This window comes from Amblyomma americanum, chromosome 4 (genome assembly GCF_052857255.1).
Source record: "Amblyomma americanum isolate KBUSLIRL-KWMA chromosome 4, ASM5285725v1, whole genome shotgun sequence".
Taxonomy (NCBI): Eukaryota; Metazoa; Arthropoda; class Arachnida; order Ixodida; family Ixodidae; genus Amblyomma; species Amblyomma americanum.
Genome location: NC_135500.1, coordinates 125,933,548 through 126,002,533, shown reverse-complemented (window position 1 = coordinate 126,002,533; position 68,986 = coordinate 125,933,548). Strand labels below are relative to the sequence as shown.

At 44.5% G+C, this 68,986-nt stretch overlaps 3 protein-coding genes across 3 annotated transcripts in view; all 3 read left to right on the top strand.

The window, feature by feature from the left end:
• Positions 1-24,413: 24,413 nt before the first annotated feature.
• Positions 24,414-46,084, top strand: LOC144128322 (DNA damage-regulated autophagy modulator protein 1-like). The gene is made up of 7 exons (XM_077661644.1): positions 24,414-24,433; positions 30,453-30,613; positions 35,244-35,311; positions 36,352-36,524; positions 38,778-38,955; positions 44,551-44,615; positions 45,251-46,084. The coding sequence occupies exons 2-7, from the start codon at positions 30,483-30,485 to the stop codon at positions 45,431-45,433; spliced, it is 798 nt and encodes a 265-aa protein (XP_077517770.1). The 5' UTR covers positions 24,414-24,433; positions 30,453-30,482; the 3' UTR covers positions 45,434-46,084.
• Positions 46,085-54,276: 8,192 nt separating this feature from the next.
• LOC144129811 (DNA damage-regulated autophagy modulator protein 1-like) lies at positions 54,277-58,343 on the top strand. Its single transcript, XM_077663879.1, has 5 exons — positions 54,277-54,291; positions 54,375-54,529; positions 55,819-55,886; positions 57,147-57,319; positions 58,329-58,343. Exons 1-5 carry the CDS (start codon positions 54,277-54,279, stop codon positions 58,341-58,343), a joined length of 426 nt encoding a protein of 141 aa, XP_077520005.1.
• Positions 58,344-60,638: 2,295 nt separating this feature from the next.
• The window catches only part of LOC144130355 (uncharacterized), a 9,081-nt gene continuing 733 nt past the window's right edge, over positions 60,639-68,986 (top strand). Inside the window, exons 1-3 of the mRNA XM_077664285.1 lie at positions 60,639-60,829; positions 64,771-64,814; positions 65,584-65,700. Coding sequence (XP_077520411.1) covers positions 60,652-60,829; positions 64,771-64,814; positions 65,584-65,700 — 339 coding nt within the window. The 5' untranslated portion in view covers positions 60,639-60,651. The remainder of the gene's footprint in view (positions 60,830-64,770; positions 64,815-65,583; positions 65,701-68,986) is intronic.

Here is a 68,986-nt window from a genome sequence, read left to right as displayed (position 1 = left end):
TGGAAGATTGCTTTGGAAAAAATCTGTGGCGATAGCCGGCACATTTAAGGTTTGCAGGGTTGAAAGACAATTGCCCGATAGTACCATCTTCGTGCGAACCTACAATCATGATCTGATGAGTTGATCATGCGCTTAGAGCTCCTCTATTTTTTTTTTTCATGTATGTGATGCAGGGACAACGTAACAATTTAAGCTGTTTTTTATCGTTGTATCGTATGAACCTGGCCTTGATATTAGTGAAGAAGCTCGTATAGCTGTTATCTGAGAGAGCTGAAAAAGTGCACAGGACGATTCCTGGATACCTGCGTTCTTTCTAAACATTCTTTCAGTCTCTATTGGAATTTTGTTTGCACTGTTCTGTACGGGCGCGGGAAGCTTCTCACTATGGGGCCAAGGGAATCCGAGGAGCAGAGGTCAGTCCGATGGTCAGACAAGCCGCTTTACCTTGGTCGACAAGGTCAGGAAATGGGCTCAGATGATCCGGCGATTCCTTTTACTTGTCGTTTTCCCTATAACTCGCTTGCATGGCGACACCTTGTCGGAGCTGACTTCCCGACACTATAATGGTAGGTTGGCAGAGCCTCGAGCGAGGCAGTCAAGTCGTCCACCATTAGCGCGCAAACGACCTGGCGTCTCCGGACAATTCTATGTAAAAAATTAGGCGGCTTTTGCCGTGAACGCAGGTTGCCAGAGGAGGTGCGACCCTTCCTGTAACTGGCAGTGAGAGCTTCTTTACGTTTTTTTTTTATTGTTCCCTCTCCTGACGCCTCCGGCAAGGTGACTTCGTCGAGCATTTCACAACCGGGGCAGGTACAGCGGAGAGAATAGAATCCATGAGGAAGCGAGTGGCAATTTCGTCTTCACTCTATCGACGTATACGCGTATGTTTTTTGCTGTTATTGTTATAGCTGTCCTTATTCTCTACAAGAGTCTTATGATCAATGCTTATTATCTGGAAGTTGAATATTTTCTCCGTCTTCGACGACAGCTTGGTTTTCAACCGTCAGTAGCCGCCGCGGTGGCTCAGTGGATATGGTGCTCGGCTGCTGACCCGAAGGACTCGGGTTCGATCCCGACCACGGATGTAACATTCCGATGTAGGCGAAATGCTAGACGCCCGTGTCCTGCGCGATGTCAGTGCGGGTTAAGGAAGTCCGGGTGGTCGTAGTAATCCGGAGCTTTCCACTACGGCGTTCCTCTTAGCCTGAATTGCTTTGAGACGTTAAACCCTATAAAACCAAACCATCATTGGTTAGTAGCATTGCATTCAGGAGACAAAGTGATCTCCGAGAATTCCGTAATATTTCACGAAGAGCGTCGCTTCAGAACAGTTTTTTTCATCGATGAGATTGTTGTTAGGTCTGGTGCTGGTAATAATGCAATTCATGTGTTTTTAAAGTTAAGGTTACGCTGATTTTTTTGAAGCGCTGGCCATTTTTGCGAAAAAGTGGCGTCATCAGTTTTCGAGGTCAAGCCCCTGGATCGCCTGTACGGGGGTCTCCGCATGAATAAGCCTAGGTACGTTGAACAGTACACGTACACTTGATACGCGCACATGACGCTGTTTGTTGAGGCAAAACAGGCTTTTTTTTTTGTAATACTGTCTTGTATGCCACCATCCGCTTCTTAACAAGAATAAAGTATTTGTTGAAACAAAAATGCGAAGCACAAGCAATCTGGTGGATTACACAACAATGTCTAATAATAATAATAATTGGTTTTGGGGTAAATGAAATGGCGCAGTATGGGTCTCATATATCGTTGGACACCTGAACCGCGCCGTAAGGGAAGGGATAAAGGAGGGAGTGAAAGAAGAAAGTTAGAAAGAGGTGCCGTAGTGGAGGGCTCCGGAATAATTTCGACCACCTGCGGATCTTTAACGTGCGCTGACATCGCACAGCACACGGGCGCCTTAGCGTTTTTCCTCCATAAAAACGCAGCCGCCGCGGTCGGGTTCGAACCCGGGAACTCCGGATCAGTAGTCGAGCGCCCTATCCACTGAGCCACCGCGTGGACAGTGGAGGGGGGACAGTGTCTAACCCCTCCTGCTCTTTTTACGCGGTTTCGTTTTATCAATAATCAGACAGGTAAAACGTAGATATTTGTACGCTCGTACCGAGAGAACAGAATCATGCAGATGGCCCCTTTTTTATGTAGATTTTTTTTTTGCTGCACACTTTCTTACCTGTCACCGAACATCATTATCTACGCGCCGTGCATGCTGTGAGGAGTCAGGGATCTTTTGTTCTTCGAGCGTCCACTTCCGTCTTCTTCTTAACCTAATGTGCAGCGAAGTCTAGCAGAAGCAGACTACTGATCATAGCAATGAACCTACGTTGAGCCTTTTTTCGAGCGAGTCTAAAAATGAGAATTTTCGCCGCTTTTCTAGCGTTTTTTTTCTCTACGCTGAGGAATGATGAGAAATTTTTTTTTGAAATTCTTTACTTTGATTTTCATAAGAAATGAAGGAAAGCCGGGGGAGAAGAATGCGGAAAATTCTTTCGGATCCCTTCTTAAACGTAAAAACTGGAGGTAAAAAGCAGTCTTGTTGCATGTTTACACCACGTTTCCCATTATGATGGAAACTTCATTTTATTTATCTTGCAAGTCGTAGGTGCTGCACCCGACAATTTGTAGACCTTATTCCAGATTGAGTCGACATGGTTACTTGATATTCCGACCGTGCATCGACGCAGCCGCTCAGGGAGATTGGGTAATGAGAAACGCTGACCAATCTACGCAAGACTTGACGTATTATGTGGGTTTTTCTGAATATAATTAGCCAGTGCAGCCGCGGAGCAAAGGAAATAGGCAATATTTGTCTACATAGCGAATTAGGTTGTATGTAATTAAATACTCGTACTATTCAAGTCTACTTGCAGCTTGGATAGCAAAACTAACTGACATACAACTAAGCGACGCTTCATCTCAATAAAAGGCGTCATATGACATTGTTCTCCAATGCTGGCGCCCTCAGTCAATACCAGCGCCTGAAGTACGTGCTTTCCAATCTGTACTTGGGATCTCGGCTGTGTGGCTTGAATGGCTACAGTCTTACATAAAGTTTCTCCCTTATATAAATGGTCTATAGACAGTCTAAAGACTTCTTATAGCCTATATTGCCTTGCTATAGATAGTTCTTTTTTTTTCTATTCATAGCCTATGACTTTCGATAGACAAAAGTCCGCTTAAAGTGTGTGGCCATAAATCTATAAACTGTCTATAGGATTAGTATTGCCTATAGAGTGTTCTGTAGGGTTTGTCTATAGAGAGTCTATAGATTTTACAGACAGAAGTCTATGGGCAGTCTATAGACTGTCTAAACAAATGTTTGTAAGAGATGTACTTCTTCTGGCACGACGAAGAAAATCTCAGTCAGTACAACTACCTTACAGTCAGTAAGCGCCATGCACGATTGCTGGTTGCTTAACAGACCGGGCTATTTCATGCCAAAAAAATCTAGGCAGTTTCTTCTAACTCTTCATTGCGCGCATGTCTACCGTTACAGCTGCAACCCATGTAAACCGCCGTGGGAGGTTCCGGAAGGCCGAGATTTTCACACTTGGGAAGTCCTCGTTCCAACTAGCTAAGCTCGGATGAAGCGCTAAACGCGTTTTATATGTGCAGATTTGTCATATTCTTCACAGTATTCGCTTTCTTCCGCTAGATCTCGCACTCCGGAGCGTTTTGGTTTTCCCTCCTTGGCGAAAGACCAAATTCTAAACGATTTCGCCACCCGTAAGTTACCGCTTTCGTCGGATTTTCGAGAAACGGCCGCCCTTTGACGCAAGCGTTATCATGAGCTAAAGAGCCCGCCTAACGTTGTTCAGCTTCTTCGTCTGTCGTCTATGCGCCTCGTTTCGGCGTACCCGGATCACAGGGTGTCTCGGACGAAGCAACAGAAACCCCCCTTCATCACAAACGTTTCAAGATAGTTAATAGTTTCGCAAGAAGTCTGCCCGGCATGTTAAAGCCTCGCGCATTCTCAGAAGTCTTCCTCCCTTGCGGTATATTATTTACGCCCAAACAGCCCACCATATAACTAAATAACCAGTACATTTCGGTCAGCACAGAACCTCGTGCGACGCTCAAGGCAGTCTCACCCCCTGAATTTGCTCCATGAGGTTCCCCTTTCATGTTGCCATCACCTTACGCCAATAATGCATCCGGGGAGCTTCAAGGCAAGAAAACCTTTCTGTGAACCGCAGCTTGGAACGCGGACTTTGTAAAGCTTTCGCACAAGCGGCGTTATCTGTTTTCTACGTGCAAGACGTTGTGTCTGACGGTAACCTTTCTGCTGCTGTCTGCTTCGAGGGTGGTCTGCATGCTATACTTCTGCTGCCCATGACCATGTCTTTCCGAGCCAAAAGGGGAACATTTATCAGACAACGACCTGTTTCGTTTTTAGTCGCCTTCGACCTCTTCCTATTCAGAACGCGCTCAGGGCTCCTGCTACTTCAATGTCGCTGCCGCTCTATAATCACAGTTATGGGGCAGCAGCTACCGGAACCGATTCTGCTTGTTGGTTCTAATAATAAAGTACCGCCGAAAGCGTGATATGAAAGAAATTCGCCAGAACTGAGATGAAAACGGGGCGCACTGGGCCAGCAGAAGTCGGTGCTGCTATGATGCGCTTGTGAGACTGGCCTCGCTCTTCCTTCGGCTGCTGCTCCGCCTTGTGGACTTTCTCGAAACAGGAGGCGTGGCTCGAGTTTCACGGGGTCAGTGACCTGAACTCGTAGAAGACGCAGATGCGAAGCCCCGCGCGGTGTAGGTCATTCGGCTCTGGGGAAAATAAGAGGCGGTCCAAATTTAACCATTTTATTGAGGCATGTTATTGAGTGCCTGCGAATAAGTTTAAATGTATGGTGACAGTACTTAACGTGTGGTGAAGCTTTCAGGTTATTGGTTAATTTAATATGCACCATGCATAATATACCGCAGAATAACTTATATTTCTTTGAATAGGGCCAGTTTCTTGGCATTGAATGTTTCTTGTCGATGTTACAGTTTTATAATAAGTCTTAAAAAAATTTTTAAGCAAGCAACAATGTTTCCTGAAAAGCAATCTCAGTGGGTAGTTACCGCAACACCATTGAATATTTCTTCATTATTCGTTTTCATTCTGCGCCGCTTTGCGGTAGTATGGCACGACCTAGTTAGAAGCCAAATAGAGGGAAAATTGTGCTCAGATATGAAATTTTGCTTTTATATCCTCGGTATATGTTAATGACGCGCGCTGTAGAGAATTTTCAGAATCGACTGTTGCTCGTGCATTCTTTTTGTTTATGTCGCCGCTATTTAATAATAATAATAATAATTGGTTTTGGAGGGAAAGGAAATGGCGCAGTATCTGTCTCATATATCGTTGGACACCTGAACCGCGCCGTAAGGGAAGGGTAAAGGAGGGAGTGAAAGAAGAAAGGAAGAGAGAGGTGCCATAGTGGAGGGCTCCGGAATAATTTCGACCACCTGGGGATCTTTAACGTGCACTGACGTCGTTAAAGATCCCCAGGTGGTCGAAATTATTCCGGAGCCCTCCACTACGGCACCTCTCTCTTCCTTTCTTCTTTCACTCGCTATTTCAGGTTCTGGTTTTGTGGTGTATTCATTCCCCTTGCACTGAGTAACGGGCCGCCAGCATATTGGAAAAATGATGGAAATGTTATCGGCACAAGCGCTCTTGGAAAGAGTTTCTTCAGATCAAGACTAAAATGAACGGAGAAAAACGGAGAATGGTTGACGACTTCGCGCTTGTCCGCACCTGCCGAACTACTTCGCCTAGCTAGGTCATTCTCTTATTTTGTTCATACCACACTGTGTTGCAGGAATTTGAAAAGAATCAATGAATTTTGCACTACAGAGCAATGCTCCTGTCTTGAAGAGTGAAAACAGATAGAAGAAAGGAATGCAGGGAGGTTAATAACTGGGCATAATAACCGATTGGCTGTTCCACACATTGAAAGGGAAATAAACAGAGTGAAAGCGAGGGAACAGAAACTGCTGCCGTGAACTTTTGTGGAATACGGTGCACTTGGCAACTTGAACTTTGCGATACGCGAGAGCAAATTCGAGTAGCAGAAACAAGCCGCCGCGGTGGCTCAGTGGTTATGGCGCTCGGCTGCTGACGCGGAAGGCGCGTGTTCGACCCCGACCGCGGCGGTCGAATTTCGTTGTAGGCGAAATTCTAGAAGCCCGTGCACTGTGCGATATCAGTGCGCGTTAAGGAACCCCAGGTGGTCGAAATTTCCGGAGCCTTTTACAACGGCGTATCTCATAGCCCGAGTCGCTTTGGGACGTTATACCCCCATAAACCAAACCAAAACAAACGAGTAGCTGACACACCGTAAACGGTTAGAAAAGAAAGAACCATAAAGTCGTCGCGCGGGGAAATGGCGAATTTTGCGTACGTTAAATTGCCACAAGATTTTTTAAAAATTAATCAACGCGATAATATTTTCTCTTTTTCATTGATTCCAACTAAAACATCCCGCTCTCCCGTCCTGTCAAGCGACGGCTGAAAGCAGAGCTCATTGTCAGCTCAGTTCAGTTTAGGTCAGTTTTTTTTACCTCAAAGAGGCCCACCTCGAATGCATAAGAGCTTAGGTTGAACCCTCAAAGAATACACAATACTTATTCTGATATCGCTTTTTTTCATGCTTAAAAAATTTTTTTTCACCTATCTGGTGTTGGCTTGTGAATGTTCGTCTGTATAGTTCGACTCTCTGCTAGTATCGTTTGATCCTGCTGATTGACACGTGCTTTAATTTCCCGCGTTTTTTCCTGGTGTGCGGTGGCTCTGAGAGGAGATATGTAAAGTTTTCGCGTTTTTTTCAAAATGGAGTTGCAGTTCAGCGCTCGTTTGTCTTTGTTCTGTGTTCCTTCGTCCGCGTCTTCTTGCGCTGGTAAAACACCTTAAAATATTAATCGTCGGCAGTTGTAGGTTGTTACTTGGCTGGGAAAACCATCCCAGACATTTCTAGGGAAGAAAAAAAAATAAAACTTTGAAAACCTTCGTCTTTCAAAATTCCAAAAAAGTATCCTGTCTTTTTTTTTTCACTTTGCTACGGTGCATTGCGCAGCTTCTTACGAGTCGTAGTTCTGCCCTGATCAAAGTGCTCTGGATTATAACGTTGGCGAGCGCAGCATTTTTTTTCCGCTGTTCCGAATATGTAGGTCTAGGTCCGCGCATATAGAATGCTGGGCGGCGAAAAGGGAAAAGGCAAGGGAGAGACTGTACGGGTGCGTGCGTAAATTACGCCTGGAAAGTTCCCAGCTTGCACGCGGCGGCGTTGGTTGCCGGCTGCTGATCATGCTTCGGGGGTTTTATCTTGCTTGGCGGCTACATGCAAAACAACACTGCCAAGCCGTAGACAACCCGTTCGTACTCCAAGACTGTATCTGTGTAAATACCCTGCCTTCACAGTAAAGGTTGGCGCGAGCGATTTGATGATAGGCTATGATTGAGTGTATGGCTCGGCACCTGTTAAAAAAGCAGTTCTTGCGCCGGAAGCAAGTTATAAATGTTCCAACCAGCTTTCACGCCTCGTTGATACCCCCGATCAGAACAATGTTTTCTTTTTTTTTTTCGTTCGGTATATGCGCAGTGCTCTCCGGAGTCACATACAAGTCCACTTTTCTGAGACAGTAGTGTTTACTGCATGTTTGTTTTTCCTAAAATATTTATTTGCATTTTTCAGTAAAGCCATGTGACCAGATAAATTAAGAATGAGTCTGGCGTATCAATACCTAGGGCGTGTTTTAGCATTTAAAGAAACTTCTCTTTCGTCCAACGCTATTTTTTATAAATATTCCTCAAAAAAAAAGTTTACTGTTCATGGCACTATAGAAAATGGCCTAGCGTACCGAATCGCCAATAGCTCTATGACGCCCTTCTACGGTGTCGAGGCTTTCTGCGCAAAAAAAAAAAAGAAACAGCAAAATAAGTGATGTAATTATACGGAAACGCGAATCATTCTTGGCATGGAGTTGGCTGCTTTGTTCCGGCATAACTTACATTTTTTGCTCGTTTCTGGCAGATGAAGGCACATTTAGCAGCGTTTTAGTGATTTTTCTGTTTTTTCTAGTCCCAAATTTTTGCACCGCTGTGCACATGTTTTTCTCACTCTGGAACTGTTATTCATTACGTACAGACTTAAGTAGCGGGCACAAATTTGGACGCTTTGTGAAGATTTGCGCAACATTATTTAAACGAACCCCTTCCTTGCGGAACGGCTTGCGTGTCCGTTGCTTTATGATTTATGCTTGTATCTTTCACAACTGTTATTGCTTGCTGGGGACGTGGAGACTAACCCGGGTCCCGACATGTCACAGCTTTCTAGGCAGCTGCAGCAAATCTCAGACGACCTAAAGGTTATTAAAGAAGATAGGCTCACTTCCATTGACACGAAATTAGAAAGGCTTTCATTTCTAGATGATAAAGTTTCCACTTGTGTGAAGCAAGTTTCTGCCTTACAGGAAACAGTAGCGTCCCTTGAAAAGAAAATTGATGAACTAGAAAACTACTCGTGAAGAAATAACTTAATCGTGTATGGCATTTCTGAGGACCCTGAGGAAAATAACAATTCACTTGGAAAACTAGTTAACGAAGAGATATTCAGGGACACACTAAAAATTGAACAGGTTGCAATTGAAAGAATTCAGCGGCTAGGCAAACCAGAAGTTAGCAAATACAGACCCATAATACTGAAGCTTCTGGATTTTCGAGACAGACCTACAGTCCTTAGAAACTGTGCCAAACTAAAAACGACTGATTACTCGATTGGGGAAGATTTTTCAGCTCGAGTACGTGAAATCAGGAAGAAGCTCTGGAAAGTTGGTAAGGAAAAAAAGAATTCAGGACAAAGTGTCTCTTGTGTTTGATAAGCTACGCGTCAACAATGATGTGTACCGTTGGGACGACGAGACAGACAGTATTGCTTTGATACGATCATACCCTCAGGCTGTTAACCAAAGAAACGAGATAGACAGCAATGCTTCTTCTGAGCCAGGTGCTCAGACTAGAAACGAAAAAAACGACCCAGCCGAAACTCGCTTGCTACGTCTTCGCCACCCAAATCAGCGTCCGAAATAACATTTGCCAACATGAACGTTCGTAGATTAGTCCACAAAACAACCGAGCTTGAATCATTCCTCCTTTCCTTCAGCCCAGACTTCATTGCAATCACGGAAACATGGTTACCAAGCAATATTAAAGATTGCGAGGTAACTCTCCCCAACTACCCAACAGTCCGAAAAGATAGGTTAACACGTGGCCGGGGAGTTGCTATCTTGATATAAAGGGAAATTCCATTCGTGGTTCTTCCTGAAGTCAAGGAGGTTGAATCAATCTTTTGCAAACTCTCTTATTCATCGCGATCAGTCTTTATCGGCTGCGTTTATCGCAGCCCATCTTCAAGCATCGACGCACTGCAGTCATTACATGTCTACATGCTTCGGCACTTCCTTAGAGTCAGATTAATAATGATGGGGGATTTCAATCTACCTGATATTGACTGGAATACAATGCAGCATCATTCTAAACACTCAGATGTACTCTTTGATATCATGGTAACGTTTAATTTGAGTCAGATAATAAATCAGCCAACGCATGTACTAGGTAGCAGTTCAAACACACTATATCTAGTTTTTCTTAGTGATCACTTTCCTACAGACAAAGCAAAGCTACATCTTCTAGATGGTACGTCAGATCACAAAATAACTCTCTGCAATATCGCCATTCCTGACCTGCTAACGCCCTCAAAATCATTTCCGGATTTTTACAGAGCAGACGACACCAGCATACTCGACCACCTATTTTAGAAATTCTCTTCTTTTGAACAGCTTGCACTAGACAGTAGCACTGGCACTGAAACACTGTGGCAAAGATTCAAACGAATTATAGCTTTTGCATAACTAACTACGTACCAGTTAAAACTAAGAAAACGAATAAACACAACCCGTGGATAAATCACATCATTCATGCCAAGCGAAAATGAAAAGGTTGAGAAAATCTTTAAAGACAAAACCCAGTGTCAAAGGCAGTTCAATTCTCTCAGGTGCAATCAGTAATATGAAATCAAAAATAAAAGTGGCCAAAGCGAACATTTTTCTTGAAAACTAAGTAGCTTCCTGAAAGATTCTCCCCGTAAATTTTGGCAATATTTAAACCCTAAAAAACAATATACTTAAGTGATGAGTCCTGAAGAAGGCAAATCCAGGGAAAACTTACTGAATCACTACTTTCAGTCGATCTTCACTACTGATGACGGAAACCTACCACACTTAACAGCTCCCAACACGTGCCTTCAGCCCCTTAATGTTGATGAGGCTGGTGTACTCAACCTCTTGCTAAAATTAGATTCCAAAAAGGGATCTGGACCCGACAATATACCCAATGCATTTCTAACAAGATATGCAGAATGGATGGCGATATAATTATCCCTTATTTTCAACAAATCGTTATCTCCAGGTTCCCTTCCAGCAGACTGGAAATTGGCCAAAATAATTCCTATCCACAAATCTGGAGATGAAGATCAAGTCTGTAACTTTAGGCCCATTTTTTCACTTACTAGTACCGCTTGCAAACTACTGGAACACATATTATTCAATCATATAACATCCTTCCTTGAATGTAATCAATTTGTATCGCCGTTTCAGCACGGATTTCGCAAAAAAAATTATATACCGTCACGCAGCTCGTCGAACTTATACATGACGTTTCACTAAGCATCGACCATCAAAAACAAATTGACCTCATTTTACTAGACTTTTCTAAAGCATTCGATCGTGTATCCCATAGAAAACTAATTCTAAAGTTGGAACCTACACTTGGCGAAGGACCAATCATTAACCGGATTAAAAACTACTTAGCTAATAGATCACAATTCGTAGAACTTAACCATGAAAAGTCCAACATAACTGAAGTTACGTCCGGTGTGCCCCAGGGCAGTGTTCTTTCGCCTATTTTATTCATTATCTTCATCAATGATTTACCTGCTATCATTCCTGTTCGAATGAGGCTTTTTGCGGACGATTGCATACTGTACCATGAAATTAATTCTCCAGATGACCACATAACACTTAACAATGCACTACAGTCGGTATCTGATTGGTGCGCTAAATGGCAAATGAGTATTAATATCGAAAAATCAGCCATCTTTCGAATTACCAGGAAACGTAACGTATCGGACTTTTCGTGCACACTGAACAATATCCCGCTTCCCGCAGTTACACAGCATAAATACCTTGGTTTAATTTTATCATCTGATCTGAAATGGAACTTGCACGTGAACTTCATTACGTCATCTGCACTGAAACGACTTTTCTTTTTCAAGAGGCGCCTACGAGACTGCGCCGTCAGATATTAAATTACTTTCCTACAATAATTTTGTGAGACCTGTACTTGAATATGCGAATATAGCCTGGTTTCCGTTTACAGATAACCTAATAAAGAAACTAGAGGGAGTTCAAAGGAAAGCTGTAAGATTTATCTACAACAAATACAGACAAACTGAATCACCCACAGAACTCAAAAACAACTCTGGAATACTTAGGTTACAAAACCGCGCCAGGCTTGCACGACAGAAACTACTTTATCAACTTATTCACAATATGGTGAACATAGATTGTACAAGGTATATTTCAAAATCAGAAACAAGAACAACGAGACATAAGCACTCACAAACACTGGAAGAATATCGATTCAACACAGACTGTTTCAGACATTCGTTTTTTCCGTCAGCCATTCGAGAATGGAATAACCTACCATCAAGTGTAACCAGCTCATCTTTAGAAAAATTTTGAGAGACATATGAAGCGCACCTACTAGCTCTACAATGTGCATTTTAAACACCATTTCGTCAGCTTCAGTGCTCTATATTAAGTAATGAAAATTGTTCTTTTTAATGTGTAATGCATTTATGTTGTTCTTATTTCCTTTCCCTTGTATTTTTGCTCCCATGTTATTTCTCACCGATTATTTTTATTGCTATTAAACCTAACAGCCTCTGTTCACATATAGTTGCAACGCTGTGTTTTATGTACCTGCTTTGTTGAATACTGTTTTTGCCCTTCCTGCAATGGTCCTGATTGGGATTGGCAGTATTTCTAAATAATAAATAAATAAATAAATAAATAAATAAATAAATAAATAAATAAATAAATAAATAAATAAATAAATAAATAAATAAACTTCTGCTGATGTTCCTCGCTTTATTTCGTCATGTGAAAGAATATTTTTTTTTTCAAAACCTTTGTTTCGGTCGGTCCGAAGTAAGCGGGATAAGCAAGTAAGCGAGGATGGGGGCAGCATGCGTTAAGCCGCCGCCAAAAGAAGGAGGGAAGAGGGAGGGGAGTGACAATGACGTGATGCCCACTCGCGACGAGCCGTGAATGCCTATATAGGAATCCTTAGCAGCCGCGCTGCCACACGCCAGAAGCTTCTCGCCGCCGTCTCACTTCCTCGTAGAGTGCGCCTGGCTATATTCTTCAATGCGGGACCAACAGGTAAGCGGCTGCTTCGGTCAGCCCGAGGCAACGGGCGGACTTGGCGTTAGTCCCGTTCGGGGCTGGGCGCGAGTGATACGGAGAAAACAAGAACATAGTCGCGTAGGCCGTTTCTGACTAAAAGCGCACTAATTTGGAGCTATACTACACTGCAAAACCGTACCACGTAGGCCTGGAGTCGCACGGTTTAGAACTTCACTTTACTGGAAACCGGTTTAGGTAAGGGAGCCGTGTAAACAAGGGAATGAAGTCATAAAGCTGCTGTTCAGTTGAGAGAGCTCGTGCCTACGCACTGGTATGCAAGGTGTTTCAGGGAAGAGTTTCAGTAATTCTCAAAAATAGTTTTTTGAGGTAAAAATATGGCTCTTTCAGCAGGGTATTAGCAGTGCTGGTGGACATCATAAAACCTGTGAATCGTTTAAATTATTAAGCTGGTTAACTTTTAATAATTAACATTTTAACTATTAGAGTTAGACGCCTAGTTGCAAATAGAGATATGTAGCCGTTCTTTAGTAACAGCCGTATCAGTTTTCAGAATTTAGAAAACGATATTACCTTTGGTTCTGTGGCTCGACAAAATTTCGCTTTTTTGACTAGTTACCTGCACTGGAAAGGGTGCTTTGCCTGCATGCTTTTCGAAAACGCATGTATTCTGGCACGATGTAGCCATATTTTGTCGAGCCACAGCGTCGAGGATAATCGCGTTTTTGAAATTCTGAATACTGATATGGCTGTGCCTTACGAGCGGCTACAAGTCTACAATTTCAACGAGGCTTCCAACTCTCATATAGTTAAAATTTTAATTATTAAAAATATGTTAACCTGCTTACTATTTTAAACGATTCACCAGTTTTATGCTGTCCGCCAACACTGCTAATACTATGCTGAATAAGCCCTGTTTTTGCCTCAAAAAACCTATTTTTGAGAATTACTGAAGGTCTTCCCTGAGACACCTGGTATACATGTATGTTATGATAGCGTACGATACAAAGGCACAGGCCGTCGAAGTATCCTGGTGGGTGTGGACTACACACTTTTGAGTCCTGCCTCTGGTTAAGCTGGGGCAAACTTTAAATTCCGTACTCGTTACGCGGGTTTATTGAGGCAGTGCTGAAACACGAACGATAGTTTCTGCAGCATGTATTTTGGATCCACATTCGAACAAAATATTTCGTTAAATAGTGACGTGTTTATCGGATCGGTTTAGTCGTGGTTAGTTACGGGCAGAACGTATGTTTAGGGATCTGAGCTGAATTAGTAGCTTGGGCTATAATGTGTTAGACCCAAAACTGACAGCTAAGAAGTCAACTGGTGTGTTTATTTTCGACATCGTATGCATTAATTGTTGCCGTGAAGGTGATATTACATCCCGGGCCTAGCAGGTGCTGGCCGGGATGAAAAATAGATCCCCGTGAACATTTCTAAATGCCAGGTCTTCTAGGGCGCCGTAAGCGTAAGGTAAAGTAAACATTAATTGTATAGAAAAAGGAATTTGTTCCAGCTGAACTAACTTGTGATGTTTTCTGGTTGTATTTCAGCATCAGCAGCAACGCTTTGTCTTTCTGCTTTGCCGCAAACAATATGCATTTACCTTGAGTGTGAAACCTTCGCGCTGCCAATCAAACAGGGGCAAGGGCCTCGTCAAGCTGCTTGTAGCAGCTTTTTTGCTCTTGCCCCAGCATTCCTTTGTTTTACGCAGAAGAATGCTGGATGAAGATTTGATTTGCTTTTATTTGATTTGATAACATCTCTGCCTGGTAACATACTGATTTGAACTCTTTTAGGTCGACTACATTGGAGGTTATATAGGGGTAGGAGTTAGTCCGTATGTAGGCGATAATTTTGAGAGAAAAGCCATTTGTTGGCTTAAGTGCACATCGAGTTTCAAGGACCACCCTACTGTCCCCGCATATTAAATACGACAGAAAAACTGATTTTTTCAATAAACTGTGAATTTTATGACTATTTCTCCGCTAAATTTAAAAATACCTTTTTGATTTTATGTGCAAAAGGGAAAACTAGTTAGAGAGCAGAAAGAAACTCTCTTTCTCAAGCAAAATTATGCAGTAACCAATAAATTAATGCTCAACTTTTGTTTCCTTTCGTATTACTCATTACTGTATGAAGACAGGGCTTGCCGAATTCCGCGCACTTTTAAGCGGCAAACTACGCTCTTTGTATGCCTACTTCCATGAGCGAGTTTGCATGATAGGCTCATGGGCAGCAATGGGCGGTCGAAGTCCGTTATTAATCCTGTCATAGTTACATACAGTAAATGGCCTTTGAGGCTGCGAAAATTTAAGGAAAGAATTTCTTACATCGCCTGCCTCGCAGACAAAACTTGCATCATGACTGCAGCAGACACGCAGCGACACGCATCACAGACATCTGCCCTTGACTGCACGGAACCTGCGGAGAAGTAGGCGAAACCGGTGGAATAACCATAAAATAAAAACGGGATTGAAGGCAAACTATGTGTCCAGTGCCGGAACATGATCCGTCTGGAAAGACGAGGCAGCCGACACGGCTAAAGAGCACGCCAGATACAAAGTCCAAGGGTGAGGGCTTACCCACCCTTCCTGGACGTCTACCCTCTAGTGCATCCCAGTGTTATCATTTGTGTAACTCCACGAGAGCCTGTCTTCATGTAGAATGCAAAAGCTCTAAACTTGTCGTTTAAGAAATTTTCTTATGCGCTGATCGTTTCGCTCCTTGGTGTGTGCGGCATAAATAGCTTGGTTTCTTTAGGTATAAACGCTTTTAAGCAATTTCGGTGCAGCGAACCGCAAGGAATTTTTGTTTCAGCTTTATTTTCAGCTTATTGCTCAGTCATGTTCTCAGCTTCATGCAACGCAAGCAGTTTCTTCATGCCATAATTCAGTCGCACGATCTAGACGAATTAGCTTGCGACACATTTTGAAAGGATTGGACGAAAGATGTGTCACATGACTCAGTGTGACAACGAAACAACAACAGGGCGATTCACATTTGAGTCAATGATGCGGTCAACCTGGTGTCTACAGCGCCACAGTGGTGATATGCAAACGTCGGCTCCTCCTCGCTGTGACAACTGTGCCCGCAGCGATGTCCACTGCGATCGTGTTTCACTGCCGTTTGACCGGAATCACTATCGGTCGCACAGGTTGTGCACGGCGCCAAACCGGTCCTCTACAGTTTGCCTCGTTTTCTGCACTGCAAGCAGCCTCCTGCTGGACAGAGGCAGCATGTCTGGGGTCCTCGCTAGTCTGACATACCCACCATCTTAACACAAGGAAGCATAAAAGCGAGTGGTAGACCATACGTAGCCACTGAAATCTAGTGGCAAATCCTGTAGCGCACTGTGTGACGCTAGAGATGCTAGAGAGAAGAACTAAAGATGCGGCAAACACTATGCATGGGCGTGATGAACACCATGGTCGGGAGCACTCGGTGACCTTGGTGACCTTGGCTAACCCCTTGTGCTTAAGAACAAAACAAACGTGCAGGATAATAAACCCAGCTACACAAAATGTTGTGCTTCCAGCTATAACAACAATCGGTTCAACAATAAAAGCGGCGCGCCACGTTCGCGATATACCTGTTACAGTATTCAGCATTTTCTTCGTTGCGGTTTCGTTCAGCAATAGTCATGCCTCTGAGTTTATTACATATTGATATTCGATCTGTGTATATTTAAAATTTATTGCTGTTTTGATTCCTTCAGAGTCGTTAGACTTCATTTATCAGGCTTACCCAGAATCCTTAAATTATGTCTGATTCCTGTGGACTGTCTTGGGACTATAGGGGATAGCGAGAAGGTATATTGATTGCTAGGAGGTATTGCTATATTTAAAGGTACTCCAGATTAGCCTTCGCGGATTATTATGGCAAGTATCCTATAAGGAATGTTCGGTGCACGATTGCTGCGCTCGCTTAAACTGTGAGAAACAGTCAGCTTTGTGGCTTTATGAGACTCACACGAACTGCATAGTTTGCCTAAGCTTGCGGAGGGCCCACGAAGCCCGGTGGGAAAGATTACGATACACTATCTTCGTGAGCGTCTGGTGAGGAACTGCCTTAGTCATAGATGGCGCATTTCGACGTTACACGAAATTCAAGGGCCTGAATAAAAGAGCGGCGATGTTTCCTTGATTATGGTTTCAGAAATTTTCAAATATTACAACTCTTCCTCCTCGTTTGTGTTGTCTTTTTTTTTCGAGTTGCATACCTTATTCGTTCCTTTTGCAACTTGTCATGTGACTTGTCGTTCTCCATATTTAAGCCAGTCTACTCAACACCTACCATAATTGTCTCGAGTAACTCGCAGCTTCGTGCACAACAAATAACGTCTTATACATCGGGTAAATGCAGTCGTCCCGCAAATGCAGTGACGGGATCGTACAGCAAACCAGTAAACAAATGCTCATTAGAGTCCTGGTTCGTACACTGCGGGTAACAACAGACCATACACTTTATACGGCTTCTTTATTTATCTTCATTTTCTTGTTGTTCCTTCAGGAGCGACGGTAAGAACAATACAACCGCTGAATCGCTGTGCGTTCCTGTTCTCCTACACTCATATCCGTTGTTCGATCATCGCCCCTCCCCCTGTCATCAGGGAGATGGGACATCCACGGATCCAGCTCGTACACCCGCAGTCGTTAGGCACGCAACAGTAGCAGCAGCACCGGGAAGTGCACGCGAACGCGGCCCATCGAAGGTCGCGCCCAACAAAGGTGCCGTTCGCGCATCGCTACTCGCGTCACCGTCCGTCGAAGCCCGATCCAAACGCCCTCGACTGGCTTCCGATCTTTTCCTTGTGCGCGATGAAATACGCCGAAAACAAAAGAGCCGGGAGCGGCCCTGGACAAGAAAGGCGTCCTTATTTTCCTCGACACTCGGCAGGGAGGCGTCGCCGTAACACGGCACCTTCTCGTCGCCCAGAGTAGCCGCTCGAGTTTCCGTGTCGCGGAAAAAAAACGAAGGAGACGCGACAATCAATCGGCGACGTTCGGTCGTCGGTCAGCGAGAGTGCTTCTGAGTATTTTCGTCCGTTTTCCTTCAAAACAGTTGGGAGCGGCACGGAATTGTTTGTGTTCCCAGTGAATCGCGGAAAGATCGGTCGCCTCGAGGTTAAACACTACGGGAACGTGCTGTAATGCATTACGTCTGCCTGCCGCGCTTGGTTGCTTGGATTACGCAAATGAAGCCGCGGCGGAGAATGCGTGTTATGAGCTTACCGGGTAATGTATACGGACGCAGAAAGAGCGCATTTTCACAGGTCCTGTATGCACTGATTGACCTTCGTTTTTTTTTCCTTGCTTTCACTTTATACCTGTGCTGACTGCAATGTTTGCGCGCAAAGTGCGCATAGACTAGCTGAGCTGTGACAAAGCAGTGCCGTCACGGAACTACGCGCAAAGGTTATCACTAAGCAAACGATTCTTCTCACACTGATATTTCTCCGAGGGCTTGAAACTGTCGACGTCACTTTCGCTCAGGAAAATGTCAAGTCTGCTGGATGTGCTAGCCTTTTGTACACTCCTCTTTGTCAATACAGTATCATTATTCTTCTATCTCTTCTTTATTGTTGGAGTGAACGACAGACGACATTCGTGGAAAACATGAAGGAGGTGCTTTATCAGTGCCAGAGCCGGCAATCTAAAACCTCGTAAGGAACAAAACGCGAGTGAAGGGGACATGAGAGAGAGCAAGAATCTTGGGGGAGGGCCCATATTTTGTGGCCGCTCCATATATTTCCTCTACATTGCGCCATGAACGATAGTTGCGCCAGGTGTTTATCAGGCTTCATTCATTGAAGTTATTCGTTTTTGGCAGCAGTGCCGTTGCATAGTAGATTACTGCAATGGAGTGCAGCTTTCACAGGGGATTTGCCTTTGCTTTCAATTAAGTGGTTCTCAAAAAATGTATTCAAAAGATAGCGCTTAGCTATTATTAAGAAGTGCTCTCAGGAAGCCAAAGTAAATACGGTTAAACAGAACGACAACTAGTAATAGTAAGTTATCCGAGTGTGCCGAAATTGGTTGCTTTTTTCGCAGTCTATATTCACCGACTATTGGAGTTTAATAATAATAATAATAATAATAATAATAATAATAATAATAATAATAATAATAATAATAATAATAATAATAATAATAATAATAATAATAATTGGTTTTTTGGGGAAAGGAAATGGCGCAGTATCTGTCTCATATATCGTTGGACACCTGAACCGCGCCGTATTTGAAGGGATAAGAGCGGGAGTGAAAGAAGAAAGGAAGAATTAGGTGCCGTAGTGGATGGCTCCGGAATAATTTCGACCACCTGGGGATCTTTAACGTGCACTGACATCGCACAGCACACGGGCGCCTTAGCGTTTTTCCTCCATAAAAACGCAGCCGCCGCGGTCGGGTTCGAACCCGGGAACTCCGGATCAGTATGGAGTTTCTTGCTGCTTGCTCTTTGTAGTATGAATGCATATCACGAGAGGGCATGGATTGTTCAGGAGATGCCGTTTAAGTCTGCGTCCGCGCGTGCAGTTCGTATACATGTCGTCAAAACAAAAGTATTCCGTTGACCTATCGCCTGCAGTCAGCCTAAATATCATGTCAGTTAAAGTTGTGCCCCGCTAATGCCTCTTAATGCTGCATGTGCCAGAGACCACGGTTGAAGGCGCAACTTTGTTCATTCTAACCGGTACACGTTGATTACATGCCCCAATAAATTGTAATTACAATTTCCAGTGCAATTGCAGTTATTTTGCAGAATTACAAAGCGCCTCGTAATTTCGGCTAAGAATGTGTTCTCGAAAACGGGAATTAGACTGAGGCCGATTTTGAGAAACGCAGAAGTGCGCCCTGGACCCCATTCTTGGTCGCTATTCAGTGTGACTGAGAGCAAAGCTGAGCTGTCCTGGACAAAATGGTGGCATTGGAACAGTCCTTATTTGTTACACTTCGATGATCTGAGCGGTCGGGCCCCGGAGTCGTCTGATGGACGCTTAAAATCGAGCATCCCACACTTACAACAATGCTCACCTCTGCCTAAACACTTTCTTCGCGTGGTGCATTGTGAAGTAGAGAATAGCGTGTCTCCATCAGTAACGTACGGCAAGAAGTCAAAACGCAAACATTTTTCTTCAACGTATACCGCACTATAAACAAACCTAGTTATCTTCAGCACTGTTGCCATTTTTGAATACTATGCTCTTTTTAATTCTCCTCTGGTCACTTTAAAAAGCTATTGAAAAATATCGCTCGTTTAATGCCCGACCAACGCATCACAAAGCATGGTTAATTCCAAGGTTCCACAATACTTGCAAACGTCACACACTCCAGCATGATTTACATAATTTACCTCATAGCTTTAATAAATACAAAATGGCACAAAAGTGACTCTGAAAGATCTCCTGTTTCTCGTAAATATGGAGCACGATGAGAAGATTGTTTAAAGGTGCATCTAGATTCCGCGACAAAAGTATTTTTATTTTGAAACTATATATTCTTTTCCTTTTTTAATTCAGATTGCATTGCGTTCCACTCGTGTTTGTGTTGTGCAAATTCTTTAATTGCAGTTGATGTCATGAATTTGTCTTTCTTTGCTGTACATCTGGTTCAGTTGCCTGCCTAGTGATCAGTTGCCAAGTGATCGGGTAGGTCGGCCTCGTCAAGCCCTGCGAAGAGCTTTTCGCCAAGGGGTCCTGGAAATTCCGGAATAGATAGAGAGAATTAATGAACAATGAATTATCTGAAATGATTAAGTAGGTAGCTTCAGGCGTAATATTAGAGGAAAATTTTTTGCAGACCGTGTCGCATTAGTACAATCTGGTTTGCCGGATAGGCCCGTAAATTATGTTGTTTTTGTAGTTTAATTGTCAACTTAAGCCTTCCTAACAAAAATTTTTAAAGGTCTATCTAGCGCAAGGAGCGCGGTTAATTAGAAATACCAACTCGAGAGACTGTATTCTTAATGCAAATCTTAGAAGCAGCTGTTCTTTCCCAGACACAGGTGCCACTTGCATGTGTATAACGAGAATGTATTTGATAGCATTAATGCGATTGCTTATCCTTGGTTATAATGCGGAATGTGACGTTCCCGGGAGAGTTTGTTCTGGTCCACTTTACGCCCTTTTCCATCCTTTCCAGTAATGCAAAAAACGAACTCAGATTGTCCTTAGATGCTGCCAATGTCTTCTCCGTGCTCTCTGCATATCCAGCTGCGAATATTCAAAGAATAATCCCTTCTTAGCAAGAAGATGCCGCATGGGTCTTCATTGTTGCTGTCAGTCATGCAGTTGGTAGTACCTTTTCTGGCAGAACACATCTCCTGAGCGGACCCCCCCCCCCCCCCCCCTCTTCCCCAACTTCCCAAAAATTACGGGGCATGTTATATCTACTTTGCACAAAATGCTTTCCCGAACAGCGCGCATAAGTACCTGAAGTGCCAATTGCCGTGAATTCGAGTCAAACTTATGTATAAAACGCGGTATTCACAAAAAAAAAATCAAGCATGTTGATTGCTTCTAACGAGACAGGCAGTATTCAGTATATAAGAAAGAGTAAGGCAGTTTTTCATGCAGCAATTTCGGCAACAATTCTCGCACCAGAAAAGCCACTGAGTCGTTCAACTCTGGCTTTCTCTAAGTGCCGACAGACATTTATACTTGAACGCTCTCCTTGCGGGAAACATTGACATCAAAACTCACGCCCAGCCTCCGTGTTTAGAGGCGTACAGCGCGCACATTTAACTGGCTGCTGTGTTTAGCAGCGTACTGCACATCGTGAAGATTAATAGTAAACTTATGCAGTCTTGTATGTGTTTTCGCTTCATCGCTTCATGACAAGTACAGTTGCTTCGTGGGTTTATCCATCGTTCCTCCCTTGTTCTGTATCTTCTTGTTTTTCCCGGTGCACTATCTTATCTCGCATTAAATCTGGCCGCTTCACGCAGTCTGTGCGTCACTGTTCAATATACGCAAGCAAATAGCCGCAATTACTCTGTCATCAGGCCCGATAAGCGAAAGCTCTTCTTGTACCATTGTCTTACTTATCTGTTTTGCGATACACTCTCGAACACTGCGAAATAAAACACAGACGTGAAAATATGTTCTCTAAAGTAAGAGCACACACAGAACTGCCTAAATGTCAGAGTACTGGCATTATGTTGCCCTAAATATTGTGACCTTCCGCTGGCGCTGAAGGGCGTGAGCTTGACGTTGTTGCTGATGTCCACAGAGCCCCAGATATTAAGCACAGATAGTGAAAGATCACGTCGGACTTATTGTTCGAGCTTGTAGCCGCTGTTTGCTCCCGAAATAATAAAAATGAAAAAGCGACAGATTTATACCTTTGCACTTATCGCAGCATGAGCGCCTGAAGGTTACATTCCATACCTTCACATATCTCGTATTCATGCTGTCCGAACTTCTCCTGAAGCTGCACTGCCTTCATGTACCAAACTTTTTTCCCCTCTGCACATTGCACGCTGTAGTATAGTTTGCAGCTTTTGATGCATTTAATTTAAATGTTTGATTTTTTGTATTTAAGATGATTTCCTACTTTCTGAGGCGATTTAAGTTTCATGGCGCACCCCAGCGCTATCCGCAGCAGCAGCATCGCTATTACGATCAATTCTTTTCTTCACCTTAGCATAGTATCTTTATCTCGCCCAAATATGCTCTCCGTCGCTAATACTTTACAACGTGGTCAACGTGCGAGAGCTTTCCGCTACGGTCACGTAGTTGCAGAGATTCTTTATCATTTCATTCCGGCCGCCTAACTCCTATAGTTACGAATGGTAACATAATTCAGAAATTCATTTCCAGCTTTCATCAACTCAGTGCATATTAGTACGGTGGGTATTCTTAGATATTTAGAGAAAAATTGTGGCTAACCAATCAAATTCTTATTGTCGGTGGCGTTCTTAACTACAGTGAAGTGCATATCAAGAGAAGACTGCGTTTACAGGCGTTGTATTTGAAGAGAATATGTGTTTTGAATACTTCCGGATAAAACATGTCGACGGGGACGCAGGGAGCTTTTTGCCTGACAAACCATGCCTTGCCGTGGCGGTGGATCCCTGTCCCGCCACAATAAATGGCTTCTACAATCATTCAACGGGCTCCGCTTAAAACCTTTCATTATTTGGTATAATCAAGAGTTCAGAAAGAATTTATGTGGTTATTGTTGTCCTGTCACAAGAACTAGCCGCTGCTTTTATTGCCTGCCTCATTTTATAGCGCTTTGTCCTTTCTCTCTCGCTTGTCACCGTCTTCTTGTGCGCCTATATTTTCGTCAAAATCATCAGCGACCAAATAGCCCAAGAAAAAGCCTCAGAGGAGCCTCGCGCGACAAACTGCGCTCGAACTCGGCCATTCATTTGCGGACGTGCTTTCAGTAGCAGACAATTGGACATGATTTATGCGTGAGCTGCGTACAGCACGCTAATCGCTTTTGACGACTAGTGGCAATGCTTACTAAAAGGATTTATTGTTGAGCTGGTTGCCACATCTTCGCTTAAAAAAGGAAGGGGGGGGGGGGTGCGAAAGGCTGTACACAGCGAGAAGCCTAGTGCTTCCGGTTCCGGTCGTTTCTATCTGCGTATGCCCTGTTACCCCCCCTCCCTTTTGATAGGGACAGCAGTCCTTTCATTTGATAAGTGCTTATGTCAGTGTGTCAGGTTTCGCCCCGACGCCGGAGGCAAAGCAAGATCTCCTTATCTGGCACTATTAACCGAGAATGCTCGCGATTGTCCTTGGCCCAAGATATCAGCTTGCGGTATCAAATGCTGCCGCCTTCGTACTATCGACGCACGCAGAACGCAGCTGGTTGCGTAGTTAGCCTTGCTTATGGTACGTACTTGTTTGTTTGTTTTGTCCACAAGTGCGTGCGAAGTCTGTAACCAACTGTACTGCGGATGCCTAGCCGCTCGAAACTTGATCGCGGTGCCTTGGAACCCGTTTATCGCCGCGCACTCATAACGGGTGCATGCTTGAGGCACAGACTTCGAAGGAGCGACTGCGATGTCTGCCGCCGCCGCCGATTTTGCCCCTGAAAGTACGTGTGCCCCGAGGCAGGCCTAGCTTGTCTAACGTTCGCGAGATACACATCGCATTTTCAAATCGGCCCGAGCCGCGCCGCCCCATAAGCAGCTGGCTCGCAAGGACGTCGCGTTCTTTGTTAAGCTCGCATTTTCGGCCCGCCGCGCGTGTAATTGCACCCTCTCGCAGTATATGCATACAGTGACGACGTTGCTTGCGTCACGTTCACGCAAGCGCAACGTACGCCTGTTGGTCCTGTCCAGCCAGCGCGTCATAATCGGAGGTCTGCGCCTCCTGTTTCGCTAGAAGTGTGCAGCGCTGTGGAAGTAGTGGCCAGCGTCTCCTCGCTGCAGAGCGAATGGAACGCAGGAAGCTGTTCGTGCCGATAGGAACCACTCTTGAATGGCAGGCACCTTGACCATCGCTTCTTTTTTTGGCTTTATGATGGCTGAATTTCCGCAAAGCTTTATGTCGACCCTTCTTCAGGTTATGTCGGCTCTTTCTTATACAACACTGCGTAGTTCTAATCAGGCAGATTAACTGCAGCATAGCTACTTTTCGGTTCTCCAGCGATGGCGTCGTCATTTTCGAGGGCTTGTCTCTTTTGTGAAAAGGGAGCCCCGAGGGATTATCTTGCGTGCTTGCTTCCGCAGGCAGCAGTGGAAATCAGGGATGGCGTAAGGTGTGGTGCGCTACTGGAAAAAAAGAACGTGCACGCGAAATTGGAGGTCGTGAAAGCAAATAATGATGCAGGGAAGGTGACCGCATAAAGGGAGGAGATTGTAAGTGGCCGCACCATTCAGTCAGTGAGTTCGGTATGTGTCGGAAGGATGTGACCGCGCTTGTACGGATGTGCTGCTTCTACATTGGATACTCCTCTCACTGGTCCTCGGAGTACTAGAAACGGTAAACACCGCCGCGTTGCTTTACTAACCTCAGTTTAACTGTTAGTGGCCTCAAACTACAGAGTGATTGAAAATATATGAGTAGGTAGACTATGGGATTCACCGGGCAACTTCAGTTTGAGAAGCCTTGCACATTTCAGACATATTTGATCCAGCTTTAAATCAACTAGAGCTGAAATCGTCAAGGCAGTACGACTTTTTTCTTTAGTGCAGTTCACTGCGTTAAGGTGGCAGGCAGGGTGTGCCTTATCGGGGGATATGCCGCGCCTGTTTCCTCCAGATTTACAACTCACGATCAAAGCTCCATTGTGATAGTCATGATCTGCTGTGTCGATCTATATTTGCATTTCGTTTCGAAGCGAATCTTTGATAACAACCTGAACGTGCAGGTGTTCAATACAGCTGAAGTTCGTACCAGGGAAGTGATGCTTGATTTTGATGAATTAAATTTATGATTGATACATAAACTATCTCGGCAAGCATGTGACACAGGCCTTTAATAAGCAACCATCCTGCAGGACAGCTCGGAACGCAACACATGTCGTTCATACGATCTGTCGCGCAGCATACAGGAAGGCAGGGTGGCCGGAAACATGCCGCCGTTCGCATGATATCATCAAGGCCCTCGTCGGTGGATATTCGGGGCTGATGGCGAGCAAGCTTTCCTAATCGCAATATGCGTCTCAACGCCTTGTAAGCGTAACACAAACCGCTGCCTTCGAGGTTATCGATAGGCACCTTACAACACTCATTTTCGCCGCGTGGTGTGCTGGCTACCGCTTCGGGTGGTTCACGCTCTTGTAAAAATGGTCTCTTGACAGTCTATACATTTCTTATAGACTTTGTTGTCTTCTTATAGATAATTGTTTTTGTCTACTCACAGTCTATGGACTGTTTATAGACAGTCTACTAAATGTGTATTATCATGAATCAATAGATTGTCTATAGACTGTCTATAGGATTTGCATTGCCTATAGACCTCCTGCATGTTTGTAAACAAACGAGGTGGCGCTGCAGTCGCTAGCGAGCTCGTGGTAGGCAAAAGGTCGGGGAGTGGCGTCGCGGATAGGTGTTGAGCGCAGGTTTTCAATGCTTGTAGGCGCGTTTCCAGTTTCTTCGAATCATAGCAATGGTCGATGCTTCCAACTTAGTAATTTGTTGAAGTACACGAGCTCGCGTTGGCCACGTGCGGCCTACAAAGAGAAATAGTTTGCCACTGTATTGTATATATGGTTAGTAGTAAACATGTAGAAAGCGTTCCTGCCGTTTATTTATGCGCTAGGCATTGAATAAAACAAGTTTTGACACTCTGCACTAGTGTCACTGCACTAGTTTTGCACTCTGCACTAGGACAATAGCGAGGGGAAGCGCTGGCCTTGTTTCGTCGGAGCAGACATGCGCTTATCGTCTGCTGACATACGTATATGTCGCGCTGTGCGAAAAGTGGGGACAGCTTCGTGTCCCTGATCTCCTGTCTCGCTTAGCGCTGTTTTTAGCCACATGACCACGCACCAGCCAGGCCGACTTGTCCTCTTGTTAAGCTGGTCGATTTGGTGAAAATTTTTGATTTCTAGAATTATTTTCTTTCCTAAGCCCTGAAGTCTAGTTTCGTGACGAAAAATTATAGCAAAATATTGAGTACAAATTTATAAATTAAGCTTTTTAGAAGTGTGGTCGTCAAAAATTGTGAGGTAATTTCTTTGATTTCAGTGCCGCATTTCTTTGACCAAAGCGAAAGCGAAGATGCCATAAACGAGGGAATGAACTTTAAGGTTCGTTTTGTGACCTCACATTTTCTGCGACTGGATCACTCACCTTCGTAATTCGCATGAAAATCAAATGATTCCATTCGTCGCAAACTATTCCTGAGACGTTGAGGAGCGTAATAAATCTCTCGATTTTTTTCCCTGCACGTGCAGTACTGTGTTAGTTATTTCTTGTAAGAAACGTTTTCATGTAACTATGCATGCACACGTACTGATCATATAGAAAAAGAACTAATCGCGTCATCATACAGAACAGGGCTTTATGTACATGCTGGCATAAAAAAACTGCGCACTATCTACTCAATTATTTGAGACCTTGGGGGGACTTGACGACGGTGTTAATTATAATTACCCAGAACTGCACCAGGTATAGCTATAAATAAAAAGAATTAAACTAGCGTAGGAAATTAATATTTGCACCAAGTTTAGTTACATATCGCATGCATGAATAACGAAAACACTTTTCATTGCCGCGTCCCCTCTCAATCTCGCCACGTGTCTGTTAGTAGCACGCCTGCGGCTGCTTCTTTGCAAACAAGCTTCGCGATCATGTACTACCTCATGAAAAATGACACATTCATGATGCAATGAAAAAGCATATGGCGTTTAGCACACTTAAGGTACGCTATTCTAAGCACACCAACGCGACCGCGCAAGATTGACACAACTTACCAGACTTGTTTCTATTCGAATGAAATAATTACTTCGTCATATCAAGAAACAGTTTCAAGTAAATATTAAATGTCATAAAACGCGCCATTAAAACATGGTGTGCTATTAACAAAAAACGCATTCCTTGGGGGCGAGTGAACCTGTCGGCGCCCCGTGCACTCCGGCTCAAGGTGATAAGTACGTGTGCAGCTGCATATGTCTTTTTTTTTCCTTGAGCAGTTATCAGCCTACTATCCTGAAGTTCAGGTTAATGAACGCAGTAACTTGCATGCTATTAAGTGCATTCAGTGGCAGTGCCTATCGACTCCCAGACTTCGCGCTTTACTACCGTGGCCCAACGCCTGTTAGCCAGTTTCCGAATGCGGCATTTATGCGCGAGAAACCTATCGAGGCGAATTTAATAATTGTTATGCTACTACGTGGATCCAGCAGTGACGCAGCTGGTCAATACATGCTGCTTCGGCAGTGCACAGGCTTGAAGCAGCCGCCGGTAGCTGCGGCAGCTGCGGTAGGCACGGGCAAGCGGAACCTGTTTTGCCTACCATGCGAAAGTCGCTGCTAACATCAGCGCCACCGCATCTTCGTGACGTCGCGGGGTGAAGGAGGTCCATAGACTTTTCTCTAGGGTACGTCTATAGGTCTATAGAAAGTCTATATAATTTATAGACAGATGTCTATGGACAGTCTATAGACTGTCTAAAGAAGTTTTTGTAAGGGCCAGCTTCTTTTCTAAAAAGCCAACGCAAACAACTAAAGCAATGCTTCTCATTAACGCTGAAGGGACGCGGGTCAACGAGCACAGTGGCTAGCCATGTCACATTCAATTCTGAATATTCCGCGCTGCGCGCTTAAGTACGCTTTGTTCTCGGCAGGCTATCGGAGCATCCGGGCGCGTTTGAGAATAGGCGTTTCATCGATAGATGCGGCCGTTCGCGGATGCATCTCGATGCTCTGGCGTTACTCGTTCCTCGGGTTGGAAGCCGAGCACTCGAGGCGAGATAGGATTGGCCTAGCGAGAGCTCTCGGATGTCAGGGGTCGTCGGGCACGGGCAGATAAGATTGCACCGTCCGTTAGCGCAAGATATCGCCGCGACGAAGACTCGACAGTTCCGTTTCGATACATTTGTAAGAGACGCGAGTCCTGATGGACAACCTGCTGTTTTATAATTCCTTGTGTGTTACTTTACCGAGTCGCTACCTACGTGAAACCAGGGAGACGACGCAGTAATGGTTTCCCCATCGAAGAAGGCCATCCCAGCCGACTGCCGCCGTGTGATATGTACGCGTCCGTGGTGTCCATCTGTCGAGGTTTTTTACTGCAGACTACGAATTCGCGGTTTTCGACGCGACTGGCAACGCGCCGCGTCCACGTAGTGCCTCCCAGTAGCAGTAAGTAGTGTAATTATTTTAGCGTCTCTTCATAGCTTTTCCACTTCTTCTGTGTGTCAGGCTGTTTAAGGCAAACATGATTTCTAGGATTTGTGTACCACATTTTTACGAGCTTCTGCCTCCACACTTCGCAGCAATGCTTTTGAGTGCACTGCACAAGAACTGGCCAGGCTAACAGCGCGGGTTCAAGGTCACGTAAATAACAATTAAAATCCCTCTTCCCAATCAATGCTTTAAATACACTGTATGCACAGCGACATGTATGATGTAGCGCAAAAGCCACACATGGCAGAGTGATTGGGATGATATGTCAGCATTTTATCCAAGTTACCGTGGAAAAATACGAACTTCAATAAGAGAAAAAAAGTACAAGATGAAAAAGGAGGACTTTGTCTCCGTGCAATACGGAGGGTATTTCTGTGTGGGCACTGAACTTCAAATTCAAAACGTTCTTAATTTCTCAGTGAGGAAGGAAAGATCCCCTGGACAAAAAGCTACCTGCAAAGTTGCTTGACTTGACACAAAGCTCTTTACATGGCAGCATGCAGCGCCCATAAATTCACTTTTGCAGCAGTAGCACGCAGCGTTGCGTGTCTGCAGAATTATTCGACGAGAAAGCATGGCGTTTTACATGTTTTTTTTAATCATTCATGTCCTCACCTTTTGGTATCGGCACGAATTGGCTTAGAAATGATTTGCGCGCTGCATGATTTTTAATAATGCATGTTGAGCGTGCCTCATCGAGTATCACAAGGACACTCCGTTCATCTGGTTGCAAGCGAGCTTTGCTCCCTAAGTGACGACTACGTTGTTTCTTGTAGTTCAGAGACTCGGTCATTCATAATGTGAATCGCACGACAAGTGAAAGCCTTGGCATTTGCAGTGAAAAAAAAAAATAGTTGAAAGCAGGGAAGCGATCTCGCTTTGTCTTATTCATAGGTTTGTCTTTACCTTACAGAACACTGAACCACTGCGGTATTGGTCGGAGGCTTGTTTCATTTAGCCTACGAGCCACAGGTGGAGCTATTGCCGATATTTTCATTGTAATACTGATATCGCCTGACCTTAACACCACTGCCACCAACAACATCAGCACCATGGGTGTGCCTTGCTTTTTCCTGTAGCTATGTATTTCAGGAAGCAACCTTTTTTTTTGGCCCGGGTTAATAGGAGCATTTCAACTTCATGGCTACCGTTAATTAATTCTATTTTGAGCAGCAACTTACTGAAAAAACGACTCCTGTAAACATCGCCGAAAACAGCGTGTAGAGAAGGGACAAGGAAAAGATAGAGCTCTGTGTGTGCCGTCATTATTCACCGACTAGCCCAACTCCAGACTGCTATCAATGACTCCAATAAAGGTTGATATGTGTGTCAGTGTTATATAAAAGCAATACTCCGTACTGTATGCATATTCACTCAAAAGAGCGCATAGTGCATTTTTATAGTCTGTTTTGTACGATGACAAAGTCAAGCTGCAGGAGGGATTCACAAGCTTGTTCCCTAAGAACATGTACAAATCCAATTCCTTTCCGAACTAGCTTCTCTTTTGAAGCGAAAAGCTTCATTCGCTACGTAAAGCAGTCGTCGCGAAGGCCAGAAAATGACCTTGAACGACCTTCAGCCCAACCACGTTTGCCGTGTATGACCATATGTGGTACAGTTATGGTGTCGAACTATTGACCCCTGACCTTTAGTTGAACTTTGACCTCTTCTGACCTTTGGGTTGACCTTAAGAACCTCCGATGGGGTGATGTGAAGCCACGTGGTGACATTTGATGGGGTTGTCGTAAGACCATGTGATACCTCGTCATAGCCACGCGGTCGTGTGGGTATATATAGAACGCGAGCTTGTAGCGAAGCTGCCATGGACGAGCCCCAGACGCTTTGCAGGCGTCCTTGCTTTTCGCTGAATTACAGTGTTACAGTGTTAGCCAAGTTAAACCACTGCCAATTTTTTCTCGCGCTCCTTGCAAAACTGCAAGTCTCATTTTAGCAGATATACGCGAGCAAATGCTCCGAACTTTTCCTTGTTCTTGCTTTTGGGAGAAAGATGTTTTCTACTAATCGCTGTGATTGGCACTACCCGTCTGAGGCCGTTTCATTCTCGCAGTCGGATAACACTAGATGGCAGCACGTGAAATACAGCCCCGCGTGTTGTTTGCTTACCCCAGTTTCATTTGGGCGTTGCAGGAAGGAAACTACCTCCACATTGTCAGCGGCATGGAGATCAAGGTCCACAAGCTGCACTGGTTCCCATGGATCTTCGTGTTTTCCTTGACGTTCAGCGTCATGATCGTCTATACCTGGAGCGTGCTCATCGGAGACGTGCCGGTATTCCTGCCATACGTAAGGTTAGCGCCGCCGACGAGTTTTCCTGCGGGGCATAAAAACGTCTCCGCGAGACGACTTTCCTTCCTTCCTTCCTTCCTTCCTTCCTTCCTTCCTTCCTTCCTTCCTTCCTTCCTTCCTTCCTTCCTTCCTTCCTTCCTTCCTTCCTTCCTTCCTTCCTTCCTTCCTTCCTTCCTTCCTTCCTTCCTTCCTTCCTTCCTTCCTTCCTTTCTTTCTTTCTTTCTTTCTTTCTTTCTTTCTTTCTTTCTTTCTTTCTTTCTTGCTTTCTTTCTTTCTTTCTTTCTTGCTTTCTTTCTTTCTTTCTTTCTTTCTTTCTTTCTTTCTTCATCAAAAGTAGAAACTGTCGGTTGTACCGCCAAACATGCAGTAGCCTGGGCAGATTTTCGCATGAGAAAAACTATTATTTTGCGTCAGAGAGGTTTAGAAATAGCAATGCGGTTTCGCGGACGATTGTTCACAGACTGCCCGATTATTCGTAAACGGATTGTACTCTATATACGCAGACGGCAACACGCCAAAGCCTTTTTGTGTCTGTAATGCATTGCGCTGCGGCCAGAAGCTCGGTTCGAGTCAGTTGTGATTAGACTCACGGGACTTCTTGAGGCACCAGCACATATCACAACTTCCTTTGCTGCCACAACGGGCTAGGGGTCGTAGCTTTCTCTTTCAGAAAAGTGTGATAACACCTGCCTTCGTAAAAATGGTTGAAAGGAACTAATCATTTTCATGAATTGCAGAAATGAGAGAATATAATTTTTTTTGCCCACGCACGGCTGCGGTGACGCAAATTAAATCCTTACTCAACTTCGCTGAATACAGTTGCTTCTAGCCAGAGGTCCACCTTTACGAACCAACCAAAAAGTCAATTCTGACGCCTCCTTGTCCTATTAAACGGAACAGTAAAAGTTTCTGTTCTGTTTCACCACCTACTGTGTGAAAATTTTTTGTCCCACGCTCGGTGTATTCATTATCTTCAAAAAAAGAATATCTTCAGTCCATTGTGGCGCAAGCTGGGCATGCAGGAAAGTGGCGTGAACTATCGTTTCATGAGCAGACAATCTCTTGTCGTACAACACCTTTCAGCCAGTCCATGAACGAGATAACATCCGTCGCTCCTTGTGACGCACACGTGGAGTACTGCATTTGCGACACAAGCGCATTGTTCCTGCAACTCGGCTGCCTTCCATTTTCATGCCGGTGTCGAGAAAATTCGCGGCACAAACTGAAGGGTGCGAAAGCCCACTGCTCACTATAGCGGCCTCCTGTGCACTGGAGGAAACGCCTTCTAGGCCACCTAGCAGGAAATGATGATAGCGTGACAATAACGGTACTAGACATATTGTCCTAAAGGAAGCTTAGTAAGCGACGCAAGAAATAAGCGGTGTCCACCCTGAAGGACACGATAAAATGAAAGCGCTCTCAAGTCGCCCTTACCCGAAAGGTCGGGCCATCCGGTTGGCAAACTGCCCATTATACGCGCCTTACCTCGGCGTCCTTTTTCCTCAGACGTTTATTTCGCGGTCACCTGTAACTCAAAGACCAAATTCTTGGATTTGAAATTTCCAGCAGAAGCGCTGTAGTGAAGAGATAGACATTGAAGTCGTCTTGAAGCCGAATTTACGTGTATGAGAAACCTAAAAGATCATTCTGTCCATTTTTTTTTCTCTTTAGGATGCCGACTCATTTAGTTTATTGTGTCGCATTGGTCGTTTTTGTGGAGAGTCACTAGGATGACTTACCTTCAAAGCCTGATCTAAGGAATGAAAGATTCGAGGTTTTTATGAGGCACCAGAACTAGCTGTTATCGCTAATGATTTTCAGGGTGTTCTTGCAGCCATGGGTGATCTTGGTGCTTACATATATTTTTTGCTTTTGGAGCATCTATACGCTTTCTCCTAGTTGTCGAAGAAGGAAACTCGACAAGGTTGCTCGTTATCGTGCCGAGTATGTCGGGGGAGAGAAAAAGCTTTTGGTCATCGTAATGAAGGATTTTCAGGAGCTGGATAGTCGGTACTGCTCGTCCAGGGCCCCGCTGTCGGCAGCTGACTTGCGGACTAGTTTTACAAGAGGTATTTATCATCGAGACGTGAAAATATTCACTTGTTTCACTCACACAGGTCCAGAGTAAACCTAGGTCATAAAAGAACAGTTTCGACAAGTGTTATAGTGTGCGTAAAAACTAGTTGCACGAAAGTTGCAGTTAAGATGAACTGAAAATCCGTTTCGCACAGCAAGCATCACAAGAAACGCATCGGGGCTCGAGAAAGCTGCGGTCACAACGTGAAGCTAAGTATTTGCGTAATGACGTAACGCTGTCATCAATGACCGCCTTTACTGCTGGCCTCAAGGATGTGTATGTTTACGTGTCTAAAATAAAGGTACTATTATTTTTGCTGTTACTTTATTCTGAAAGTTCTTCTACACCGCGAAACAAAAGCATCCTACGTAATTTAGTGAGTTCGCACGTTCAACAGCAGTATTAGCAAAGGGCAGCAATAGTTCTGGCCGCGGTATTGGCTCTAAAGAGAAACCGTTCGCCTCGCTTCAGTGAGTGCCCATTCTGGGATGAACATTTCACGCTTGTATGGTGCAACGCGGTGGTGCGTAACTTCACGGCGAACGGCCGACGTTTCGGCCGATGGTGCTTAAATGCTGTGGGAATTTCCGCTTGGCTCACGTAATCCCGAGAACCGGCTATTTCTCTCGTGCGCGTCCTTCGCGGCTGCATGTAACATTGAGCTCGGCAGGAGACGGGCAAGAACATATACCAGTACATATATGCGTCCCGAAAACTTCTGCCGGAAACAGAAAAAAAAAATTGTACGGTTTGAACGCATATAAACCGAATAGACGTGCGAAAGAATGTGTTTAGCCTGATGGGCTCATGGTTTTGCTTTGCTGTGTCGTCAGCACGTCTGGCGACGATATTGGGGGGCTGAGGTTAAGCTCTGATCGAGGTTAAGCTGGTGTGAGCTGTTCGCTCCGCAGATGGAAGGCGACGATGTGTGTTGTAGTTTAACGTGAAAGGTGACTGGCTGTGGCGACGTCCTAGTGCCCTAGCGCAGCGGCCTGCGAAGCTGGTCTGTTCGCGCCTCCGCGGCTTAGACTCCTAGTCGTGGATATTTATTTGATGTCAGTTTATTTGTGTACGTACGTGTACGTGCGTATGTACAGTACTCACGGATTGAAATAGGACATTCGGAGCGCTAGCCTTGCAGTGCCACGCAGGCATGTGGTAAACCACAGGCCGGCTGATTGGCTACTGGAAGGAACAATTCTGCTTTGTAGATGTTCTCCCTCTCACGCATACCACAATGCACCACCTTGGTTCCATGAGCGTCTACGGGCGGCGCTCCATGAAGCGACGGCCACGCGCTCCGAATGTCCTATTTCAATCCGTGAGTACTGTACATACGACGAGATTCTTGGTCGGCGTTGGTGGGCGTATGACTGCTTTCGCGCTATGTCTACCAGTTATGCATGAAATAACGGGCGTTCAGCGCATTTCACTGTCTTAGCGACGTACAGCAAATTATCACGATGACTGGACTAATTCAATTGACATTCAAACCGGACATTTTCGGAGAGCTTGGTTAAACAAGAAGAAAAAGGCACTGATGAGTTTCTCAAAATAAGGCCTCGATAAAACTTTCGTCTGTCTTATATCTTCCTCTGAAACAGCACGATATGCAAGCTGCTCCTGAAAGATCTCGTGTCTTCGTACCTTCACATTTTTTTAAAGAATATTTCGGTTACGCGCATTAAAAACATACGAAGGAAAAAGGAAGATAAAACTTTCTTGCAAATGTCATTCTCGTGCGGAAACGCAAGCACATTAAAATGGTAATGTGCCCTTTTTGAGTGTATGAGAGAAGTAACTGTTTTTTTTCGCAAAAATCTGGCCATCGATTATAAGAGGATGTGCAAGCAACTTCAACATTATCACAAAAGCTGAGAAGAACGCAATGAACTGCTCTCTTGAAGCAGCGAACAGCAGCTATAAGCGCATTATACACAAGAGAAAAAAATTAGTATAGAAGAGGTTTAAACGCCATGAATGACCTCTAGTGTCTAAACAAGTCTACATTATTGGCTGCGCTGGCGGTTGGGCATGAAATGCCATGTTATCCTACTTGCTTTGCTTCAGCACTGTTTAGATGTTCTATGCGCTTCAGGGCGCTGTCGAGCATTAATTTTAAAATTTTTAGTGGTCTTTTGGCGACGGAAAGCGCCGCTCATATTTGTGAAATAAATCATTAACTTTACTTGTGAAGCAAGGTTTAATCCCCTCATATTGTTTTTGCATGTTTAGATCATGTTTCCACCAGGGAGGGCTTCCACCCTGCGAATCTCCTTTCTACCCAAGAACTGAGTATATTTCATTACGGCTACTACTCGGCAGAACATAAGTCTATGTCTTAAACTTAATAACAAATCTAAACTTAGGTCTACCAGCCCGCACTTTTTTCTGCGCGCCGAATTTCGAGTACTACTCCCAGCATTAAAAAAAAAATCATGGTCTATTGAATGTTCTGTTCTTCTATTCTGTTGTTCTGTTGAGTCTTATTGAATGTTGCTGTGAGATTTCGTTTCGTAGATCTACAATGTGCTGTTGATTTCTCCCGCTTACAGTGATGCTGGTGGCAATGCTCCTCAGAGTGCTCTGTTCGGACTGGCCCTGATCGCCTGCATTCTTTCAGGTGAGGTACAAAGGCCTGTATTTTCCAGCTGTATAGTTTCATTTTTTTTTCATAGGCGGTACAAACTACACTGGGATTCTTGAGCTCCAGTAAAGAGTACTCTTCCGCTGCTTCATAACCATTGACTACGCAGTTCTTTCTTGCCCTAATTTCACTTTCTAAAGGTGTCGCACGCAACACAGGTAACATAGGCTACATAACAATGAGAAAAATAAATACGTAAAAGATCGCTACGCCAGCATGTTCTCATTTTTGTCGAAACTGAGTAGAAACGAACGTAGATATCGTTACCTCCATGCTACAGAATTGACTCAAGCTTTATTAAGCAAAGTGCTCTCGTTGACATGACAGATTTAGTCATATTTAAAACTGTCTCAAATTGTGTAAATGAAAGAGGCGTCTGGGGGCCCCGGACCATGTTAATTGTTAAAGAAGCAGGAAGCTGCCATAAAGAAACTGCTATACATCACAAGTCTGTTTAGCTCGCTGCAATAAATAGCATCATTAGATTTCTCAGATGATTTCCCACTGTTCCAATTTTCTCCGCAGAAAGGCATTGAGGTTTACCATGAAATATCAACTATTGGTTTTCCTCCCCAACCATACATTTAATGTCATAGTGTCCCGCTGTGCTTTCCCATTTAACCGCAATATCTTTATAGAACAACGAGAGCTAATTTTGTGCCTTTCTAGTGCCAGTCTTCGCATTGCTTTTTTTATTCTCTCGGTGCGACAAATTCGCGCAGGGGCAACCGCTATGACTGTTTTGAACGTAGCCTAACGAACAGAAGTGCTTAAGCAGTCGAGATTTTCTCTCTTTACTACGTTTCGTAGGAAGGATGATTCTATTGCGGCGTTATTATGAAAGAATGTAGCCACTAGTACGTGTCGGCTGTTCCTTTAGGCCACTCAAAGGCTGTCCCTTTTTATCGGTTAGAGCTCACTATGGGGGGGGGGGGGGGGGGGGGGGGGGTCAGACTGAATAATGCCTGCCATGCTATGTATAGCCTCGAGATTCATTACCGACGTTCCACCTGCAGGCCTGATACCCATGCTGGTCCGCTTCTTCGCTGTGCGCGCGGTGGATTGCAAGCGCAAGAAGTTCGTCACACTGCTCAACTACTTGTCACTCGTGAGCGGTGTGCTCAGCGGCGTCGGAATAGCGATGGTCGCCACTAACCCCGTCAGCCACATTCGCCGCGACGGCACCTGGGTGAGCACCACTACATGTTTAGTCTTTATCTTTTTATCTTCTTTATCTCTCTCTTTTTATCATCTTTCTTCTGGCTTCTTTTTTTGTTTTTCCCTGCCAGCTTTCTCCTTGCGATTCCTCACTAAATCACACAGGAAAGTGTTACTTTCGACCGAAAATGATACGAGCAAAAAAACAACACAAACTCCAGACTGCTTCTACAAACATAAACGAGTGCAGTCCTTGTGTACACACGCGCTACACAGAACGAAGAGATATGAAAATTCACATTGTGGTTTGCATGAAAAACAAAAAAGCATAATAAATTACTTTGGCCCATGTTAGGGCTGTGAGAACCTTAGAGGCTTTGAGCTTAATTCTTTAACCGCATCGAACTTGTAGCGACTTCCATTGCATGGTATGACAGATCAAAGTGACCAAGTGAGACTCCCTTCCAACACTTGCTCACTTTGATTAATGTTTCCAAGAATCCTACCTTCCTGCTGTCTCTCTATGGTATGGTATGGTATGGTATGGTATGGTATGGTATGGTGTGTTGCACATGGACAGTGAAAGACGCCGCAGGGAAGGGATTGCCAGGAATAGCTGCTTTTAAAATCTCCGCAAAAACAAATCTGACAAAGCAATCAAGTCGCTAATCGAAGAGTATTGTTAGCTTAAATACCTGAGAAAGAATTGGCATGGAGGATAATCAGTATTCCGTTGAACCGCATCGCGAGTTAAGCGCGCTTCTTGTGCTCGTCATGAAAGTAAAGCACAGTTGTCCCTGAGTTAGTCACCCTCTTGCTTCTCATCTGAACTTAGTAGAAGCAGCTTAACGCAGTCTTTACAGCAAAGCATGCCACAGAATTGCACCGAGGCGGTTATGTTCCGACGTGCACCGCACCCTCCGTACTGATTACAAAATTTTCTTCGCATGTTACGCTCCCCATGGTCCACCTCCGTGCACAAGAAGAAAATTGAAACGTAATTTACTGAGACTAATGATCAGTGCGCCTTAAATTCGATGATATATTATTAATTACGCTGCAATACTCATCTAAAGTACGACGGACGCCCCTCTCAGAGAGCAATGTCGCTTGCTTGGCTTAGCGGGATCCTCTCCACCCAGAAGTTATCTTTCTGGCCACATGACAAAGCCTGTCTTTAGATGACTCTAGTTGCCGCTGACACCTGCCGGCCATCTTCTTTGGTGGAAAGCTTATTTCGCTCTCATTTATTTGCACTTTCCGTGGGAAGTGCAAAGGCAATGTGTTCTCTCTATCTAATGTACTCCTATAACACCTCAACATCTTTCCCTATCTTCTCCTTTCTCTTTCTTCCACTTGCTTTCAGCGGCACCACCGATGGCAGACTATGCGTTCCAGAGTTTTCAGGTCAGCCACTGGCATGCGATAGTCTTAATCTGTTACGCGCAAACAAAATGCATAAATAGGCAAGCTACTTCTTTCGAGTATAACATGGTTGTTTTCTTGTTTTTTTTCAATTAACGAGCAGTGTTTTCTTTCTTTCTTTATTGTTTCCTTAGACACAGTCTAAGAGGGGGTCGAGGCTAAAGGCGTCCACGCACCTGACAAAGGCCTCGGCCCCCTTACACAATGTGAACAAAAAAGATAATAATATCGGACAGGCAGTCGATGTTGCAATTGTAAGGGACTACTAGTCTTTGCGAGAATAGCATGTCATCACAAACACTTTTGTTAGCAATACAATAATAAGTATAAAACAATGCAATAATTCAATGGTAAATAGCACCATGTCTACAACAGGAACATAAAGCACAACAAATTGGTTTCAAACCAACAGTCACCGCACAATCACGCGCAACCATGATATTGATTGGGTAGCCGAGACACTATGGCAGTCTTTTAGACAGTACAGTTTTGAATCGTGCTACTCAATTTCTTCAACATCAGTTATTTAATCTCTTCTATATATCGCGATGTTGCTGTCCATATTCAGAAGTAAAGGAAGAGCTTTAACGCCGTATTTGCGCAAGCAAACTCTGTTAGGGCTCACAAAATTAAACTTGTGTCTGTTATCCTAGTTTTAAGATGAACATCTTTATTACGATGTGAGCTTTGCGTACGGATATTTAAACAAGATTTTTATGCTAATATGCCTTTAGGAGGTATAGTCCGACATGTCACCTTGTACACTACAGCGAATGTAATCGTGACGTGCTGAAAACTATGAATTCGAACTTACCATTGCCGGCGGAATATAAATCAGAGTTTACCCTTATCTTTACAGCTTCTACCGGTTCTTCTGCCCCATGTGGCTGGAGCTGCACTAGCGTTTATTTTCTCGACGGGCTACTTCATCATACAAACCATGTTTGTATGGCTCCTGGGGCCTGAGCACTGCAGGCCTTTGGTCGGCTACGCCAGGATTGTCTGCACCTTGGGCAGCATCGGAGGCGCCGTTGCGAGTATCCTTGCCGGACACTCTCTTACCCTCGCAAAATACATTTGACAACATACATCAGCATCAATGGTCACGAAAGAAAATCATCCTTCAGTGAACTAACATAGAGGTAGCTCGTATAACCACTTGACGTGATAACTAGTACGGCGACAACAAAGAAAGGTGCTGTCACGAAAAGAAAATGCGTGACAGCAGCGATGCTGAAGGGCAGAAGTCCATGTAGTCTCCCCATGTTTTTATATGGGCACAACCAACAGCGTTCGTAATGCTGGGGACCCTGGAAGCGCATCGGCGTCAACAATTCTAGCTCTGACAAGCAGCAAAATTTCGACACGGATCTGATTTGAAAAACGTGGTTGTATTAACCGCATGGTAATCTTTTTCTTGTTAGTCCAGCATCCTAATTGCGTATTACTAATTATGACTCAAGCATATATCTCCATGTTCCATGGTTAATTCAACATGTGCGGGTGTGCTTTCAATTTCCTTTCTAAGAAGCACAGTCTGCAATGAGCTTTTAACATATGAAGGATATATGAAGTCTCAGGTCGACTTTTCTTGTAGATTTGATACGAAAGCACTTTTCCTGGTACTCTTTCTTGGCACTAGTGTTTAGTAGGTATGCAAAATTGAGTTTTCGTTTGTTGTTTTTGAATGTTGTGCATTTGGTTTCAGGGATGTTTCAGGGATGTTTTATTTCCTGTGTCATTTCTGGTTTCACGCAAAGACCAAGTGTAATGCGTCGTCAACCTTGGTTTGTTCATTAGCATTAAGGAAGCATTGTACACAGTACAATAATTTACAAATGGGTGGATTTTAACAGGTCACCAAATACAGAATTCAATTTCGTAATAAATACAAGAGTAAGACAGGCGCAATAAATTAGTCTTGGAGAGCGTTCAGTCAACCAGAAACAACCAATTCTTTCTAATTTCTGAGAAAAGCAGAGGTGTGAGAGACTCCATTAGCGTCAGTAAAAAACGCTTAAAGTTTTGCACCAAGGTCTTCACAAAGAACTACCTAAAGCTACTGAGAATTCTAAGACTGCCACGTCGATTCATTCTCCGTAATTGCCCTGAGAAAGCATCGTTTTTCAGCAAGCAGTGTTATGGCCGGTAGGCCAGCTTTAAGTTGTTTTCTGAATTAGTCTTGATTGCATTGCGGATGACATTTTCAATCATGTTACTATTTGTGCTTGTTAGTGACTTTGGGCGGAAACTGTTTATTTTGAACTTGAAGCCTGCTGTACGCATTTCAGTGCTTTTTGCCCTGTGCGAATTACAATAACTGTGTTCATAGAAACTGCGCAGGTTTCATAACGAAACTAGTGCACGCAGCGTAACTACTTTTGATTGCATGTTTAGATGAAATCGAGATAACAATACTTCTTTTTTCGCTGTCAGGCCTTCGTAATAGCTATGGTAGCATGTTCACTTATTTCAACATAGTTAGTTAACATTCCGCTGCTTAGGCAGTGGCTTGGCGGAAGCTAAATGAGATTGAAAAGCTGATCTAATGGGATTGAAAAGGGGATCGAAAACAAAGATTGAATACGTTAGGTATGGTGTCAAGTTCATTAATAATTAAACGCGATGGTTTTACTTGCAAAACTGTTTCTGTCTTCTGATAATTAACGCCAGGTTTCTTGTGAACTTTTCGTCGTGGTATAAGTCAAAGTGGCGTCAAGAAAAACTATATATTTTTGCATATCTTGCCTCGCAGAGTAGAGATAAGGTTTTGAAAGCTTGATCATCTTTTCTGTTGCTTCATAGTTATTCGTTTTCATATCGCGCGAAACAATGAGGACAGAGGAAGGTGGACACACGCACAAAAAATGCAGACCTAATTCCTTTGTCCTCGTCGTTTCGCGCAATTTGAAAATGAACGATATGCATAATCTAGCGCACCATAAAAATGCTCCGTTATTATTTCTTCACTGCAGTTTTTTTTAACAGAATGAGCCTTGTTTCTAAAAAGCACATTGATTATTTGACCACAATTTATGACGTCATTCAGTTCTCTGAGACTGGGAAATTGTTTTCAGTCTCATTTGATATGACATCATGTTGTCGCTGCCTTTTGCAAAATAGTTTGATGGTTTTATGTTTTGACAGTTAGAAACAAGTCTATGATGATAAAAACATTTTATGGCATGAAACTTTTTTATGTGAACCGCGAGCCTACCCAACGTTCTGTAAATACACGTAAAGTCAAATATAGATAACAAGAAATGGACAAGTCGAGTAGCGGTTGAAATAACTGGTTTGTTCAGGAAACTAGCTTAGGAATGAGACTATGCACTTCAGGCATTGTTGCTTTAATATGAAAAATGAGGCCCAGTTGTTTCTTTCTAACTGAGAAATTGTCAACTATGATTATTCTGATCTTGAATTAGTTTTTGCACAAAATTAGCCATGCATCTTTTCATGAAAATCTTAGGCTGACTGAGGGCATTCGTGCACACCGTCTAAAAATAAGTTCCTACCAAAATATATAATTGCACACCATAAACCTTCGTGGCTGGCCATGTCCCCTAGCACTGACGATTGTGTTCTCTCCACTAACCATAATCGCTTGTTGTTACTGCTAATTTCCACCAAGCAGGGACAGCTTCATAACCAAGAAATTTAGAATGGAACAATGTACACGTGAACAATGTGTAATGCCGATGATAGTATAATAATTGTTTCTTAAATAATTTCAGCCTATTAATCCTTAATCTAACTTAAAGGTGTTCTCTTCGCGCGCGAATTCGGACCGCATAGGTGAGTAAAGTAGAACATGGATTGAGAGATAAGTGTTGTTGATATTCTAGTCTAAATCAAAGCGAAGAAGTGGGATTTGGTGGGATATGTAATAAGCAAGAACAAGTACCCAATCGACTTTTGGGATAACAGAATGGACTGTTAAAAGAAAAGAAGCGTAGCCTATACTGGGAGCTCGTGATAGGCCGGAGCTCAGCTATGCCGAACAGGTATGATTGAAAGCCAAAAGGGGCGGTGTCTTTCTTCGAACACGCGTAATTTCGATGATGACGTAGGAGTAAAATCACTTTAGTGGCTTTCATACAAAGGGTGCTTGGTGTTTTGATCAGCTTGTGTGATCTCCTGCTGGAGTTCACCTGTGCAGATGCTTGACGCTAGGTTAATAATAATAATAATAATTGGTTTTTGGGGAAAGGAAATGGCGCAGTATCTGTCTCATATATCGTTGGACACCTGAACCGCGCCGTATGGAAAGGGATAAGGGAGGGAGTGAAAGAAGAAAGGAAGAAAGAGGTGTCGTAGTGGAGGCCTCCGGAATAATTTCGACCACCTGGGGATCTTTAACGTGCACCGACATCGCACAGCACACGGCCGCCTTAGCGTTTTTCCTCCATAAAAACGCAGTCGCCGCGGTCAGGTTCGAACCCGGGAAGACGCTAGGTGCCAAGTGTGAATTGTCTTGAACGTATTCCACTTTCACATTTCATGGACTCCTAAGAATTACCTTGCCGTTTATTTCCAGGGTTTACCACGAGTGAGTGGCACTTTTTGAACTCCTCGAGCTCTTTCGCTTGCCCCTGAGCGCCAGAAGTTTCGGGCAAACACTATTGCTCTTGAGAATTGTCGGACGCTGAAATACGCGCGTTCTTAAGCCTCTAGAAGCCTGAAGAGGTTTTCATGTTGTCGGTTAAACCGAAAAGGCAACCGACACTGAAACGGTGACTACGCTGTGCATATTTATTATTCTCAAAATTGTCTCCACAAACCTTATTTCCGCCTCAGACCGTGAAGTTATGAATTTTAAGAGTTCCTTCAAATTATGCAGTGTCGTTCTCGGACTATGTCGCCGCGCTATTGGATAATAAATATATGCGCCAACTCCCATTTTTTAAATACCTCTGTATTTGTTATAATTTCAGAAACTTCGTGGTTTTACTGCTTGTGTCGCATCGTACTACATTTCCTCGCAGTACTTTAATCGTCAATTTCTGCATTTGGTTTGCATGCCAAAGAAAACTAAGTCGACTTGCATGATATTTTAGATATATTCGTTCGGTCTGTTGTTGGTTATATGTTGTTCCTTCCTAATTACTTACATTTTCGTGTTTAATGCCGGATCATAATGTTGACTTGGTCGCCGGGTTAAGCTCCATATTTTTATAGTTACTAGCAGTTTTCTAACAGCATTGATATCAATCACACACAGTGATAACAGGAAGCTGGATTTTTTCAGCCTTGTGAGGGTCACATCACTATTCTTAACGGAAGGCAACGATCATTTGTTACCAACATGTATGAAAAAAGATCGTCGCCGATCATTCCTTCTTGACTGGTTCCTCCAGACTCACTGTAACCTACCTTACCGTTCTATATTTGGAAGCTAGAGTCTTAGTTGGTTTGTCAACGCCACATTCGTTTAGAGCACTAGCCTTTTGTTCATTTCCGATTATTTCCAAGGAATACCTCCTTTGAAGCGCAGGTTTGGCGCTTATAGCCAACGTCCTCTTCTCTAGCAATGCGCACGCAGGCACGTTGAAGCTGAAGCCGGCCCGCCCTGCCAAAATCTCTATGACAAAAGCCTCATGGTGAACATCTGTCCCCGGCCGGTACCGCCGAGCCCACTACCACGTCTAATAATTATTCAAGTGGAATGTTATTAATATCTGCATTACGGCACCTAAATTGTGAGTAGTGGCCGTCGTCGGGAAGGTGTGATAGTATATGGAACACTTGCCGACGATCTCAGCGCAGAATCATGGTAAGCTTTGCTACAAGCATAACTCTTGCCCATTAGGCTCTTGTGCTCTTAACACCAATAAAACTTTTGTCTAAAGACGAACAGAAGGGGTGCTGAAATTGAACAACTGCAAACTAAACGTATGCTGTTTTTGTTTTTCTTGGGCGCACCATGCATGACAAATACTCTGCTGTTGCAAACTCAGTTGAGCACTTGATTTTATTTGATTTCACTTTATTATCCCCTCCGAGCAGGAAACAATAAGAGGGGTGGAAAACAAAATTCTACAAAACCAGCACAATATTAAAGAGTACAGTGTGCATGTAAACATAATTAAAGGCAACTATTAATGCAGAAAATACGGAGTAGTGACAGGGCTCTTCCAGGAGCAGACAAATTTTAGCCAGCGTATTTATCCTGCCGACTTTCTTCTCTCTTTAGGGACAGAAATTAGCGAAGCGCTGCAGAATAGTGCTCAGAATAACCAAAAACTAAATGTAAATACAGATATTCTTGCAGCAGAAATTTGGTCTATAACATTTCAAGTGATTATGAAAAAGATTATAGAACAGATCTTAGTTATATATGTAATTTGTGGTGCATTGCAAGCGTGATTGATAACTATCAGGACAAGGAAGTTGTTAGATTAGTTTTTAGGGAACCCACCTAAAAAACATCCGGCCTAGAATGACGCCCATAACGTTTACTTTTTTCGCAAACTGTGTACTAAGAAAAACGAGAAAAAAAATGACACTGTGTACCTCTCTGTCGCCATCGTATCGTCGTTTTTTAGTACTGGCAATGCCGTTGCGATTTGCTAATGCTGTGTTGAGAAAACACTGGATCAAAGGGTTATAAGCCTTGACGGAACGATCAGTGGCTGCTTGTGCTCCTTTTCACAGCTTGGACGACTTCAAGCCGAATCCGCACCGCGGCACAATTGTAAGTTATTCAGTTTCTTCTACCGCGTGCTTTTGGCGCTATAAAATGGCCGTCTCGTGTTTGGCAAGTCGTGGCATGTTTGACTTGAGTGCTTGCTCTACTAGAAATTTTAGGAAAAGTTCTTTTCTTTGAACTATTTTTGCTGCTTGTTTCGGTGCCAATACATATGCATTTTTACTGTAGCTTCCTTTGCATTCAGAAATCTTGTATCAGCATGCTAATTGGATTTTTAAAAGGAGGTAACTTGAGGTCAGCTACAGCTCACGACTATGGCAAAATTAGCCATGCGGCCCGCGACGGAAATAATCATTCTTCAGTGAAAAGGGTAAACTGCGTGAAGGGGTTGAGACAAAGAGAAACGAACACACAAGATACTTTCTCTTTTTCTTAACTCTTTCGTGCAGTTTACCCTTTTAATTCAGTATGAACCAACTAGACCGACAAATCATATTGCCTTCTTTAGTCTCTGGGCACCAAATACCATCAATTATGGTCCTCCGGCAAATTCCAAAGCTTCCTCAACCTTCATAAATACTGCCATTGTTCTCACGTCTGCCCGCTCCCAAGCGTCCATTTGATGGCAACTATTGACCGCGACACAAATCTGAACCACCTTCAATCCCATCCTTTTTCAGTACCGTGGCCTGAGCCCCTGGTCAGCCGTGGGAGAATGGATTCTCATCATCGGCATCATGTGCAACTTTCTTACGCTAGCTGCGGACATGAAGGCAGTTAGCATTACCGTGAACTTGGAGAACATAGTCAGCAGTGAAGCGCAGAGGGAGAAGGAATCCAACAACGAGATGCAGAAGTTCTAACGGGCCCCACGGCATATAGACACGTGCGTCGGCTTCGACGCCGGAATCTGTGGGCATTCGCCGTGTGGTGCGTGGTCGAGCGGCCGCCGGACGTGATCTTTCGGACGAAACGAATGTGTCGCTCGAAATCCAGCATGCGGCGAGTGTTTTATTTCAAATTACTGCCGTTACATTCCAGATGATACAACGGTGATTTTTCCAAGCAAATCAACGCATTCACAAATTTCAACATCAAACAGCGTCTGTTTCTTTCAGACAGACGCGTACACATCAGAGGCCTTCACGCCACATTCCTTTAAGTTTCTTATCCGATATATTATGCGAAGAATACATACAGCTGTGGCTTTTATAACTACGCCTTTTAAATAGTGCACCCTCGAAAAGTGGTCTCCACTTTACGCCAATGACGCATCGCGTTCACATTATGCAGCAGATTTTTAAAATGTAGCAGTCGTGCGTCTTTTGTTTGTTTTTATAGCGATGTTTGCTATGCAGTACGTGTAGTATACGAAGATGCGTACAGCTGTGGTGTTACCAGTGAAATAGCAAGAACACGGAGAAACTCGCGTCTCGAACGCAAAATGAAAACACTCCTTTTTGAAACCTGTAAATACTCTGTACAGTTTTATTAAAACATTGCAATTTTGTTATTCTTCGTCTGTGACTGTCGTCTTTCATTCTTGTCAGGGAAAAACAACAGGTAAGTTCATCATCATCATCAGCCTGACTGCGTCCACTGCTGGACAAAGACGTCTCCCATGTCCCTGCAATTAACACGGTCATGTGCCAGCTGCGGCCATCTTATCCCCGCGAACGTCTTAGTCACATTGGCTCACCTAACTTTCTGCCACCCCCCAGTTATGTTTTTTTTTAATCCAGTCCGCTATCCTTAACAACCATCAGCTATTTTGCCTTCACATTACATACCCTGTCCAAGCTCATTATTATTGATTTCGGCTAGGATGTCATTAACTTGAGTTTGTTCTCTGACCGAGTTTGCTGCCTTCCCATTTCTTAACGTTAATCTTGTCATTTTTCTTTGCTTAGCTCGATGTGTTGGCCTCAATTTAAGCTAAATCCTTGTCGCTAGCCTCTACATTTCTGCTCCATAGGTGAGTACGGGTAAGATACAGCTGTGATATACTTTTCACTTGAGAGATACCGGTAAACTGGCATTAATGATCTGAAAATACCTGCCATATGCGCTCCACCCCATTTGTATTCTTAGTCATTTAATTTCCTGGTCCGGATCTGCGGCCATCACCTGTTATAAGGAGATGTATTCCTTTGGCACTTCTAGCACCAGGCTACATGTCGTAAACTACTGCCCCCTTCCGATAGAGTTGAACATTACTGTAGTTTTCTGCATGTTAATTTCTAGACCAGACGCTCTTTTTTTTTCCTGTCATAAGTGATTTATCAATGCTTCGCAATCGTGCCCCGAATTGCTTAGCAAGGCAATGTCATTAACAAATCACAGATAATTTAGGAATTCTCTTTTAACTCTTATCCATAGCTGTCCTCAAACAAGGTCTCTGAATACCTCCTGTATATACTGGGTGAATAGCATTGGAAAAATTTTGTCACCCTGCCTGACACACTTCTTTAATAGGACTTTATTACTTTTTTATTGAGAACTATGGTGGTGGTGCCTGTGCAGCTGATACATGTATCTTCCGGTATTTTTACATATGGGTCTTCTACGCACTGATTCTGTAATGCCTGCATGACTGCTGACCATTTTACTGAGGCAAATATTTTCGACTAATCTAAGAAGGCTGTATTTAGGAGTTTGTTACGCTCTGCGCATTTCTTTACCATCCATTTGATAGCGTGAATGTGGCCTCTTGTCAAGTAGTCTTTAGGAAAGCCTGCCTGGTCCTTTGGTTGATTGAAGTTTAAGGTTTTTCTGATCCTATTAGCGATTACCTGAGTGAAAATCGCTAAGTCAAGGGACAATTAGCTGGTTGGTCTGTAATATCTCGAGTCCTTGACGTCCTATTTCTGATCGATTCAGGTAATGTTGGCGTTCTTCGATGTAGGCCATGAGGCACTCCGTATACAGGGTTGACAGATTTTCTAGCATAATCTCCCCTCCGTCCTTGAACTGATCTGCTGTTACCCGATCCTCAGCATCTGCTTTCCCACTTTGCATTGTTTCTAAGGCTTTCTTAACTTCCTCTTTCGTTACCGATGGAATTCCCCATTGCTCTGCACTACTGACTCCCTCACTATCGTCCTGATTCCTCGGGCTACTGTGTAGATCTCTGCAGAACTCCTCGGCTAATTAAACTATCTTATTCATATTGGTAATGACATTGCCCTCCTTGTCTCTCAGCGCATACATCTCATTTCCGCCTACGCCCAATTTCCTCTTGACCGCTTTCAGGCCACCTGAGTTCTCTAGAGCATGCTCGAGTCTCTCCATGTTAAACTTTCTTAGGTCGGTTACCGTTACGCTTATTGATTAACTTCGATAGCTCGGCCAGTTCTATTCTGCTTGTTGGGTTAGGAGGTTTCCATGCGTAATCAGATCATTAACCTCCTGAGAGTACTCACCGATGTCCCGGCTAGCTATCTTACCGCCTACTTCAATGGGGCACTGCGCAGTGATATCTGCAACAGTATGGTTTATTGCTTGAACGCTAAGGTCGTCGTCCTCGATTAAAGTGGAATAATGTACGTTCTACGGGGAGATCCTGAATTCCTCGGCTTGCCCTCCTGCCAACAGCTCGTTGATGGGCGTCTTCCTTACTAGTTTCCTCCGCTCCCTTTTCAAGTGTAGGCTAATCCTAGACCTCACCATCCATTGGTCACTGCATTGTACCTTTCCGAGCTCCTATGCATCCTGCAAGATGCTAGGGAGATCGCACAGCATAATGTCTATTTCATTTTTAGTTTCGCCACACTTCCGCTTTTTCCGTATGCGGAAGATGGTGTTCGTAAGTAATTTTTTTTTCATTCTGAAAACTTTGCATAACACTCGACCCCCCCCCCCCTTCCCACTTTCTATTATCAGAACCTGTGACATATTTACCAACTGCCTGGCGTAATGTTTTTTTTTACTTTTGTCGCCGATTCCACGTCTTCACAGAACAGGTGAGGTGAACAGAGTAAGTTACCTTCCAGAAAGGCTCTCATACTCGTTCAGATGTCTGCTCTATTACTCGGCGAACGTCGGGTGGAACAAAACCCAATGGGATTAAAACTGGTGTTTTCAAAGATGCAAGGCTCCGCCGCGGTGGCTCAGTGGTTAGGGCGCTCGACTACTGATCCGGAGTTCCCGGGTTCGAACCCGACCGCGGCGGCTGCGTTTTTATAGAGGAAAAACGCTAAGGCGCCCATGTGCTGTGCGATTTCAGTGCACGTTAAAGATACCCAAGTGGTCGAAATTATTCCGGAGCCCTCCACTACGGCACCTCTTTCTTCCTTTCTTCTTTCACTCCCTCCTTTATCCCTTCCCTTACTGCGCGGTTCAGGTGTCCAACGATATATGAGGCAGATACTGCGCCATTTCCTTTCCCCAAAAACCAATTATTCTAAAAGATGCCAGAAAGATGCTTTAAGCGAGAAAAAAAAAAGGCGCTAGGGTCCGAGTCTATTGACCGGGTTACCCATGCCGCACATTCACAGGTGCTATCCCACTACTGCAGAGCGCGGGAGCTTTTGCGTGCTGCGTTTCCGCCCCACTTTCCCCCCTTACCTTACGACGCAGTTGTGGTGTCTACTGAGATGAGAGACAGTTACTGCGCCATTTCCTTTCCTCAAAAACCAATTTTTCTTCATCCCTGGGGCGGTTCGCTCATCCTTCGGTGACCTGGCCACCACTGGGTTCCCCTGCGGTCACCATATTCACGCCCAGGTTAGCGTCGACACCCGATAAAACAGGCCAGCAAGGGGAAGGGACTCCCAGTCTCAACCCGTCCTCTAACGCCGGCCTCCAAACAGCTGGATTACAGGGGCCGCCGGCGACAAGCGATGTAAAGATTTAGGGTGTTATCTTTACTAGAAACAGCGCTATGTTATATTTTATTTTCTTCTGCGAAAACATCACCGATGCCAGCAAGAGGAGCATTTTTCGAACGGCGAACGTACGATCACAATTTCATGAAAACTTGAAATGATGAAATCCCACTCAATGACGTATTTGATGCGCGCTCCCTCTGGGGAAATTTGCGCAAATTCTTATCAATATCGCGGCACCTCATGCTTCAAGACTTGGCTGGCACTGATGGAGAGCGAATGAAAACTAAATTGACGCGCCTATGCTGAACTACGCACGCGCACCTAAGGCACCCATGGCGCCTTAAGAGAATTCTGGTTGTTGAAAACAATCAGATATTTTTTCTAAGCCTGAATACAGAGGGCTAGTATGGTTACTTTACGATATGGACTCCGAGATGCACAATTAGGAATACACATGTTGGAGGTAATGGTTGATATCATACGTCCTTAATTTTAAACTTCATTTACACTTCAGTCTGCTTATGAGCGGAAATGCGAAAACCTTTCCCGGTCCTTTCTCCCACCATTTTTTTATTTTCTAAACTATTATATATTTTCCTTCATTTTTATTATTATTATTATTTTCGTTTATTTCTCTTTTTCTTTTAATTTCTCTCATTTCGTTTGATTGACAGGTAGAGCGGACACTTCTTGTACGCCTTTCGCGCAGACAGGTCTTTCGCACACTCATGATCCAAGAAAGGCCTCTGCTTTAAAAAAATTGTCGCGTGCCAGTAGCTGAACTTTAGCCAACATATGATGTGATGGATTTGGAACTCCTATAAGCTCCCTAACAAAATCTACATACCCTCAATAGGACCGCCTTGGCGACTTCACGAGGTAAGTGTAGGCCAAAGCACGCGTCATTAGAGCGCCCTCTTTTACCTGCGCAAAGAACGTTTGGAACTCTCCACAGCATACTATTGTTCTTTTCACTACAGCACATGGTACAGGATATGCATAACATCCTCCCTATTCCAGGGTAAAGAATGAAAGCAATAGCTCCTCCGCATATTTCTCGTCTCTCCTTTTGTACCTTCGCTTTTCAGGTTAATTTTTCTTAGTTGTTCATATTAGACACATTAGGTAGTATTTCACAAGCCCTAACAATCGTACAAAGCGCACAGATTCTTGTTACAAACTCATGGAATTCTCTCAATCCTACTACGCAGTATTTAATTTTTCCTATGCGGTAAAAGATTTCCCACAGAAGGCGAGCGCAGAAATCATCGCCTGCGGTTCCATATATCTGCCAACTATCAATATTTACGCCGCTGAGTGGAGGCCATGGCGAAATTTAATTGGAGCATGTCTTTCAAGATAAATTGTGCAAAACGAAAAAAAAATGCGGCAAGTGTAATTTTTAAACTCTATCTTCTTTTTCATATGACTGTCAGCTTTTTCTCTGAAACACACGATTAGCTTCCTACGAAATAATCTAAATGACCGGCTAGTGCATGCTTCGCGCTAAATTTTAACGCTGAACGTCAAAAACAGCCTTATGGGGAACGAAACATTAACTACTAGCATGTCCTATATTGTCAGTGGTTCGGTGTTTGGCAGTATTTTTTTTTTCTTTTTGTGTTGCTTAGTGGCGCAATTACTAAAAAAAAAAGCACTCGCTGAAACCAACATGGATCTCTTCTTAATATACGAAACGAAAAATGGGTCTGCCGACCAGTCGGTTTGTTTCATATGAGAACATGAACACGTACGGGTCTTTTTGTTTTGTTCGTTTTAGCCCACTTTTCTTCCTTCCTGCGGACGTTAGCTTTACAGTCACATAGATAAAAGTAAAATGTAGGCGCCGGACGTACAGTGGTTTTCATGCCCAATTGTGTTTATCACATTGGCCTACAAAACAAAAGGCAAGGCGCTAGCCCGTCGGCTATCGACTTCGCCCAATGAAGTCTTGAGCTGTATAGCTCCAATTATTTCGTGTTTAGTTGTAAAGGTTCTTGTTTTATTTTGGGCATTTAGATAGGCCAACATTCTGAGGCTTGGCAAGCTCCTTGAGTGAGTGGGAGCGTGCGGCATACTGTGTGACAAAAGCTTAATCACGAATCGGTAGCTTGGCTCATATTTCATTGTTAAAGATTTCGTATGTGCCCACAATAGACGTCTGCAAAGGTAAGCACACAGCACAGCGCTTGATACTGTGCATCTGTTTCGCACGACGTGGTTCACATGTTCCGTAGCCCTACAAGCAATCTGGCATAGACTGCAGGCCATTTTCAAGGCTTTGAGACACCAGGGGCCCTATTCTCGAGACTTATCATCTTGGTGATGTGCATATGAACCTCAGTGCGGGTCAAACGTTTTCCTAGCAATATAGGTGCATCCCGGTTTGCTTCTTCCAGACCGCCTGGCTTCATGGATGTTAACAGGATGCTTGCACTTTATACGAGTGGAATGAGATCATTGGTATAGTATACTGCGGCGGATACCGGCTCCCGGGCTTGCGGACTCATATTTGCGTGGCGAGCCTTCGGGTAGCAAATAAGAATTGCATACTGTAAATTGTGAAGTTTGAATTTCCTAAGCGACACATGAGCTGTGAAGAGCTAACCGTAGTGAACAGCTAGGGAATAATTTAGGCCATTTGGAGTTCTCTGTAAACTTAGTTCCCAGAACCCTAAAGGTGCAGTAACCGTCCACTTCTGGGTGGACACGTCAACAGCACGGTGAGGGAAGGGAGGAAGGTAGCTCCGAAAAAAGAAAGAGGTGTCGTAGTGGAGGGCTCCGGTATAATTTCGACCATATGGGGATTTTTAGCGTGCAGTGACATCGCAGAGCAAACAGGCGCCTTTTGCATTTCACTTCCGTAACAAGCGCTCACATTGCACAGCACAGGGACGCTCTTGATCCGTTAGCATTAGAACACTCATCCCTGCAAATAGTGTCCAGCGCTGGCATTCTCGTTGGCGTTGGAATGAGAAGCCTCGGTTGGCAGGAGGGAAAGTGAGGAGAGAAATCTCCATTTCCACTTTCATAGAAGGGGAGGAAGGGATACGAAAGGGGGAGAGGGAAGAAGAATAGAGGGTGCCGGCGACGGGTCGCGAGCGGGACACCATCATTCACAATCGAGGCGCGGGGAAAATGGAGCGGAGCACATCGTGTCACCCGGTGCTTGACAGACTGGATCCCGCAACCAGCTCGCACGTTGTGGACCCGTCAGCGACAGTGGCTGTTCTGTCTGAGAGGAGCACTAATGCTAACGCATACACTGCCACGCGAACCGCGCTGATTGTGTGAATATTAACGCAATAGAGTTAAGACTCCCGTTCCGTAGAAAATCCAGCGCTGCCGTCCTCTTCGATGGTAGCGTGAGCGAAAAAGCACGTGTACCACTTGTTTCCTAGACCACGTGATCTTGTGACATCATCACTACGTGTCCACCGTAGAAAGTGGCAACATCCTCTCGAATTGTGGGCCAGGTGGCAGTAAAATCATTGATCGGTAGTGAGATGTTTCTCAGGAAAAAGAACCTGATGTAAGAGAACAGCCACCTGCCAGGGCTTTGGCGCATCGCTTAACCGCTGCACCACTGCGCCACGAGTGGTATGAACACTGCCAGCGATCTATAAATGTAAAGCATGGAATGACCAATTTCGCACAAATGGGCATTAAGCCCTAACTCATCGTATTCATAAGGCGGAGTGTCCTCTTCAGTTCCAGTGGGCGAGCACTAAGTCCCCCCACTCACCGATTTCGCACATCTTTGCCTGAAGCCTGCTCGACCTTGAAAACCTAGTTTCGAACCGAAACCGACACTGATGTGAAATCCGAAGTCTAGTGCATCTGATTCGCATTTCGCCTAACCACGCTAAACCATCCATTAATTTTTTCCTTCCTTATTTTGTTACGTCATAACTTTTGTCCTCTAAGTAAGAGTTTGACACAAACTGAGGTGGCCAGAATGTCCAGAGTGTGCAAGGCAGTGTCGTTTCACTCACGACTGCAGCGCTTGCCAAAAATGAACAATCGGAAAGGGACAAATAAATCGCGATTATTCGCTTTTATGCAACACAGTCCTTTGGTACTAATCTGAAATATACACATAAATCATCGCGTAAATGATGACATAGTGCGCTGGACACAAGTGACAGGGGAAAAAGTGGCCGCATAATTTGGCCGTTCTTCCTTCTGCTGCACCTGCTTTTTCGTTCTCCTGTCCCTCTTGCTAAGAGTGAATCGAGACGATCAAATGTATGCTTTGGCGCGGTAATAATAATGAACTTACGTTGCTTTTCGCTACAGCCGCATCGTCTCTCTAATTTAGCTCTCTTAAATTTAGGCAGTGTATTTTGATGCAAGACTCTCACGCGCGTTCACCAAAGGCCTGTGAGGTTCTTTTCTAAGTGTTATGCTTTCTTTCCTCTTTGGCTTTTTTTTCTAAATTGTTTCTGGACTCATTACTTTTCTGCTTAGTATTAACCGTTTTCTGAAGCATTTTTTTTATTTTGCTCGTGCTTCATTTCTTCACTAAAAGCAATACTTCCTATTTTACCATTAGTGAGGTACTATAATTTTAAGTTAGCTATATCTTCTTCTTCTTCTCATCAAGTATAGCTATATCTGCACAATTTTTCTTTTCGTCTTCTTTATATGTACATGTTTTTGTTTTATTGGGCTAAATGCATCTCCTACAATTATTTATTTTGCTTTCGTCGCCTGTCTTTAATATTTAAAAAATGATTGGCAGTTTGCTTGTTTAAAGCACATGACACATTTAGGTGAAGGGTTTGCTGCTTCACCACTTCACCTACGCTAAGAGCCCCGTGGCTCCATGTCACGTGCCACGTGAACACTCCTAGAAGAATAAGAAGAAGAGAACAATGGAGCCGTTTGCGGTAAGCTTCCCCTTATCTCGTACGTAACCATTGGAAAACAAGGTGTACAGCGCTCGCAAACCCTGCCAATGTCTCTGCTGCAGGAGGGCTCGAAGATGTTCAGGCCATACAAGCACGCACTCTCGCACCTCGCGTTTTTCACCCGATTCGCGAGTGTCTTCGGCGCGGCCGCCATCATCGCGGTGTACATCATCGCCGTGGCCAATCATGACATTGATCCTTACAGGTCTTACGTCAGGTGAGGTTTGTCACCGTAGGCACCCGTGTGCTCTTTTGGTTTTTTTTACTGCGTTGGTGGCAACGAAGAACGTATAATATGGTCTAGCTTGAACGGTTCATAGAGGTCTTGGCCGTGTCTATCTTTTGCTTCTGCTTATTCTTAGGTGCTATGATTCCTTGCGACCCATAATCTGCGTCATAAAATAGCACTTGTTAGAATCAGCTTCACATGGAAGGGAATTCTGAGTGCACCCAAAAGTAATACCTAGTTATACACTCGTGAATGGTGGAAGCCGCGCACAATCTAACGGTACCAAACGCAAGAATAGTGCTATATATGCCGTGACCTCGTAACTTAACAACTGCTTTGCTATATCTTGTTTCCGACCCAGCTTTACTTACCGTACATAAGGGTTTTCTTGCTTTGCCTTCATGTGTCCTCGAGTTTACGACTATAACTTCCTTTTTTTTTTTTACAGTTCGCCGTCTCATGTCATTTTATACGAAACAATTGCAGTTCGGCTTCGTACATGAATCGAATCACGATGAGCTTTCGCTGCGAAATTTTGCTCGCTGGCTTAACTGATGTTAAAATACAGTTCATGAAGGGAAACTTCCACGCCGGCCACAGAATACGCTCCCCCAACGCAGCGTCCCACAGCCAGGTGTCCAATTAACTTGCTTGCTCGTGGCCCTGTTTTTTTATAAGGCACTTTGCACTTTTGTAACAAGTCAATGCCAAGATTGGCATCTGCTTAGAGTTTTTATTCATGTGACAGCATTTAGGCGGCCGTCTTGCAAAAGCCATTCGGTTTCTCTGCAACAAATTTCTCTGAATTGTCGAGAAGATCGTGACGTCATCAGCACGGTCAAGTTATAAAATCTGACTACAACTTTCAAGTACCTTCCATTAGATTATCAGTCTTCCACACTAATCCACCAATTAAACTCCACTAATTCACCTTGATCTACCCGTAATCCAACTGGTACCGCCCATTGGTTCCCACTAGTCCACTCTAATTCATCCACAAATCTTCGCCAATCCACTTTAAGCAACCACCTTACCCCTCTAATTCGCCTTAATCCATGTTATGGGGTGGGCCTACTTCCAGAAGTTGCGGGTCCTTTGAAATATTTGGGTTTCGGCCAAGTTCCAAATGCTATCGCATTTTCTTCTTTAATAACGAATTATTAAGGCTAAAGTTTTTTGCGTTATTGATGTACTCGCTGTGCTAATGTCCTCATCTAGTAGTCGTCGCTGCCTTTGATGATTAAGGCTTAGCCGATGTTCTTAATTCCTCTCTGCAGTGACGCCAGCGGTGACCCTCCGCAAAGCGGCCTCTTTGGGCTTTGCGTTGTGATCATGATTGTCATGGGTACGTATGACTTTCGAGGATGCGAGGATTGCATGCTACTCAAGGTTGTTACAATACGTCAACAAGGTGCATATTTTCTGTTCTTCAAGAGCCTACAGTAGCAAGTTCCATAGGCGCATTCAAGTGAATTCGAGGATGATCGTAACAATTAGATAGCTATATCGATCGAGAGTTTCACGTAGCCCCGTTGAAAAAGTGAGCTAGCTCTGTGGTTTGCGGTGCCACCTGTCGTCGCATACGTTGAGACTAAATTCGCCACTCCTCCGTGCTCTGCAGAAACCAGACTCATAACGCGTTCCATGACTGTGCCACGGGGGGCACGGGCGCTATGCTTAAAGCAATTGTCTGGCTTTTTGCGAGACGCAAGTGACCGTCACTAGAAGTTTCAGGTATAAAACCTTCACTCATTTCGATCACAATGCCATTTCGATCACAACGCACTCCTTTGCTGCGCATCTAAGGTGTTCTGGGGAGCATTTTGAGTGCCCATCGCTACTTCCGACATAGACTCCGTAAAGCATATCAGGGTATTGCTATAGACTAGTTACTTGTGACACAACAGAACTTAACAGCAAGGAAAAGGACGATGAGACGCCTGTGTCGTCTATCTTCATCATGCTGTCACCACGCTGTTCCGTTCCGTCCTGCTATGAATCTTCCACAGTCTAATCTGCAAGCAAGGTACCTTGTTAACTTACCTCTGAACTGAACACGTCGCGCTGTGTTGAGTCTGGATTTTCCACACTGGCTTTCGTTGGACGCATACGTAATGCATTTCAGTCTCATCTGGAAAAAGCGCCACCAGCTATAACCATTACCAGGAATTTGGGACACGCGCTTCTAGTTCTGCTGGCTGCCGCAGCATGGCGCATGACTTTGAGTAATCAAAAATAGCGTGTTAACATCATCCGTGACGTAAGAAAAAAAGTCTTGATTGATTGGCTGCACTCAAACGTTATAGGCCGCTAGACTCAGCGCTACTGGCTGGACGCTGTCCGGAATTTCTGGTAATGTTTCTAAGTCCTGGAGAGCAGGGAGGAAGCTGTTGTGAGAGTCGAGAGTTAGGCTTAAAACAAAATGTCTTCTTATTATCTCTGTGGGTTATATCGTCACTAAAAGCAAAAATTAGAACACCCTACGTACTTGCTTTTGAACAGTACACGAGTAGGCTGCTGCCGCGGTGCAGTCAGTGCCTGACTCCAGATGTCGCGGTACTTAAGCTCACTCAGAACTCCTTTGTTTCGATGGCTGCGCACACAGGTTTTCCTGTAATGTACCTCCACCACATGCGAAACCAGGCCGCCATGGAGGACGCGGGCATTGTGGCCACGCGACTCAGCTGGCTGGCGCTGGCCTCCGGCTCGCTCTCTTGCCTCGGAATGGCCGTGGTGGCGCTCAATCCCTTGTCTCACGTCCGCAGGGACGGCCAGTGGGTACGAGCGACGCATTCAGCGAGATTTCACCTACGCTTCCACTAAACCCTTGCAATATATCACGCCTTGCATAGCGAAGAAATTGGAGAACAAATGAACGCACTTTGAAATGTTTGCCTTTTCACATTGAGATAATTTGTAGCGATTCACTAGGGTCAGCCTAAAGACGTGTTCAAACTGGTGAGTCGGATTGGTCTCGGGACGGATTTAAGTCGATTCGTCACGGTCGGAGAGTTCCAAACAGGTCGCCAGCGACCTGATTGGGGAAGTCGCTCGCTAAGCGATTCCTTATGATCCGTCGTCATGTTGCAGAGCTCCTGAAACAGTTCCCGGCGCTGCATGAAGTAACGCCAGAACACTGGACATTTATATCCGGGGTCTCGCTTTGCCAGGAAACTCAAGGCATGGCCTGCGGCAGCCGTCCGCCACCTTTCCGAGCTAGGAGGCCGTGTTCAAGCAAACACGCTTCTTCGGCTGCACTCACGCCCTATGTTGCATTCCCGATTCATATCTTTTTTTATGTTATGAGAAGGGCATTTTCTAAGCCGCAACTTCTGAAAAAGGCGCTGAATGCCGCTGTGAAATATTTTCCAGTCATATGTTTAAGCGGCAGCTTGAATTCACAGACCACTAAGAAAAAAGACGAGGATGAAAAGATTCGGAGTTTCGTTTGAAATAGAGTACAGACTAGGCCCCATGCGTGATGTAGAAGTGATTACTCCGAGTAATTTTTTTGTTTTTCACGAAATGCTTGATCGCCATTAGATTACCCTCACTGCACGTCATTCCTTGATGCCTCAGTGTTTTTGTCCTCTTCTCTTCACGCGGTAGCAGAGGTGTAGCTTGTTACACGGTGAGAAGCACAGGCCACGGCAGGCAGAAGAAGCAAACGACTTTCGGCAGCACCCTTTGTAGTACGCGCGCTTCAGAGGCAGGAGGTGACTTGCATTACGTGACCGCAAGCACGGGTGCATACATCATCGCTGAATGCGTCTTTTCTGCACTTCAGGTTTCTGACACCTAAAGGAGCGATACACACGAGCACACTCACGACCTCTTGTTCGCTGACTTTGTTGTGCGCGTGCACAGCTGAAGCGAGCACAATTCGATCATTCTAAAAGAGCGGCCGAGCAAACGCCAAGGCGAGTAGGCGCTCAAATGGCACCTCACCCTGAAAATCTCATTCCGATGGGAAAGCTTCGAGAGGCGATTCGCCTGTGTTAACACATCACGTCGCTCGACACCCGTCGCGAGTCGACCAGAAAGAGGTCGCGAAGCCTTCGTGACAGGCCAATGTGAATATACCGCCTTTAAAATCGCGACAGCTTCTTCGTTACTGTCCCTGGATTAGATTTGCCCCAGTGCCTGGCAATTTCAAACAACTCTTCTCCAGAGAGAAGCAACAGCTGACTTCGGTTATTTTGCACGTTTATCCGACCACTACGGCGTGTATTAAATTTTGTGTGAGGCTAGAGCCGGCATCTGATTGGGACACAAAGCTATCGCTTACCCTGTCAAGTTTTGCGCAGCGTCGCTTCTTGCACAGCTACTAACGCATACATTAAGTGACAGGCAAGGAGTAATAGCATCTAGGAAATGCGAATGTGCCATTACACACCATTTTTTCCTGCCGAGCTTGCGTGTCGTATCTGTCTGGAAACGCAGCGTAACTGCCCATTGGTGTTAGCAAACGTATCCGTCGCACTTTCGACTCTTTTATGGTGATGTGAAAACTTGCGAACGGTCGTTGCCATCGTGGGCAACAGTAGTATTGAAACACTGACTCGAAAACAGCGCGATCTTGAGTGATTAAGATTGTGTGAGGCGAAGTTTAGACCTCTGTTTACCACATGCGTGTTATTTTTCATTTGCATACTTCGGGTCCTATGAGCGCTTCTTTTCTATCTGGTTGTATATTACGGCCACGTTGATCACCGGATACGAGTTGTGGTCGTATCGAGCCCGCCATCGCTGCCTGTTTACCAGCCACGGTGACTCAGTGTCTGAGGCTCTCGGCTGCTACGCCCAAGGTCACGGGTTCCGTCATGGCCGCGACGTCTGCATTCCTATGGGGGCGTATGGCAAAAACGCCTTTTCAGAGATGCATCGATGCGCTTGAGTTAGCAACACTATGCAGCCGAAATTATGGGGTCGAAGTCTGGTCAAAAATAGCTTAAATTGTAGATTGCTTTACCGCATAAAAATTCATTTACCCAAATTTTGATAAGCGGAATTCAAGAACGCCCCTATACTGCGATCAGTGCACATTAAGGGATCCCAAGGTGATCAAATGAAATCCGAAGTCCTCCACTACGGCTTCCCCCATAGCCGACGTGCGACTTTGTGGCGTTAAGCGCCCATACCAGCCCTGGCTCACGATATTTTGTGTTTTGTCATGTGAAAGTTTTCTTCATGATGCCTCTCCTCCCGGGACTCTTCACAGACTCTACGGTATGTTTTGAAATTAGCAATAAAAAATAATAAACCAGCTGTACCCATGAGACCCTTTTTACTTGAACATCTAGTGCAATTAGAATAGATTACCCTATTGTAAAATGTGTACAGGTTTGAATAGGCCGACAAATAGGATTATTGCACATTTCGTTTAACATTATAAGATGAAGCTTGCAAAGCGATTGAGCCTTTGAGAGAATCCTTAGTGGAGGGCTCCGTATAACTTCGATTACCCGTGGTTAATTACCGTGGACTTATATCACACAGTGCGTGCATGTCGTGGGTTCGAACCCACCCGCTACGGTAGCACTTCGATGGAGGAAAAATGTGAAAGGTTCGTGTACTGCGCGTTGTTAGTGCTCGTTAAGAACCCCAGTTGGCCGAAATTATCCGGGGCCCTCCACTACGGCGTCCCTCATAGACTGAGCCGCTTTGGGACGTTCATCCTATAAAGCCAAACCAAATGTGCCATAGTACTATTTGCTGACCCATTCAAACCAATATACATTTTTCAGTAGGGTAGAGATAAGGGAGCAAGTTATCAGGCGCTAGCCTCCGCAGCCAAAGTTGAGAGCGCCTGTGAACAGTGCCCTGCCTATTTGTTTTGTACCGTATGTTATTGCGGTCGTAAATTTTAGCATTAGAATTAGAAACCAGTCACCCTTTATTACCTTCCCTATGTATGTGCTTTAATTCAGTAATCAAGTGTGAAGAACCAACTTCACTTAGGTACGTCTTCAGTGCATTAGTGAAATCCATCATACCCTGAATAATTGCAGGTAAGAGTATTGTTGGTTAGTAGCGTGAAAATGATTGGGAAATTTCGCATCTCTTTCTCCTTATCCTCCTCGCTCACGACGTAGGCGTGGCCCGTGCTGATGCCGCACGTGTTGGGCGCCTCCCTGTTCTTCGTATCGGCCTTCGTGCACATGCTGGCGCAGACGAGGCTCATGTACACGCTCACCACCACCACCACGGCCGACGGCGCGTCCAACCTCGGCAACGTCAGGGTCAAGACGCTGCTCACCGCCATCGCCTCCGTCTGCGTCGTGTTCAGTATCCTTCAATAAAGCTTTGTAGGGGGCTAGTTGGTTGTACATACTGACACTTGGGAGCGCTACAATCAAGACAAGGGGACAACACCACATAAGAACACCACGATACACGAGCGCAAACTTTCAACTGCATTTATTTTCGACATGGCGCATATTTATACGCATCTACTCATGGGACGCACCAACATAAAAGCATTAGCGAACATAAAAGCAAAGGACAAGACCACAAGGGAAGTGTGGGAAGCATTTTGCATGGCTTCAGAAAAGGAAGGTGCTGGGTTCGTTAGTGACCCGTCTGTGGTTTTAACAAAAAAAAAAGAAAAATTGTTTTTAGCCGGTCATGTGTGAAGTTCATGATTTGCGAGGATAGCTTATATCTCGCATGGTGTAGGTGATTGCTTTGATATCTTGGCTGGCTCTAGTGCTTTTATGTTTGTGTGTCCCATGATTAGATGCGTATAAATATGCGCCATGTCGAAAATAAACTCAGTTGAAAGTTTGCGCTCGTGTGTCATGGTGTTCTGTCCCCTTGTCTTGATTGTAGCGCTCTCCAGTCTCAGTCAGTATCCTTGGCGGGCTGCACCCCAGTAAAGTCTCGGGATAGGGGGCAAACTTGTCTAAATCCCTGCTGAAAGTTTCCATATTACGAGTTCCAGAATTCCATTTGTTTCCACATGTACTATACGGAGTCTATATGTAGCATACGGAGTAGATGTAGATTTATGCGGAAAACGCGTATAACAACATACGGTCGCGATATGACATCATGCGAAATATATAGAAAACATAGAAATTTTATAGACAACTTATGGACAGCATACCGAAAACGTACGTAGGACAGGTGGATTTCCATATACAGTTCTATATCGCATGGACACCATTTTTCAAATTATTCCACCCTATCCACCCTACCTTAGTCCGTCAGAGGGACACAATCGAAGATATGCTGCTTTAGATAAAAAATAATGCTGTAGAAAAAAGAAAAGACAAAGAGTTGCTCCAGTAGGAAATAATCAGGAGCTTCCTTTCAGCTTGCTTTCGCGGGCTGTCGACCACGAGTGAGACAGTTATTACACATTTCTTTCTCTCATAACCGCTCTTCAACTCATCACGCGATTTCTTACAGTTGAGTGAGAGCTACAAAACGCGAGGCAATGGCTCCAAGACGTGCTTGGTTGAGTCGCGAGCCCGTGAGAAGGGTGCACTCATTTTCACCGTCACCTCGCGTTCACAACATGCACCGTAGTAAAGATTAGAGTACAACTTTCGAGAACTGCTTCAGGAGGAACATGGGTGATATCAGCGCCAAGGTGGTCGCTGCTTTGTTTCTTTCTGTCAAGATGATCTAGGGACCTCTCTTCAACTGCTTAGCGTGCCGAGCATCAGCTGAACAAGATGCTCTGTTAGCTTCAGGGTTAAGGCGAACAGTCAATGAAATCTCAATATCTCAATGAAATCTAGGAGCGAGCGATGAGGAGCTAGTTGGTACGAGATGGTTAGAAGCTTAAAACTGCGCTAATGGGTGACAATAGGTGAAATCAATTGTTATTTATGCGCTCGTCCTGTCTACTTCTCATGTGCCCTGTCCCCTGCGCATTTTTATGCCTTTATAATCATCTCAATGAAACCCGTTCTCTGGATTTTGGTTACAACCTATCCAGATTCCGCACTCGCGACATCTGGTAGCAATCAGGCCTGTTCGACTTTTACAGCCCGAGCTCATGAACACCGGCATGTGTCATTACATGACTGCATCGCTATAGGCTGACCTCTTAGCATCGTAGAGGATAAGAACCTGATGGTCGGCATAAAGTATCGGAGGACAATATAATACTACAGAAGGAATCATTAAGAAAGACCTGCATGCACCCTCACAAGCTGAGAAACCTAGCTAAATTCGCTGCCTTCTTTTGGTTTTTCTTCCGTGCTCTACTAAATCTGAATGCTTCTGTCACCTCTGACAGACAGACCGCAAAAGAAGCCGCATGTGTTTTGGCAGCATTTGAGTATGCTCATAGGGCTTGCCTTCTCAGCATTGCTTTTATTCTTGGCGCTAGGGAAAGGGTCAATGTGAAATTAATAGTAATCATCGCACCATTTATCAACTGACAAGAAGATAAACTGAACGCACCAGTAAACGCCTTGCCTCATTTAATGACAAGGTTTGTACTATAGTTTATCAGGCGCTAACGTTCCTGGTTTCGAAATAAAACACCGCACTCCGCTTTAAGGCCGGTTCAACTCCTCTGCGGCATTTGGTAAGGCTCTGAAGAAGCTAATACTAAATTTTGAATTTCATACCCAATTACTGGACCCATTATTTGAGTCTCTACATTCAGACAAGCCAAAAACTTCGATTCGCATACCATGTGAATTCCATCGGCATTACATTCACTGTTCTTTCTATCTTCATCAATTATTGTACGTACACTCAGCAAGGCCGTAGGAAATGATAGAGGCCAAACGCATGCGCATTCTGGTTTGCTTCTTCTTGAAGGCCTTGATCCTGGGCTAACAGGTTTAATACCGTTTCTGAGGAGACTAACCGCTTATGCAGTTAGAACAAGAAAAAGAATTAACGCACTAGACACCACCGCACATCATACCCATATTTGTTCATCTCCCATAAAAGCATAATTGTCATCAGCACGTTTAAGGCAGCTTTACCTCCTCGAAGGGCCAGAGCAAAGGTTTTTGGCTAATAACAAGTCGTAGGTCGATAATATATATGACTAGAAAACCCCTATATCTTTGTACAAATCGTTACCTGTTTGTGCAGCCGTCGGACTTGTTCAACTTCGCTGGCTTTTCATAATGCCGGTCATAATCTGTGTTTTTTTGTTTATTTGTTTCTAGTTGTTACTAATTTCGTTCCCTGAAGCAAAGTATAGCAATGGCAAAATGGCTTGACGAAGAAATAACTACGGCTGACCATCAAACTGCCCTTCTCGAAAGTATAGCTTAAACTCGTGGCTTACTGGTCACGAGGGTGTCTTCTTTTTAGTTCGCCGTTCAGTACTTCTTAACACACTTGATATGCGTCATAAGTTAGCACTGCACATCAGGGCTACTTAGTGCGATTCCAGAAGAAGGAGATGTAGGGGCGCTTAGCGGCATCGTTTCTATGCCGTGAACAGATCGCCCTCTTTTTAGTATCAATAAGTTCGTGAAAGCGTTACTTAGATGAAACCGAAAAAAGTTGAAGACGTACTACGGCCGTACTCTGTACATACGCACGTTGTCATTGCATGAACATAACTGAAAACGGTGGATAATTGAGCAATCTGTAATCCATGACATATGTTGCATGGACTGCCGACTGCTGAGTTTGTTTCGTTTCTCAGTTCTTTGTTCTTTGTTTTTTTTTAGCTACACATATTGCGTCATGTACTTAGCTGTTTCTGTGTGCTTTCCGCGCTTTTAGGAGATGTGTGTGCATGGTGGCTAGCCAGCACCAGCGCTGCGGCGTCCCAGTGCTCTTTGCCGCTCTTTAAATGGTTATATGCCACATCGTCTTAAGTTAGTTCTGATAACACCTACACCAGCACTATTACAACACTAATACGAAACTATAAAGCTACAGCGCCTTGAAACTGCTTTCAGCAAGTAGTTTGTTGCCAGTGAAAGGGATTGGCTTTAATATAAAGCTTTTACCTCACAGTGGTCGGTTAGTTGTGTACCACGTTGGGAAGTGAGCTGCTAACCTATCTCTACAAGAACACAGTTACGTTAACGCCTGCGCCGCGAACTTGGGTTCCGGACTCCATCCCCTTTTTGGAAAAGCCGATTGTTCAGCACTCATTGCCATGATGAGTCGCTTTGCAGGCTATGTTTTCGAACAAGCTGTCCAGATAACAATTAGTCTTTATAGAACGTATCCACTTCAAGTTAGTTCTTGAGCAACTCTCGTGACGCATCATTCCTTAATAAAAAATCTCTCAGTGGTTATATTTGCTCCTGTTGGCGAGGAATTCTACGTCAGGAAGGTAAGCCCCAATACTGCTTATTCACGAAGGTGAAAATCTAGTTGAGATTTTTTGCATATTTTGAGTCTGGTGAAACACGGCTTTGATTCAAGGCATTTCCTGATAGTTCCTTGCAGACTTGCGACCTGATAATATTTATGCAGACAGCCATTTAGTCCTGTGATACATGGAGAGAAGTTATTTATGAGGTTGAAGATTTTTCCCAGTTAAGCAGTAATTCTGATTCATTCAGAGCAGTTCTGAGAACTCTTACATCTCTTTCCAGTGTTTTTTTTTTAGAACTCTAACTTTAGAGTTTAAAACGCAGTCATAAAAATGTAATATCGCGGATAACCAAAGTGTGCTAAGCCGCATTGGGTGCTATATGATCTGAGAAAATACAGGGAACAGTGCTTTGACAAATAGGACATAGAAGGAGATGACAGGCGCCTGTGCTGACTAGAAACACATTATTACGGTCTCAGGCTAGAGGGAGCTATCAGGAAAAATCCAAATGCATAACCAAGATGATTTACAATTAAGAAATGAAGGGGGTGGGACCGTTTTTAATGTAGCGGCGCATCATTCTGCAACAAACACTGGCGCTTGCCAGCGGTGCCTATTGTCAGTTCCTTCTGTTTTCTGCATTAAGAGCATTGTTTCTAGGGTTTTATTGCACACCAGATAACCACTCTAACAGCCAGGATATACTCTGGTGTAATTCAGAGATTTGTCATTAGTTGCGATATTCAACTCACTGTCAACAGGCTGTCTTTTTTTCTTTAATTAGGGGCGCCAGGACATCTACGATCCAGCCGTCAATTTCCGAAGAACGAATGTCCGCATCTTCGAAGCAATGCCCCCGGAGTTGGTCAACCAAACTCTCTTCAGGCAATACTCTCGCAATGTAAGGCACCTCGGGCAGGCGTCTGCTGGCTACATTTTTTGAATAGCCATTCAGCACTCACCTTTTAGCCTCCCCGTTCAGTATTTCGGTGACACTTCACCGAATAGTATTTGATGCTGTTAGGTTCAGCGCACAAAACCAAATTATGAGACGTGCAGAGCTACGGACGACAAACATAGCCGCGTGTACTGCCACGTCATCATACTACGATATGTTAACATTCGCGAGCAAGGTACGCTTGCGGTACAGGGCGAGCTTAATGGCAGGCCTTCTCGACCCAATCACAAATTAGTAGTGATGATGCTGCTGCTCCGTGGATGCCTCGCCTTTTCTATCCTTTTCTATCCCATTTCCATGTATGTATTTGTGTGTATGTATTTGTATGTATGTATTTGTATGTATTTATTTGTAGCGTGGTTGGAGATTTGAGAGACAGCGAAATGCGTGTACCATGCATGTAGCACGACAGAGCTCTCTGGAATCATATGCGATACTCCACATGAGAACAGTGTACTACCAAAAGCAGGCGTTTTTATTCGAGCAAAAACTCGACGCTATCAAATTATCACGCCGCCTTTGGTGACCAGACGAACTGTTTAGTGCTGCTTTAAATGCGGTTATGAAGCAAAAAAAAAAATCAGATGCGCCACCAGTATGCGAGTACCAGCCTATCTGTACCTGGACCCCTCCGTCTGTTCCGTGCTAAAATTCGCCACAGGTCGCTCTCAGATGTTGCTCAGTAGTTTCGCAGCTGGTAAGATGATGATCCGCAGTTTCGCAGCTGGTAAAATAATGAAACTAGCCAACTTTGAAATCATCCTTTGGATGGCGTACGTTCATGTGCTGTAGAGCAAGCGCTCGATAATGCGTAAACACGTTTCTTCACAATAAATCGATCTGTGCTCGGAGGGCGAAAGTTGTGAGTAGCGTAGTAAACGCTCCGTTTCTCTGTCACTCGGGCACATTCTGGTGTGTGATTAGTTCACTGTTATTGTGGTCGCTGTTAATACAATCGTTTGGAATATTATACTTCGTTTTTTTTACAACGAGAGCTGTTAAGCGCCCGTTCCTGGTTGTGGCGTCTCGTGGTAATATGTCGTAGTATGTCGTAGTCGTCGGCGTAATCGGTGGGTGCGTTGCCATGAAAACCACTCGGAGGGTGGTTACCGTGCAAGCAGGAAGGTATGACATGAGCGGATAAATGCGTAACCGGTGGGTGGTTACCACAGGAACTGTGCAGAGCGTGGTTACCGGGGAAGAAGGAGGGTATGTGGAGAGCGGAGGAATAACCCACCAGTAGGATGATTAGCCTGAAAGGAGTAGGATATGGCGAGAGTACAAGAAGGCGCAACCGGTCAGCATTTGCCACGGAAACCACCCAGAGGATAGTTAACCTGGAAGGACGAGGAGGGTTACCATGGAGGGAGGCTTTATGGTGAGAGCGTTGGAAGGGGTAACCGGAGGCGGGTTACAATGGTAACCGCCCGGAAGGTAGTTACCGTGGAAGGAGGAGGGTGTGGCGGAAGCGGAGAAATCCTCAATCGCAGGATGATTACCTTGGGAGCACGGTATGGCAGACAGCGTCAGAGAGCGCAACAGGTACTTGGTTGCCGTAGGATTCAACAGCAGGGTAGTTACCCCAGAAGGATAAAGAGGGTTTCCATGGAATGATGGGACGGCGAGAGAAGGATAGTATGACGAGAGTGTACGAAGGCGTACCACAGTCACCATCCGGTGCGCGGTTACCGCGGGAGGAGGAAGGGTGTGGTGAGAGCGGATGAATGTAGCAGGGTCCATCTGCGGAAGCGGCTGCGAAACGCGCTGTCCGAGGATAGGGTGACGGGCGGCTCTGCGCGTCTAGAACAGCGAATTGGAGAGGAGACCTAGACGAAAACGGCTGTGCGTGGAAAACTAAAAAGAGCGCCCTATAGCCATAGAGATGTGAGGCCGCTCTCGTATTTTCTACCACAACATATCGTAAAGCATAACTGCCTTAACAGCTGTCGCTGAATCTCGCGTTAACCAGTGGTAACCGCGCTGTCGTTCTTTTTCTTGCTTTGATATTTCGTCCAAGCGACGCCCGAAGGGTTATTTTCAATGTAGCATTTATAACCCCTTTCCCATAACCACGGGACCTTCTCCACTGCGTAAAAACTCCTCAATATTGGTATTGCAGGAACTCTCGAGATGTGAATTGCTAGAAACCCGTCGGCGCTACAACCCAAAGCAAGCATCTTAACGCTTGTCGCTTTGGTACAAAGCATGCAAAACACATGTCTAGAACTTCAAAACTGTGTGCTCCGCAACTCCTAAAACCATTGTGAGTACGAAAGCAAGAAAATGGCGATGAAATCCTATGAGTTTAACTGCACGTGCTTACATCCAGACCATTTTTAACCAAATGTCATTGCGAGATATCGCGTGTTCTGCACGAAACACGCCCAGAACATGTTCTACAGATGTGTTTTGGCTCTCTGTATGTACAACGCCGACAGAACTGCGCCGGGAGAAGTTATTCTATTCTATTAGGACCCATTATACATTCTCTATTTCGGATGCATTTGGTCGTCTGGAATGGGCCATTGTTATCCGGTGACGTAGTTGTGGCTTTCAAGCTTCCGTGGAAAGCAACCGAACCTTTTACTCACCGGCGAGACCAGACATCGCTATTGGCTGCATGCCGCAGCCAATGGCTGACTGGCGCGGACGATGAGGGGCGCCGGTTATCGCCTACGAGTAAACGCGTTACCCGGAGATTTATCGCGTTGGCCGCAACGATGGTTCGTCCCTTGCGGCCATCGCATGATCATAGCGTCACGCTGACGTCATCCCAAATGAAATGGGAAACTGATATTCATTTCAAGTAGGTTCTTTCAGAATATAGCCCCATGTCTCAAGAAGGCTTTCTTTTTCAATATTCTCTTACAGTACTTTGTTACCGATAGGTTTTCATTGAGTTGTAGGCTGCTGTTCGATGCCCTTTGTGATAAAACAACATGTTTCATACCGAACATTGTGCTTGTATACAGAAGCAGCGTTTCCGTATATCGACCCGAGCGTGACAAAAGTTATGCTGCTATGCGGTGCATCACTTGAGAAAGTAACGGCTTGTAGTCTTAACTGTGCCCACTCATCGAGGTGTTTCCGTAGCATTGCTGACGTTTTTGCGTATTTAGTCGGAACTAGCGCTGGGGTGGCCTGGCAGCTACTTGGAGAGGTGACTGCAGTCGACAGCAGCGACCAGCTCCCTCCGGTAGCTAAGGTGACATGTGAGAGGCGTGACGGT

What these genes read in the sequence shown, in the direction of transcription:
- LOC144129811 (XM_077663879.1), top strand. An exon ending in CCTTACAGGTCTTACGTCAG is followed by an intron (nt 54,530 to 55,818) that starts GTGAGGTTTGTC and finishes TCCTCTCTGCAG; the next exon opens with TGACGCCAGCGGTGACCCTC. An exon ending in TGTGATCATGATTGTCATGG is followed by an intron (nt 55,887 to 57,146) that starts GTACGTATGACT and finishes CTGCGCACACAG; the next exon opens with GTTTTCCTGTAATGTACCTC.
- LOC144128322 (XM_077661644.1), top strand. Translation starts at nt 30,483, where the DNA reads ATGGAGATCAAGGTCCACAAGCTGCACTGGTTCCCATGGATCTTCGTG. An exon ending in GATCGCCTGCATTCTTTCAG is followed by an intron (nt 35,312 to 36,351) that starts GTGAGGTACAAA and finishes TTCCACCTGCAG; the next exon opens with GCCTGATACCCATGCTGGTC. An exon ending in ATCCGCACCGCGGCACAATT is followed by an intron (nt 44,616 to 45,250) that starts GTAAGTTATTCA and finishes ATCCTTTTTCAG; the next exon opens with TACCGTGGCCTGAGCCCCTG.